Source organism: Phoenix dactylifera, chromosome 2 (assembly GCF_051530095.1).
Source record: "Phoenix dactylifera cultivar Ajwa chromosome 2, Ajwa_hap1_PhDact_Kaust_v1.1, whole genome shotgun sequence".
Lineage (NCBI taxonomy): Eukaryota > Viridiplantae > Streptophyta > Magnoliopsida > Arecales > Arecaceae > Phoenix > Phoenix dactylifera.
Window position 1 is genome coordinate 1,706,989 of NC_143191.1, and position 71,734 is coordinate 1,778,722.

General features: G+C 37.8%; 4 protein-coding genes across 21 annotated transcripts in view; 2 read left to right on the forward strand and 2 right to left on the reverse strand.

Moving 5' to 3' along the window:
- Positions 1-12,432: 12,432 nt before the first annotated feature.
- On the reverse strand, positions 12,433-29,902 carry LOC103706087 (yacP-like NYN domain protein). 12 transcript variants are annotated; one of them, XR_015974882.2, is made up of 13 exons: positions 29,122-29,902; positions 28,196-28,267; positions 27,765-27,889; positions 27,476-27,636; positions 26,356-26,425; positions 25,424-25,480; positions 24,368-24,422; positions 19,449-19,532; positions 18,159-18,197; positions 16,124-16,227; positions 15,769-15,815; positions 15,208-15,272; positions 12,433-12,963 (listed from the first exon to the last, which is right to left on the reverse strand). XR_015974882.2 is itself a non-coding variant. In XM_088714889.2 (12 exons), exons 1-11 carry the CDS (start codon positions 29,212-29,214, stop codon positions 15,812-15,814), a joined length of 864 nt encoding a protein of 287 aa, XP_088571015.1. In that variant the 5' UTR covers positions 29,215-29,901; the 3' UTR covers positions 12,433-12,963; positions 15,769-15,811. The 12 variants fall into 12 exon arrangements, 6 of the variants coding, with proteins under 6 accessions (XP_088571015.1, XP_026660089.3, XP_008788297.3 ...); XR_015974883.2 differs by lacking the exon at positions 16,124-16,227 and having other exon boundaries at positions 18,159-18,272; positions 29,122-29,901; XR_015974884.2 differs by lacking the exon at positions 15,208-15,272 and having other exon boundaries at positions 16,124-16,534; positions 29,122-29,897.
- A 2,004-nt stretch (positions 29,903-31,906) lies between these two features.
- Positions 31,907-39,631, reverse strand: LOC103706090 (E3 ubiquitin-protein ligase CHIP-like). Of its 2 annotated transcripts, none has more exons than XM_088714891.2 (8): positions 39,302-39,631; positions 38,909-38,976; positions 38,749-38,812; positions 34,906-34,977; positions 32,893-32,966; positions 32,622-32,769; positions 32,423-32,533; positions 31,907-32,332 (listed from the first exon to the last, which is right to left on the reverse strand). In XM_088714891.2, exons 1-8 carry the CDS (start codon positions 39,425-39,427, stop codon positions 32,207-32,209), a joined length of 789 nt encoding a protein of 262 aa, XP_088571017.1. In that variant the 5' UTR covers positions 39,428-39,631; the 3' UTR covers positions 31,907-32,206. The 2 variants fall into 2 exon arrangements, with proteins under 2 accessions (XP_088571017.1, XP_008788308.3); XM_008790086.5 differs by having other exon boundaries at positions 32,893-33,026; positions 39,302-39,630.
- Positions 39,632-43,587: 3,956 nt separating this feature from the next.
- Positions 43,588-56,272, forward strand: LOC103706091 (PHD finger protein ALFIN-LIKE 8-like). Of its 2 annotated transcripts, none has more exons than XM_008790087.5 (5): positions 43,588-44,063; positions 44,193-44,225; positions 45,011-45,239; positions 55,469-55,604; positions 55,713-56,272. In XM_008790087.5, exons 1-5 carry the CDS (start codon positions 43,964-43,966, stop codon positions 55,986-55,988), a joined length of 774 nt encoding a protein of 257 aa, XP_008788309.1. In that variant the 5' UTR covers positions 43,588-43,963; the 3' UTR covers positions 55,989-56,272. The 2 variants fall into 2 exon arrangements, with proteins under 2 accessions (XP_008788309.1, XP_008788310.1); XM_008790088.5 differs by having other exon boundaries at positions 55,716-56,272.
- A 2,920-nt stretch (positions 56,273-59,192) lies between these two features.
- Positions 59,193-71,734, forward strand: part of EMB140 (EMBRYO DEFECTIVE 140) — a 32,415-nt gene continuing 19,873 nt past the window's right edge. The window contains exons 1-8 of one of the 5 annotated variants that reach the window (XM_008790091.5): positions 59,193-59,788; positions 60,431-60,564; positions 64,408-64,465; positions 64,559-64,774; positions 64,896-65,168; positions 69,175-69,309; positions 69,390-69,515; positions 70,251-70,295. In XM_008790091.5, coding sequence (XP_008788313.3) covers positions 59,519-59,788; positions 60,431-60,564; positions 64,408-64,465; positions 64,559-64,774; positions 64,896-65,168; positions 69,175-69,309; positions 69,390-69,515; positions 70,251-70,295 — 1,257 coding nt within the window. In that variant the 5' untranslated portion in view covers positions 59,193-59,518. Of the gene's footprint in view, positions 59,789-60,430; positions 60,565-61,591; positions 61,734-64,407; positions 64,466-64,558; positions 64,775-64,895; positions 65,169-69,174; positions 69,310-69,389; positions 69,516-70,250; positions 70,296-71,734 lie in introns of those variants that run through there. The other 4 variants (XR_016399057.1, XM_088714893.2, XM_008790092.4 and 1 more) reach the window with 4 other exon arrangements.

A 71,734-nucleotide genomic window follows, 5' to 3' on the forward strand; every position in this document is an offset into this window, starting at 1 on the left:
AAATTTTGTGTGTGTGTGTGTGCGCGTGTGTGTGTGTGTGAGAGAGAGAGAGAGAGAGAGAGGGGGGGGGAGAGAATGCAGAGAATTTGTGTTATGTTATTCCTATGATTGCATTAGTTTTCTTCTAGATAATCAACTGTTGATGTCATGTATTGAGCTCATAAAGCAACTCATTACAGAAAAAGGCAACTAGGGATGCATCTACGGCTTTGATCAAAGAAGCCAATTTAGTGATTTCGGTGACTTCGGCGCATGCATCATATCAGCCAGGTTGGTGATAAGGACAATGCTGTAGATAGATATGGGATTTGGGATCGAGGTCACTGGTAAAACCACCTTTGAATTCTCCTTAGATTTGTTGGTCCCCGGAGGGCCCATAGCTGTCTCTTCGGTTCAGAGGTGACCACCCAAAAACCCCAAGACTGTTTCCGTTCCAAGGAGGAAACGGCAACTCGGAGGCAAGAGTTCAGCAACCCACTTCAGCATTCATTCGTCCATGTTTTAACACTACCAGTTCTCATGCAACATTGTCGGCCTTGTTAAGTTTATTATATAGTCCAAGAGCGCAAACCCTAATCGTAGTTGGAGACCATGGAGTAGAGAAAAAAACCAAACAACCAATGTGAGACAAGTTTATATTAAGCAGAATACAAGGGTATTTTTAATATGGCAGTCCAATGTGCACATATTAATAATTTTTTGTATTTTATCTTTGGATACTTTTATGTTTATGTGATACTGTATTTTAGTTCATATTTATGTTTGCATATATATAGTTTTTTTATACTGATTCAAGGACTTTATTTTTTTAAAAAAAATAAAAATCAAATTAAAGGCCTTCAAGAGAGCCGTTATAATTTTTTCTGAAGTAGGATGAAAGACAACTGTGACAGTTATTGTTGAAATCACCACCTATCCCAAAAACTTAAGCTTTTGAGACAGATGGTGATTTTAACATGATATCAGAGTAGAGGTCTTGAGTTCAAATCTCGTATCCGCACTCTTTAACTCCATTATTAAAAATTTTACATGTTAGCCTCACCCATTATAGGGAAGTCCGGCCTACATGTGAAAGAGAGATAAGAAAATATAAAATATATAAATAAATATACCTCATCCTATCAGCTTAAGCTTTTGAGACAAGTGGTGATTTTAATATCATATTGAAAACACCACTTAAGATAATAGAATAAAGTAGATTTATTTATATATTTTATATTTTCTTACACTCTTCCTCATATGTGGACCGGACTTTTCTTTAATAGGTGAGTTCAAAATATAAATTTTTTTAATAATGGAGTTAAAGAGTGCCGAGACAAGGTTCGAGCTCAAGACCTCTTCTCTAATACCATGTTGAAATCACCATTTATCTTAAAAGCTTAATCAACTTAGAGGATTTCTCTCTCTCTCTCTCTCTCTTATTAGAAATAATTTGTTATTATTTCCGTGAGCAGATACCACCTCGTCGTCTGCTAAAAAGATAGTTTTTTTTTCCCCTATCTTTTCCAAGCAAGTGGGGGATGGAGACTGATGGAGCCAAGCGAGTAGATCTCGTGGACTGGATCATTTTGGCGGCCAAGAGGACCTTGCTTCATGTGACACCTTCTCTCTCTCTCTCTCATAAACTTTACAAAGAGAAAAATACTAAGCTTTACAAAGAGAAAAATAATTGAAATATGGTGTTAGCGGCGTGCTGCACGGGTATTTCAGTCAATGCAAGTGGGTTTCGTGATTTCATTGCACGCCGACCGACCGCGTCATAGCAAGCGTTTGGAAAGGCTTGGCCAGAAGATGCCAAGTTAGGCCAGTCCTCCTCCTCCAAATTTCAACTCCTCCTGCAGTGTTGTTTTGTTTTTTTTTCACTTCTACGCTGGCATCAACCAAGTTTGGATCTTGCATGCATGGTTATCGATCTCTGCAGAAATTTCTTCGCTGGCATCAACCATGGCGCATTACAGGGTTCCATTCTCTCATTTATGACATTATTGCCATTTGGGACGAGGATAGATGCCTCAATAAGGGTACATATTAGTTGCGGATCAGACAAAAGAATAGAAATTTCTTTGCACGTGCGATAGCGTGCAGGGTTGCTCCGACGTGCTCGCCATCATTGACACCGGGAGGTATTGAACTTGACTTTAAAATAAATAAAAAAAAAATGAAGAGGACGTCGATAAAACCAATTGCAGTGAGGTAGAAATCTCCTTACAGCATGTTCGATGCGAGATGACAAAGTCTAATCAGGCGGTCGTTGAAATCCATTCATCGAAAAGTCTTCAATGAAGGTGGGGCAGTTGCCAGAGGAGGAGGCGCATCAGATCTCTCTCTTCCTAGGTTACATCACCATATATCTTGACCGACTGTAACAACACAGGACCTCACCCAAAATGGCTAGCCAAAATGTATTATTTGGATTCTTTGATCCTGTATAAGTACCCAAGATCTACCCAGCGAATAACCGATGTGAGACTAAACACACACCCGCACGGATCCTCACATACTCCCTCTATTTAAGCCCTGACGCCCTCGTCAAGCTAAGGGTTCAAATCTAATTACAAACACCACGATCAGCCTATGGTCAGCCTTAATAAATTCGTGTTGCAGTGTTCCCTAGTCCACATAGATTATGGGCCGAGTCCACTCTGATACCATTTGTAACAACTCAAAACCTCTCCCAAAATGGCTAGCTGAAAGGCATTATTTGGATTTTTTATAAGTACCCAAGCTCTACCCAGTAAATAACCGATGTGGGACTAAACATACGCCCACACAAATCCTCACATCAGCTACTCCAAGGATACGACATACTCACAAACCCTAGAAATCCAAAAGAAAAGGAGGAGAGAGAGAGAGAGAGTAGAGATAAGAATACGGAAAGAATAATTTTCAAGGTAGAATTTTACTACTTGATGAAAAAGATGATTACAATAGGAGCTCCAATAGAGTATTTATAGTAGTACAAGTGAAACCATTTTCTTCTTTTTTCTAGTGTCTGATTCCTAACCTTATTATAACTCGAATAATTCTAATTATAAACCTTTCTAATAACATCAAAATTTCTCAAAAAAAAGTTTATTAAAATCAAAACTTTCTAAAGTTTACTGACATAAAGTTTCCTACATATCTAGTCGGTGCCCAATGTGAAGCGATACCCATCGTGGGGCCCAAATCTATGCATCCATCATGTCAATCTTAGACACTACGCTTCTCTGATTGGAAAAGACTCATCATCAAGTCTAGATTTTCCTGATCTTTAGGGTAAGTTTGAGAGAAAAGCTATGTTGAAAGTTGCAAACACACCATAATATTCAGAAAGTCCAATTTTGTAAGCACTGTCGTTGATGCATGTTAGAACTTTGAAAGGCTTATTTTCTCGAAGAGATAACTTGACATTCTTGGAAAAAAATGATTTTTCTTTAAGTGCACTCAAACAAGTTCACCTTCTTTGAAGACAACATGTTTCTATGCTTGTTGGCATGACGCTAATACTTTGCTATTTGTGCACACTTGCTTTCAGTGTTCATTGCAGGAACAACAACAATGTAGATGAATTGGACAACCAGTAGCATCTAACGCGGTCGCGTATTCATCTAAAAGTAAGATCCTGGGATTCTGAAATGCTCACCAACCACCGTATCAAGGCCTTCCGGCATCATATCAATCATTCATCAATCATGCATCTCAGTGCACCACTATAGAAATCAGCAGTTGTGATTGGCTGCGTGCACGGTCCTGCCTTATCCACCCGAATCTTAGACTCTTCACGCTGACACCATCTATCGGCACCTCACCAGCCTGTGGGCCAAAGAGATTCTTCACCCTCAAAAAAATCATCCCTCTTGGCATACTTATTTATCACATCGTGGAATGCGACATTCCGATTCTTCCTGTAGTGTGGGAGCCCTCTGTAATCTGTTCAATCTCTTCAAGCACATCTTCATAAAACCCTAGCAACATAGGATCATGCATGACTTTGAAGCGAGTGATGTCAAAATCCTGTGCATCTTCTTCTTTGCCCGATGTAAGCATGGAAGCTTGCACGTAATGCATGAGGATGCCATCATAAATTTTGACGTCGCACAGAGCCTTTGGCACTAAGTCCTGGAGCTTCTGGATGTTTAGGATGACGTCTCTAACTTTGAACAATCCAATGCTGAAGGCAATTTGGTGGAGGAAAGTTCCTTTAACTCTTGGATCCCAAGGGCAGGCTATTAGCAGAAATTTTTAGGGCCATCAAGGCAGCTCTCGGAGGACTGAATGGATGCACCTTCCATCAGCATTGCCTATGGCTTCTGGACTCTCCAATATTATATGATGCAGGACTAGAGAATAAGATAATGACCAAACTATTCTTGAATTGGCATCATTATCTTCATCCCGGTGCTGGATAGATGAATGTCCATTTGCAGAATTAAGCAGACATGGAAAGGCATCAACTTCATTAAAAACGTAGCAAGTTAAGCCAGACATATGTCCTCATGAGAGATACTCCACCTTCTGAAGTCTCTCCTCCAAAGATAATAAAAACTTTTTGATCTTCTCTGTTTTCAAATAGATAGGTACCAACCGTAAACTATTGAGGAAAAGGACCACAAAGGAAGGAAGAAGAAGTCTCAACCTAGCTTTTAGAGCCTCCACATAAAGACTAACCTGGCGGGATAACAGACATTGGCTCTCTCCTCACCCCCAAGCAACCTAAAGAAGAATGCACTCCCCAGCGTCAGACCAAAGTCCAAAATGCACTTGTTAGCGCCGGGACCAAAGGTCTCCATTTTGGCGCCGCCAGAGCCGTCGAAATGCATCGACAAAGCCGCCCAGGTCAACTGGCTGATACATATCCACTTTTATATAAAGCAGCCATGACAGCCAAAGAAGATAGAGAAAGAAGAAAAGAGAAGTAGCTAACCTACAGAGGTTCGTCGAAAAGAGAAACAAATGAAGAGGTACTGAAAAAAGGAAGAAGAAGAAGAAGAAGAATTGAAGCATCCACCAGGAAGAGAACTCCAAGAGACGGAAAAATACTCACCAAGTGGCAGAAACCGACTCAAGCTTCTGCCTCTTATATAAAGCGTCGAACGATGCTGATCTCATCCTTGTCCGATCACCTGTCCATCGACCGCCACATGTAAGATTGATATTCAGGAGTTGTGGGCTCCCACAGATTGATCCTCTTTAGAACCACAAGAAGAAATGATAGAAGAGGCAAAAATTCTGTCTATACGCACGACATTCCAAAATGGAACCAATTTCGTAGAAATCATGCTAGTTATTAAATGCAATTTTCAGAAGCACTCATGGCTGATCTGATAGCTTGAATTTAGCTCGGTTGGCTCACCCAATGAGTGATTTGACTACTTCCTTCATCCAAGCCGAGTGAGCACAACTCGGGCTTGAAAGTAGGGGGCAAGTAATTAATATGGCTCAGATTTCTATCTGTAAAATCTCGCTTGATAGCTTAGCTCGCCAACCAAACAACAACACATGTCCAGCAAAATTAACGGCCAATCAAATCTTCAAATGATCAACGTGATCGGTTACAGCTTGATGTGATCTCAACATGCCCAAAAATGAATATTATAATCGACTAGATTAGCAGATAAGAAAAGTGCCCAATCACGATGCACCTAAAAGGAATATCTTAACTATCCTGATCAGTGGATATGAAAAAAGCTCAACGCTCATCCATGAATCGCGAGATCCTAACTACATGATCCTAACCATGCAAATTCGCATACTCTCCTCTATAAATACCGGACCTCCTAGATATGAAGAAAAATCTGAATATTATACTCTCATACTTCTCTCTTTATCTCTCCTATTTTCTCTCGAAACTCTATCTGACTTAAGCATCGGAGAGTCTCCAGCCAGATATGTTCCGACGATTCTCTGATCATGCTTTGTGCTTGTAGATCAACTCTCGCACCATGCAACGCTCCTCTGACAACCGAGCAAAGTGGCTCACCCATCAGCTCGCCCGCCATCAAGTCGAGTTTTGAGTGGCAACACACTCCTTGAATTTCTTCTAGGTACAAGGCAAGGGAATCACAAGCAAGCATGTTAGATAATGGTATGAAGGATGTCTAAATGAGAAAATCCCACCTTTAAGGCTAGCTGAAATAAAAAGTTGGTTTGCTCCATCCCACTAATCAAGTTGATTTCAATAAATATGATGGCACCCGATTTAGTGGATTTGAACTCATTACGATTGAACTTGGCTTTGAAATAAAAAAGATGAAGAGGATGTCGATAAAACTGATTGTGGCAAAGTAAAAAACCCTTACTATGGCTTGTCCGGCACGGGATATCAAATCCTAAGCACTAGCAGTAATGAATCCATGCACCGAATAGTCTCCAACGATGGTGGGTGGTTGTTGGAGGAGGAGGCATAATAGGTCTCTCTTTCGAAGCTAAATCGCCCTCTTGTCTAGCCATCCTAAGGATACAGTGCTCACATGTTCACTCGCAAATCTTAGAAATCCACTAAATTGGAGGAGGAAGAGAATAGCGAGAAGAACATAAAAAAATAATTTCTAAAGTAGAATTTTGCTCCCTAATAATCTTAAGGATGATTACAATAGGAGCTCTAATGAGGTATTTATAAATAGTACAAGGGGAACTCTTTTTTCTTCTTTCCAATATGGAACTTCTAATCTTATCATAACTCGAATAGCTTTAACTATTAACCTTCCAAATAATATTAAAAGTTTTAAAAAGAAAGTTTTACTAAAATCAAAACTTTCTAAAGTTTACTAATATAATGTTTTTTAAATAGCTAATTAGCGCCCGATGTGGAGTGGTACCCATCGGGGGACTCAAACCAATGCATCCACCAGATCAACCCTAGATGTTCCAGCATCAATCATCACCTCTTTGTCTTACTTATCTATTTTATTATTCAAAATAAACTCTCGAGCAATATGTGAACCTATGGTTCAGAGTCTATATGTCATTATATATATACATGTGCTATCTTCTAGGTATATTTTAACATAATGCAGTGATCTCGGAGTCTCAATATAGTGTAACAAGTACAATAAAACCGGTAGTTAGAACATGCATCATACATAATTGTATCATTGTGATAAATAGCAATGTATAAAAGTATATATTTTTATTATTCATAAATAAAACATTCATAATGTTATTATACCACCATTGTAAGGTGTCAATGTGCTGTTTATAAGAATATCAGCCTTTCACTAAAATAATATAGTATATTAGATATATATTTTTATTGTTTTTCATCTTGTTCATATTTCCTGTAAAAAAAATATTCATAATGTTTTTTGCTTTGACTCTTTTATTGGGATTCTAGTGGATGGAATATAGAATCTATACTCTCTCTTTTTTGTTTTTTTGCTCCCTCTGTTCCCGTTTATTAGGATTCTTGTGAGTGGAATGTAAAGCATATGTTCTTAGCTTCACTTCCTCTTCCCCATACTCCAAAGCCATAGTTTGTAAGTTGTCAAATTCAAAATCATTTGGTACTCATAAAGTAGGATATTAACTACATATATAAAACGCAAGCTTCCAAAAGTACAGATGCTATGTCACTACTTAACAGAACATTGGTCGAGATTATTTTTTTTTTTTTGATACTCTCCACAATGGATTTAGAGTCGGAGGTTTGGCATTTGAGAACAACTTGACTAATCTAAAGATCCACAATTTGGAAAAAAAATACAGTGACCTTCCAAAAGCACCAACTCAAAAAGCTAAAACTTAGGAAAAAATTATTAAATATAGGAATGATGTAAGCTAGCTAATTGATATATCATATTGAACAATTAATTATTCATGTAAAACACCACCATCAGCAGTGACAAAATATCAAGAAGGTATGATTCTTAAGTCTTTCTTGCACTAGATGTGAATAAATTATAGCTTCTATGAATTGTTAAACAACCATCAACTAACTTGTTGGTAGATAAAAATTCAGAGAATCATTGGGCTAAGCAAAAAAAAAAAAATGTAATTCAAGAACTTTTCAATAGATTCAAAAGTATTACTTCTTGTCGTGGACAGTTCTCATTCGTATACTACAAAGCCAAATCCTATATGATCTTTAACGGTGCTATCCTTTTAAGTTCGCCTTCACCTTAATAAAAGCAGGTGGGGTTCTGTCGCTCTCCCTCCCTCCTAAGAGTCAAGAAGAAAAGGAAAAAAAAAAACAGAAAAGAAAAAAAACTTTTCTAGCGATACAACGACAGGAGTGAAGTAATTCACTTTAATTATTATTCTGAATGCTGGACACCTTTTCTACAAAGCCAAGTTGATTACAAGAAACCCTGGTCAAATTAAGGGTGACTCCACGCAAGAAACCTTAGCATGCTTCCATCTTGGTGCTCTCTCTCTCTCTCTCTCTATCCTTCGTCTACACGTACATACCGCACTTCACACAGTACTGTGTTTCAAGTTGGTAGCACAAAGCAAAAGGTGATAAGAAAAGAACTCTACCAAATGCTTAGGTAGACAGAGTGCTTGCATATCCATTATTAGTAGTACTGATTTCACTACTTGCATGATTTTAACCTACATTTTACACACAAGGAAAATCACAATTTTCTTTTACCCATCAAGGCACGCACACATATAGGCAAAAAGGTAGAAATTTAGCAATAAATTTATCGCCTCAATCTCATATTAGTCTAAAATCATGCTATCTATGCTGTTATTCTAACCACCCCCCGTTTCCTTTTTAACAAACACAAGAAATTTAATTTATGTGGCATCGATGGTTAGGAAAAATAAATAGAGCGCTTATCGTATGATGAATAGCCATCGTCAATAAATTCGATTTCTATCGCAACACTAGTAGGTTCTCAACACGGCACGTTCCATCCAATTTTTCTCAACTACGCATTGTGCACGCATGGCCCACACGCTATTAGAACGTCAATGTGTGTTAGCCTGATATGACGTCACGCAACGTAGAATTGCTTCTCATCAAAGAAAACAAGCAGTGTGGAATTGGTGCTATTAACATATATTCATATTCATAATTTCATATTTCGATGTACATGTGCATGTATGCATACATACAATTAAAGAATCTTCTAAAAAAAACTATCTAAATTTCCATTGTTATCTCTTACCTCTAAGAGTCATATGATGGTTTACCTAGTATGCCGCTCCAATCTTAATCATGCTTTTTGCCATTGATATTCATATTTATAAATTTATATACAAATATACAAAGAAAGGTATTAGGGAGATAAATTCCAATCGAGTCAAATAAGGTTGCCCTGAAGACAATATGGCAATTAATGTACCTGAAAACCGCTCTCAAATCGGATCGCGTCTCTTATTGCTACTTAACACCAAACTAACATGAGAAGTCAGCAACCACAATATTTACCTAGTTCAAGAACAAAAAAAAGGTACAATAATATTTTTACAAAGGAAAAGGATTACTTTAACTATATATCCACCCATATTTTCATTTTTTTAAAAAAATTGTTCTGAAATGCATGCATGCATGCATGGTTGGGATCGAGGAATTACAGGGTTTATTATAATATGATTTGCTACTGCCTTGCCCTAACTATTAATATTGTATTATTGGGATCAAAGTGATCGATATTGCCCATAAACTTTCCTGACCTTCATGCAAGCCCACCTTTTCTTGCATTCAACTTCTAATTAGAATTCTCAATGCAACCATACATGGTTTACCAAAAGAAATGCTAAAAGATAATGCAGATATTTTAAACAAGTGAACTCAGTAGCTTTTGTACGTGCGCTCACTTTCCATATCACGTCCATGGGTAACTGCATGACTACATGTGCACGAACATTAATGCGCTGCCTCTTTATAGCTTCGGTGAGATGGGTGCCCCGAGGAATGATACCAGAAGGACAGCGTTCATAAACAAGTCACTGTGGAAGTCAAGAAGAACATTCAACACAAAGAGGTGGTGATCGAAAGCATTCAACTCCTGCGGTGGGATATACATATCTCCCACTGTACTCTTCATGCGCCATTATTGCCCTCCGAGACTGCATGCAGAGACAGCACAGCAATGGCAGTAACGGAGGGCGGTCCGGTGGGTGCACCCGCCGCCCGCTTTAATGGTGGGAGATGGAAGATTCGATCGAGATGGGGCCGCAGGGACCGTTGGATCCATTCAATTCAGACCAGGACTGTCGGATTTTGACTTTGACCATGACAGTTGACCGTTGACTCCTCTTGACTGGGAGGCAGATCCTGGCCCAGTCACCTGCCCGACTGTCTCCTTGGTTGATGCTGGCTGTCACACGTGAGAGGCATGGGAAGGCACGTGCCGGGCAATGGCTGGGACGGTCCCAGTACCCTTGGACCTGAGCAGGGATCCCGTGAACACCAGATGGGTGCGTTGGATGGTTGTGGTGGTGATTTCTTGGGCTCTCTCTTGCATCGTAGGCTTCACCTTCTTTTGTACTTTCGTTTATGGTAAAAGTCTCTTTCTCGCTCACTGGCACTGAAAAAAAACGTCACTCATGGTGTCTCTTTAATATATTTCCGCCCCTTGTTTTCCCCTGAAATCTAAGGAGGATTTTCTAAGGAAGTTTGAGGCTTTCTTCATGATACGAGGTCCCAATGAGAGAAAAAAAGCCAAAACAAAAAAGATTTCTTTGATTGCTATACACCAATCAGAACTTGGCCATGTGTTTTTTCTCTCCATTTGAAAGAAAGATCTCATGGTTTCAGACGTAGTCTAGATGTGACGCAGAACATCAACTTGGAGCAATTTAGTGGCAGAGCAAGATTGGTTGTGACAACTTTGATAAGATGCTCATTGCATGATTATCTGATGAGATGGCAATCAAGTTGGGCTTGACCGGGCTGTTGGAGATTATTCTTGATGTTGAATTTTAAGATCAAATTTGGCTCACTTGTTATCAAATCAAGGTTAATTTTGAACTGAGCTCAATATGGCTCTATTTTGATTAAGTTAACAACTTTAGATTGAATTTGGAACAAACTCAAACTCATATCAAGCGCAAATCAGGCTCGGATCAAGTTTATCGAAAACTTAATTCGAGATTGCTTTGAGCTTAGCTCAAACTTATTTTGATTCAAACAATTTAGATAATCCACTAATTCTCAATTCCTAAACGAACCAAAATTGAAAGTTCACTTGATGCACTGGATTGAGCTGTTGATTATGTACTCAAGCTACATGTAGTATATATGTTATAACAAAATAAGGCTATTTCAAGGCTTGTTGAGTCTGGTTTATTTCTGATTTTAAGCCTTGTTGAGCCTTGTTGAATCTGGTTTTTTTTAAGGCTATTAACTGGGTTCAACCTCAGCTCATTCGTATTCCGACCACACCTGATTTGAGTTCATGTCAAGCTGACTTTTAAGACATGCTCAGGATATTTGTTTCAAATGACAACCCTAATGTTTGGTTCGATTCTTCGAGATAGAATCTCCTGCAAATTAGTAAAACAGTGGGTCTATTAAAACTCCTAATTCCGTATGTAAGCTTAGTGGAATTAGAGAGTGCTAGTTAGGCTTTGTTTTACAGCAAAACAAGAGAAAAGTTGAGCTCTATTTTGCTTGTATGTAGATGACATTTGGATATTTGGAAAGAATCTCACAGATAGAGTTTTTTTTTTTTGGCAAGTTCATCATACAATGCGTATACGAATACACCTAATAAAATCAAAATACACAAGCTCACGGAGTGCTTAAGGCAGCTTCCCCTCTCCTAACCATAAGGTATACTCTAAGTGATGAGCCACATAAACAACCACCTAGTCGGCCGCCCCGTTGGCCTCTCTAACAGATAAGTTGATAAGTTCACTCAAAGAAAAGATGCGATTGGAAAAATATTTCGCACAAAGTTCTCCATAACTGTGGGGAATAATAAAATAAGGTTGGCGGTGACCCAAACCTAGATTTTATCATACAAGAAGCCAAGCCTTGCGTGCCGTAGTCTCATTGTTACATAAATGCCTGTCATCAGATTAATCCATGTGCCGCGAATCTGGTCCCCAGTCCCCAAGGCTGCTTTCATCTGATACATCAATCATTTTCACACAAGCAACCAAGTTAAGACTAGTTACAGAGAACGTTTTAAGTCCGCATGAAATATTTACGCATGAAATCGCTTCAAAGATGCTGATGCTGATTGAAGACATGCTACACCTTAAAACTTTTGGACTTGGTGAGATCCAAACTGTGGGCTTCCAAGAGAAAACAAAGCTCTAAAATTTTGCTGGTTTAATATCCCTACAACTTGTTGCATTGCCGTTCTTACCATATACAGCTGGCCTGAATATAACTCTTAAGCTTTATTCAAGCTTTTGCAGGGTCAAAAATTTGCATTTATTTGAGAAATATCATTACCGCTTTCTCATTGAGAAGGAGAGAGATAATAAGATCGGCATAATGCAGGCAACCAACATCTGGAAAGATCAACAATCACACAATATTCACCAAGGGAAAAAAAAAGAACTGATTTCTTTCTTTGTTCACTAATACAAATGACAAATAATGGAAAAGCCAAAGGAATTTATAGTCTATGGGCACATTCCAAACCTTGTTAGCTCTTAATCTGCCGAAACTGAAAACAATCAAACCTGTCAGCAATTTCTTCTCCTGGAGGGAATGATCGAATAGTAACCAGATGAACATAAGCATCCCTATATCCTAATATTGGTTAATATGACAGAAGCCTGAACAGGATTGTCGAAATAGGCCCTCAATGTTTACATCCTCCAACCCCCACATCCCCCATCATTTATCCATCAGTTGACATTTGAGCTTCCAATTTGCATCTGCTTGTGATTATTGGCAGTATTAACCAGCTTCATATATGCGATGGAGCACACCAGGAAAGTTCAATTACATAGATTCAGTTCAATTATGTAGATTCTTCTTCTTCAGACAGCTTTTTCTTAAGATCCTTGAGTGCATGAACTACTTCAGGACCTAGGTTATGCTGGAGCAGTTTTCCTTGCATAGAAGTTGGCCTGCCAGTTTGATGAAAAAGTTAAATCAGAGTAACTGCTAAAAATGACAATTTCTAAATAAAAGTTCAACTGCAAGATATAACTAATAGTCGGCAGATCAATTATTTTTATATTTCAGAGCGTATATTCTAGATGTGTAAGATGTTAGGTTGCTTGTTCACATAGGTAACCAGAAGTGTGCAGTAACAGCTTACCATATCACAGAAAACCATCAAAAACCTATAGCAGTCACATGTCAGTTCAATGATTCTCTATATCTATATTGGAAAAAATAAAAAGCTATAATATTTCTAAGGAATTAAGTCATGTCTGAGAATTTTAATGTTGAATCTAACAAGATTGCTTACAAGGATGACTATAAATTGAGAGAAGAGTCTTGCTTCACGTGGTTTGACCGGCAAGCTTATTTTTTCAGCCAGCATCAAGGTTTGAAAAGTCAAGATCAGAGCATATTTCAGTCGGTGGGAAAAACTAAAATGCTAAATTAGGATATGGTGACTATTTTGATAGATTTTGGCATACTTTTTTCTTTATTTACGTTACAAGAAATCAGGTATAAAAACGCAGCGAGGTTTCTGACTTCTAAGTTTGAAAAGAGTGCTATTTGATACACTATGAATGAAATGTCATTGAAATTGCATTTTACAAACAAAATATGAAATTTAAAGAAAAAAACCTATATTGATGTATTAGTTGGTTTCTGGTAAGTTCTCATCAATTTCGTGAGGATCACAATAAATGTCATAGACTACATACCATACGTGACGATAAGCAAATTGGTGGAAAACTTGTCATGCGCTGGTTATTCATGAGAAATGTAAAACTCTTTTCCTAATCCATTTTCTAGAGTTGATGTTTGATGGGCAAAATTAGTTGTTCTGTCCAAGACCATCATCGCCTTGTTGCTTGCTTTACTTGGTTTTGGTCGGCAACATGCAATTTGTTCATTTTCTAGTGAATGCATTTGCTTGGTGTAGGTAACAAAATTAGAATGTTTAGGAATTAAACGAATAAACCTCTGCATACACTATCTAATTCACTCTGCTTTTCATACTGGATCAAACCATATTGCAAATTGGTTATATGTCTACCAATCCTCAACTTGCTTTTGTTCTAGCAAATTAGACAGCCATGATTAAGACCATATTCCCTTGGAATGCAAAATTTCTTTCATGTTGTCCCTCATGATGCTATAAAGATGAAAGGTCTTTCATTATGTACCCAACAATAGGCCCATTAAGCTTCTTATTTTGAAAAACCTTGTCTGAAAAATGTTATCTGGAGGATTGGCGTGGGTACCAAGCATACAGGGGTCCTAAAATGACCAACACTTCAACCTCCAACAATAAACACTTCTGCACAAAATAAAGCTATAAAACAAACATACTTGTACCAATGAACAACCTTTACTTAATCAACTGTATCTTTTGCCAAAAAGTTCGCATTTATGTTATGTTTCATTAATATTAAAAGTCGAAAAGGAAAAAAGAAAAGTGTTGATTAAAATGTGCAAAATAGGTTAGTACGTTTAGCACTTGCAATAGTTTGAAATCAATATTCCATTGCTTTCACTAAGGTGTACTTTATTTGTCACTCCAGATAGCCATGCCTAGTGCCTAGTGTTCTGTCTAATGTAATCATTAAACTCCATTATCTACTGGAATTTTGCGCAGGTCGTGCCATATCAACGTTTCAGCATTCCAACATCGTTAAAAACTTAAAGTGCCTGGGCCATATTCTTCACAACTCTGTTCTGCAAACACATGATATATTTTTTCAAAGAGGTCAACTTGAGGCAGGGTTCTCAAATTTGAAGTTAGACAGTAATGTAGGCAGCATGTGCCTGAAATCAAACACTTGTCAGATCAACTCCCCAACAACATAAACCTCATCATTGCACACCAAGTTGAATAGCAGTCCCACATGGCTATCAAAAATTTTCAGCATGGAGGTTATATCAACTACTTTTAACCATGTAGAACTTTGCGGTGGCATTATCAAATGACTAAGATTTGTTCACATTCAGGTAAGCTTCTTGCTAGTTATCTAGCACCTAATTTTGGCATTGGTCATTACAGTAATTCAGCAACATTTTGAAGATAGTGTCTACATTTGAATTCAATGGTGGAGATTATCAACAGGATCCAGACAGTGAATTTTGGCTTTGATATGTGAAACTTGAGCAAGTTTTGGGCGAAATAGCACATAAACCAAAAAAACCATGTTTGCTAAGGTTTCACTTACCATGAAGAAGACAAGACTATGTAGGTTCTTGTACAAAAGCCACATATGCAGTCACCAAAATATTCCTATATAAAGAACAAGAAAGATGGTACAAAACCAATGCACACATAAAATAATAGGTCACTAAAATTTTCTCCAGATGTTGAAAATTATGTAGAAGAAGATGAAGAGCTACATCAAAAAAGTTTATGTAAATAAATTAACATGGCATAGTAACATGCAACATAGATCAAGGGTGACCCTGATAAAGGTCAGTAGAGAGAGAGACATGAACATGAAGAAAGGTAACAGAAATTAATTTATTGAAATTGCAGTCATTGAGCCCCTTGTATGATACATGACTATGAAAAGATGGAACAAGAGATATTGGTGATATCTAAGGCTATTCTTTTAGCTTATTACAAACCCAAAATCCATGTTTTGAATTTCAACATTGACCATGCATGGCATGCATTGGTCAAGCCAACTAACCTGCAGCACATCAAATGGTACAGCTTTTCTCTAGCATGCAATTCTCTTCTCATGCATCAATTAGCTCAAACAGTGAGAAAAGAATCAAACCTGTGTTCATTAAGCATCTGTTCAAACTCCCTTTGCGAAGCTTTTATCTACAAAATAATCAGATGAGAAAAAATCATGAGACAAAAGGCAAGAGAAATCATCCATGAAGCCTAACACAGTATATAACATGGTAAGACAATCAAAGATACTGTTAGGAATCATGAAATTGCTGTATCACTAGACAGGAGGTGCGGGGTGGTGGTGGGTTTTTATTTTCTCTTTTTGTGTGTGTGTGTGGGTGTGGGTTGGGGTTGGTGTGTGTGTGGTGTGTGTGTGTGTGGTGGTGGTGGTGGTGGTGGTGGTGGTGGTGGTGGTGGTGGTTGGGGGGGGGGGGGTGGGGGCGGTGTTGGGATACCTTGAAAGATGACTCTGAGTATAGGAAGGAAGAGGTTGGGGCTTTCTTTCTTTTCTCTCCTGTTTAGGAAGATAGCAGGCATCAAGACGAAGAGAGAAATTCCTCTGAATCAAATAGGAAGGCTAGCGGTCAGATCTATCGGACGAATCCCCGTGCGGGAAAGAAAGCGAGAATCAGAATGACTGTGCCTCATGGTTATTTTGGCCGATTGATCTTCCAATATGCTATTTCAACAATTCTCATTCCTTACTTCTTGGCTGCTTGGCCTGTAGGGATATTATATTGCCATTTGATAAAAGGAGGCTACTTCTAGGGATTGCTGTGCCCCTCTCAAAAAAATAAGGAAAGTTAAACTTATTTGGCTGCCCTCGCCTCCCCTCAAGAAGAGATGTGCAGGCACAAATATAGCACCTAACAGAAGAAATTCCTTTAGAGAACATCTCGAGTCCAAGATCATTTACTTTGATTTTCTATGGATAATATAACCCAAGGTTTTATGTCATATCATTATGGAACTTACATTCAACAGTTATGATTTCACAATGACATTCATGCGCTTCAAAATGGTATTGGTTTCTTCTATAACATTTTGATGGACTTGTATCTTTGGATGAATGAATCAGGAATCTTGAACCTTGGGATCCAAATGTTGGATAGACAATTTAAAGAAAATAAATTTTTTTGAGAGAAGCACACAATGAAGAAACATAATGAAAAGAAATAAACCACAACAGAATTTCTAGAAAGCTTAGAACTCATGAGATCAAGGTGTGAGACTCCAGTATTCTCCTATAGTAGAGAAGAGATAAGGGGAGAAAGCAAGGTTTTGATAAGAAATTGTATCCATAGAGGCACATGTCATCAGCCAAAAGATGAAATTGAAATGCAATGTCAAAAACAAACAATTCTTATATGTAGGGGTGGTAACAGATCAAGTTGGGATGGATATGAGTCAGGTTTAGACATAGGCATTAGGGAAAACCTGTCAAACTGAATCTGACCTATTTATTAAGTAGGTAAGTAACCTGACCTGTTTATTAAATAAGTAGCCTGACCCAACCCATATAACCTTTTTAATAAACACATCAAATAGAATCAGCTCTATGAATAATAGGTTAAACGAGCTTAAATGGGTTAAATATGTCTCAAACAATTTAAATGGGCTAAACATGTGGGTTGCAACTTATTCCGATCCAACCTAATTATTAAACAGGTCGAAATGGGTTTAATGAATCAGGACTCTAAACCTAAACCAAATTGTGGGTCAAGTCGACTTGTTTACAACCTGAGCCTATATATGCCAAACCCAAACCCATTTATCACAAGTCAATTGCATGTCAGGTTGGCAGGTTGGGCCACAAATTGCCACCTCTACCTATATGTTATCTATCCTTTATATTAGAATGAAAAATGCAACGACTGGTAAAAGACAGGCGCGCAAATCTCTTAATGTAAGGCATTTAATGCTATTTTCTAGAAATTCTACCACCATTATATGTACGTTGGAGGGGGGAAAGGAGAGATGAATAAAGGAGAAATAAGTCGTTATTTAATAAAACTTACAATCATATTACTTTATAAATTTGCATTTCCTTCAGCATCAATCAAAGAAGAGCAATACAGAATTATCATGAATAAAGCAGAAAGTAAGTCAAAGGAAAAAGGAGTTTACAGCATATGTTATATTTTCGTAAAACAAGCTCAGATTGTATAACTTGAAACCGCAAGCATTGTAGCATTATACCAAAATTTCTTGTACCACCGTTATATGATTAGGGTCAAATAAGTCATAAAAGGGGGTACCATAGCATATACCAGATTCTGTTAAAGCAAACTCACAATCATCAATGCTCAAATATAAGCTAAAAGAAGCGCAATCTGCACTTATCCTGTTGAACATTAAATTTTCTGTTATCAATAACAAAGTTGACATTCATAAACCATCAAAGATATGAAATAAAGGGCAGCAAGTTAAAATTTTCATGAATTACTTTATTGTCAACTATAGATGGAAGACATAGTAAGCATGTCTCACCTCTGACACTAATGCTTTGCAGCTCCAAACAAAAGCACCCTAAAAATGTAAATGCAAAGCAAACAGAATCACCAAGCATAATCCATTCATCACTAAATACAATGATGTAAGTACCTTCATCAAAGAAAGGAAAGAATTTAAACTCCATCGACTATGATTCATGCATCTCTGTGAAGTAGACCATATGCAATCCTTATATGATGGTGATAAGTACAACGCTTCATAGGAAATTCAATTTTTGAGTCAAACACCAAGACTATGAAGAGTGAACAAAGGAAAGCTTTAACCTGAGTTTTTAGTGGAATCTCAGAGACTGAAACGAAGAACAGTCAGAATTTCAAGTTCATAAAATGTCACAAATTAAACAAGAATAGTTATCACAGCTCAGGGAAAACCTTGTTCTTTTTAGGTTACCCTATACAGGATAAGTTAATGAAAAAAATGCTGAGCAAGCCCCACATGAGCAGGGAAGCTGCTTTGTTAAATAGTCTCATGACATATCTAAATGCTTGTCTCTTCAGCATCATTTATGCACGAGGACTTCAAAGACCAAAGTAGTACTCCACGAGATACTAGCAAAAAGCTATAGTACAGTCGATCTAAAGAAATAAGAAAGTAAAACTTCATATAAAAATCGTATATCTTAGTAGATATACAGTGGTTAAGGATGTTGAAATTATTAGGTCTTACTAGCCATGAATATAGAGAGGGTAAAGGAGCATGATTCAGGGGATTCTACTTCAAATGGGTACTGCCAGACATATTTGTCAGCGTGGGTTAGATTTTCTTCCATTCTGGCACATGCCATATGGCATGTATTATGCCGGCAAGATAAGGGCATGGTACAGGTGTATGTATCCTCTTATCATGTGTTTTGTCTGTGGGAGGCATGGACTGATACAGATTGGCGTGCCCCAATTTTGTTTGACAAAGCCTTCGCTCATGGCTGGACAACATGACTGCCACAATACACATTGTGCAAGCCTGTGACCGGCAGTAGCACAAAATGCAGTTTTTTAATCCTTGCCAAGCCCTCTATTTTTGCCAAAATCTGGCCATTTTCTGAAAACCACGGGACCAGAATTTGGCAACAGTCTATACTAGCGTTCTATAGGCAGAAGTGTATTACATCAGTGTGCATGCACTTGAGAAAAAATGGTGTAGATAACTGATGACAGAACTCAGATGCCATAAATGGAAGTATAGAAAATATAAATAGATCAATCACCAATGCCAGGCATGGCAACAATATAAGCAAAAACAGACAAAAAAAGTTGATCAAGTGAATACTGCTCCATGTGCTGCTTGCTGCTGGCATGCATCAGATGTGACAACCCAAACTTTTGGGCAGCCATCCTCCCTCAAAGCTACAACCTGTACGGATGTATCAACAAGTTGCAACCAACCATCAACAAGACGAGAAGAATATAACCATATACAGGATCTTTATATGACATAACATAGATCAACAATGTATGCTAGAAAAACCAATTTGTATGACTTAAGCAGAAGACAAAAGAAAGCAACAAAGAGCAAATTAAAGCACATGCATCAGGACCACAAACAAACCACAATGAGCTTATTAGTCATAAATGTTTTAGACATATAAACCACAGTAATAACAGGATTATGCAATTTCAAAAAGATATATTTCATGAAAGTGCTTCTGTAGTTTGCTGACATAATAGGCGTACAACCAAACTTGCCAAATATAATGGGAAACCATAGCTTTATTCTATAGGTAGGTTGGAAGCATTACAAAGCAAGTACAATTGCAAAAGCAAGATTATAAAGCAAGAATGGATCCATAAGCAGATTTTTCTGGCTGTTGAAATCTAAATGATGAAAAAGGTTAGAAGGAAGAAAAGTGAGGAAGTTTATTTAAAAAAAAAAAAAAGACCAGAGGAGAAACAGTTTTTTGGATAATTAGATGAATTTGAATGAGGCATGATTACTGATATTGAACAAGGTAGGCAAAAATAGAACTAAAGACAATTGTAAAGGTAAAGGGAGCCAAGGCTGGGAAATAGTTAAGGAGCACTAAACACCTTCATGAACTTGAACTTGACATTACACCAAGCCCACTGTCAAGGCCTTGATAGCATCACACCATCAAGAAGGATATCAAGAGAAGAAGCATGTGCTCGATAGGAACTGAAATAATCTCTTCTCGAATCAAATCCAACAAAGTTCTGACAGTAAATTTCCTGATAAAATTCACATTTTTTTGGGTCCCTATTACTACCAACTCCCAAACCGGCTCTAATACAACTCTAGCTTAGATTGAATCTACATCCTTTGGATGAAATACTTTGTGGCCTTGGGATATTGTACCATAGATTTTTTTATTTCAATTTAGCTGTTGGTAATGATGGACATGTAGATGCACATCAAAGACTTGCATTGGAATATTAGAATCTTTATTTATGATATTTCCATGTAAAAAGCATGCATATAAGTTTTAGAATATTTATACTTTCCCACAATGGTGATTCTGGAGTTATCCTCTTGGAAGAGATTGAGGGCCGCGAATGCACACAACCCTTCGAGAAGCCGCTTCAATCCACTTGCTCTATCTTCCAAGGCCAAGGCCTTCAACAACTGCAGGCTAAGGGGAAGCTCTGCAACAAGACCTTGTTCTATTGCTTAAGAACAAACCTCCTTCTCTCTTCCTCTCTTTTCTTGGAGAAGAAGCTCTCTGTCGTTACACTCTCTCTTTATTTTTCCTCACACCAAGGTTTCTCCTAGGCGCCACCACCCACAACCCTAGGGTGCCTCATCTAGGATTATATAGAGGGAGGTGCCAGGGTTTCTCCCTCAACTCAGGCCCCTTAGAGTATGCATTGGACTCAAATAGGAGAAAAGAGGGAGCAGCCTTGGGTGCCTCCTCCCATATGATGTCGCACTCCCATAGGGAGTGCACCATCATAAAGCACATTAGAGAGGGAAAAGGAGGGGCAGCCCCACATGGGTGGCCGCCCGCTACTTGAACCCATCCAAGTTGCCCCAGGTCAAGGCTCAATCTAGTCCTTCTTGACCTGACTTAGCCTAAACCCATAGTTAGACTATTTGTTCAGCCAGATTAGAGCTCAAATAATCCTCCAATCAAATCCAAACCTTTCTTGATTCAATTAAAGATTATTTACAGAGAGAATAACTAATTAGAATCTTATTCCAATTAACCTTAAGATAGATGGCACATGCTAGACGTGTTACAACGGTAATAGAAATTAGGTTCCTGCTCACCAATAACCTACCTCTATAGGATAGTCACACGGTAGCAGCTTGACCTAGCAAAAGGATAGGGAGCCCATACTGCATTACCAGGCTCCCGGTGAGTTAAGATGAAACTAGTTGGTCTCCTTGTCCCTGCACAAGCTTTATGTTGCAATTCAACTCCTTATCATTTTAGTGTCCTTGTATGACCATTGAAAGATCATACATTGTCAAAACTTAGTCATACTATATCAAGGCCCATTAGAACTACGGATCATGTATGTGTGTGTGTATATATATATATATATACCACTGAGTAAAATCTTTTCGCACCAAACCTTTCAAAAATACTTAACTTTACTTATAATAATTATTTTGTCAAAACAATTATTTTCAAAACTTAAGTAACTGTTTGGATCCTAGGTCTTACATATTTGACCATATCTCTATTCTAATATGGATACTATGCTATATGATAATATGGACATTGTGCCATATGATAATATGGACACTAGGCCATATAATGGTATCTATGTAGGATAGCTAAACCCTCTCTCACATCCAACTCCAGTAAATTATTGTGCTCTCTATCAAGGACATAGTCCAAGACATCACTGTCGATACATGAGTTTAGCCGCAAATTTACTAACAACCAGAATTCAGTAAATTGTCCTACTCTTCTGGTCAAAGGACCACTTGCAAGCTATATAGTCTAGTTCACACCTCAACTCTTGACAATGATTTTCAAGACTAGTCAACATGATAGCACACCCAAGTATCAGCGTCAGGTCACCACCTTGGTGGAGGAGGAACTCTATGTAGTCACCGTACACCTCAACAACCTTATATGTACGATGTCTAACCTCATATATAACTATGAACATCCAAGTACTTAGGAAGCACCAATCCTTCCTATAGTAAATACATTGACCTAAGGTCTATCATACCAACCTATATTGATCGTATCGTACCGTACCATTAAGATACCCAAGGTTCGCCATTTCGGTACCAGACCCCGTACGGGTAGCATCCTATTATGGTATTGGTACATCCGGTATGCAGGTCAATTCAGCATATCAAGTATTGATACACCCTCCGTATTGCATACCGATTTGGTATTGATACAATACGGTCAATACGCATCAGTACCAATCGATACGGCAAACCTTGAAGGTACTAGTACGGTATAATACAGTACGATACTAGTCCATACCAGCCTAAATCGAGCAAAATTATCATATACTGCTATTGATGTCAATGGAAACAAATACCCAAATATTTTACCCGTTGCCAAACTAAACGGAGCTATTTTAACCGAAATTAAATAAGGATGGTTTCAACGATGGTTTTAAAAATAAAAAATCATTGAATTTCGGTTTTGGTTTCGGTTCCGATTTTGGTGAATTTTCCAACCCAAATCCGACTCGACACCAAACCCAAAACCAGACATACCTGATAATTAATGCCCTTGTTACCTTTTGTATTTAGTGTAAATCCAAGTTAGGAACTCTATGAAATAGTAGTGAAGATGACTTTTAGGTCAATAAGATAATCTATAGAACATTTTTTGGTATTAATAAAATTGCAGTCTTTGAATAAATGGTTCTCAATTATATTATAAATTATCTTATTAGATGAGCCTGTTTTTCTTGTATTTTTTTTCTTCTTTGAGGCATAATATATTCGTGGATTAGTGAAGGCAAAATGAAGGATTGGATTGTTCACCAAAAATTTTTCGCATTGAAAAATTTATCATTATATTTTCTTTATGTAGTTGGACTTGTTTTTAACTTAGACTATTATGTTTGTTGGATGGTTGTATTATTATTTTTGGATTATTAAGTTTGTTTGATGGTGGTATTATTAGTTTTGGATATATTTATTACTTGAGTTGGTAATAAATTATATTATGAAAATTATGGACGATGCCTTTAATTTGGTTATTTATATGTGAAAATTTTGAAATGACTACAAAAACTAAAAGATGTTTTGTTTTTCGATTTTAGTTTTGATATTGCCATTTTTTGTGGTGGTTATGATATTTTACTTCAAAAATTGTCTGGCTTTGGTTCGGTTTCGAGGAGCAATGGTGGATTTTGGATTCAGTTCGGTTTTTTCACTAATCGCATTAAATTTGCGTTGTTGACATCCCTACATACTACTTGGTACTGCTCCAAATTAAGATGAATACCATACAGTACCAACCCATTTTGCATGATTTCAAGCAGTGTCATGACAAAAGTGAGAAAAAAGGGTCTGAAACCGTATGATACCAATCATACTGTACCGAACCAGCAACATACCAGCATGATACCTAGTATCAAGATTGCGGACCTTTCTCTAACCACTTGGATAATTTCCCTGGGGTACTCATGGACTCTTTTCGGACTCTACAACCGATGTATGACACATATCCTATATTGTTTAAGTGATCATGATAAGTAAAAGTTCATATATTATTCTAAAAAGGTAATGCATGGACCTTTGTTCCCATCCAATACTCAGATATCATTAGACCTGTATTTTTATGTAAAATAAAGAGGTACAATAATAAGTCAAATACATGAATGTAAATAATTTGCAAGTTAATTGTTGAAGGTGGAGAAAACAACTTTAGTTGCAACCTACTAGTCACTCTAATTTCTTGATTTGGGGCACAACATTTTACATATGCTGTAGGCAACATCGATAAAAATACCCTCGTTCGTATCTAAGACCCGTATTGTGCCTTTGATATATGAATCAAGATATACATCTCAATGTAGGCATGGTGGAATTAGAAAGAATGTAACACAAATTGTTACTCGATGTAGTATTGATGAGAGAAAAATGTATGCATGTAGTAGTATTTCCTTGTGTCGTGTATTATCCAATCATGAAAGAAGCTGAAATCATAGTTGTTATGTGCCATGCCTACTAGCATCAACCTAACTTGCAGGCAATACAAAAAAAAAGTGCTCAGATTTTACTTTATATTGGGAACAGTTAAATACCTCCTTTTCAATCCAAGTATCCGCACACGTGTCACACGAGAAAATTACATCAATCCTGTCCCATTAAAAAACAAGAAAAAAACTTAAAAACACAATTTTGGCAACAAGAATAACCACCATCGAGCAGATAAAGATGGAAATTGTCTACGAATGTTTAATTTCCACTTCGTGAAATTACACCAATAGCTGGAAACGCAAGCAAGGTGGAGCTATGGGCCTATTCTTACTTTTCAATGAGTCGAACTACTTTTGGTTTTACATCTCTTATGCATTATAAGTTGTCACTTCAGACCTGTATAATTCTAAAGTTGAAATCAACATAGCAACCGCATTATTGTGGCATATGCATATTATATGCATTGTGATGTATTCAACCCATGAAATAAACCTTATGTGATCTTTGAGAGCTCACAATTATAGATTAAGTGGACAATTTGCAAGGGTTATAAGGATAACTCCAAACATAAAGTCACTTTCTTAATAAAACATTTTATGACAATTGTAGGCTACATAATGAGAGGCTAAGTAACCTCTTGAACCCGGAAGCTTAAGCTATTTGGAGTTGGTCAACAATACATGTCAGCCTTAGCCCCTCCTCACATGTGACCTAGACTATTCACACTGACATTTAAATGAGTCAAGACAACAAGTGAGACGAGTCAAATAGAATCAGATGAGTTAAATAAATAATTAATGTGGAGGGAAATTGAATCCATGACCTGCATCAAACTTTCTGATGCTATAACAATTAACCACTTGACCCAAAAACTTAAGCTTAATGTATATCATGCTTAAGAAGGTAGCCCTCCTCCAGTAGCTAAACCCCAACTCACCTCCAAAACAACCAGTACTCAGAAAAACAGAGGAAAATGATGAAGGTGGGATTTGATAGGCCAGTTCCTTGTCAACCTAAAGTCTACCCTCCAACAATCAGTGCTTACAGCTAAACTAGTTAGCCAAGAAGAAAATTTGGCAAGTGCAGACACCACCATTAAGTCTATAGGTCAATTAACATATAGGGTTACTTCTTTGATTACAGGGTTTAAACTCACGTACCATGTAGAGAGCCTCTTGACAGAAAAAGGAGAGAATACAGGCACTTGATGGAGGAATCTGCCATTATAATTAAGGTACTCAAATATCAGCCTCACAAGAAGCATTCTATCGTGAATAGACATAAGTTTATAACATCCTAAAATAAAACTACACATCATAAATTTGGTAACATAAAATGGACAGTGATTTTTTAAGAACCTTTTAAGTTCCACCATTTGTGGACACCAAAAACAATACAGAGACCGCAACCCAAAATGTGAAACCAAGATGTTGTCGGCTTGAAACGTTGGCATCTAGCATCGTGACTTGGAGTTTCGCACTTAGAAGACCTTATCCTAGTTTCAAGTGTCCAACTAGATGTCTCACAGGTATGTGATGAATTTCTAACAAAACTAGCTTAACATCTTTGCACGCCTAGCATAGCTATTGTGTTTTAAGTCCCATATTTTCCAGTTAAGTGCTAAATCAGTTATTTTTAACAAGTATAACCAAAAGGCCTTATCCCGACTATGATATGGTGGCCATACAAATCCTCCATCATTCTATACATGATGTTCTGAGACGTTCAGCAAGTATTGTAGCAAATTCACAATTTCATTAGACCATGAGGCTAAATATAGTAAGACAGCTTCAATATGTATAATGACAATTAAATAAGGAAAAATTAATTAAAGCTACAAAAAGATTGGTAATATTTTATAACAACATCCACCCTACAGCTTGGTTCTAAAATTACAAAGAAAAAATTGATAGGATAATAGTAAAATGGTAATGGAGGGTGTCAAGTAGAGAAATTGGCAAGTCTTTGGGGGGTTGGTTCTAGGGACCTTGGTTCGAGTCCTGCCCTCACCCTGATTTCGGCCAAAATTTCTCCTATCCTAGTTCTCAAAAAAAGGTAAAATGTTAATGATCGATGAAAGGAATAGCCATACCCAGCAAAACTTTCCTTGTGACTTCGGAGTCCAGACATCATAGCATCAAATACCACCACAACCTTTACCTCTGTAAGCTTGCAAAAGCAACAGCATAAATTGGCAAAGTATACACATGTAAATATTTGAAAAATGTTTGCAAAGCTTGGAAATTTATCCTAATAATTCATGGCCAACGGTATTATACTATATGAATAAATAATAAGGTTTTAACCTCTTGAATTTGGATTGCTGCAATCCATTATGCTTAGCATTAAGTGCTGGTCTAGATAACATAGAGTTGATTGAGAAAACAAGAAATGCATGTACATTTCTAAAGTTTCCATTTGCCACCATATTAAACATATTTTAAGGGACACAAAATCAAGTGATGTCAGCAGATCAAGCATGGTTTAATATAGATAAGCCTAAACCAAGAACATATTGCGAATCATAAACCAAGCTTAGGCCAAATTCAGGCTCTAATCTCATACCCAGAGCCTAACCCACATACTAATGATTAGACCCAACCAAATAAAACTATAAACCAAGATATGAAACTGGCAGTAGCGGCTATTTAGAATAAGTTAGTCAACCCCTAAAATTGCTGCAGTGGACCAACAGTAGCTGCTAAGTATAAAAGAATCTAACTAAGCTCACATAATTGATACAAATAGTTAGATCTCTCTCTCTCTCTGCGTATGTGCATGTAAGGACACACAGACAAGCATGTGCGTTAAACAAAGCTAGAGGCCATTGAAGCACAACCATGATATGTGGAGATCTAGATTTGACTCATGGACCTTGGTTCCCATTGGTAAAATTTTCTCCATTAGTTTGCAAGATTGGTGCTCAGCACAAAGGGTTCAAAGATAAGCTCACTCAACTGGTGTTTTTGGAAAAATCCATAGGGTTATATGACCTAGAGGGTTAAGGACAACTAGACCAGCTTCTTTTACATGTTTAAAATTTCAGATAGCCAAAGCAGGAATAGCTAGGTTTCTTTTGCAGGTGATGGAAGAGAATCTTATCGCCTGCAAATCAAGCAAGGGGCAAGAACTAGGATAGTGTGTAACAAAGAACAGCCTGAACAACAAAGAAGAGACGATACCAAATACTCAAAGATAACAGTAGGATAAACCTTTCAGTACACTGAATGCTATCAACTCATCAATCAGTTTTTGGCGAGCAATATCAAGCCTTCCCTTCATGAAATGCTTCTTTAACTTTGCCCAATAGCCACAGACATTGTAACCATCAACAAGCAGAACTGGAATGGCAGTATCCAAGCCCTGGTTTGTACTAGACAAAAACCGATAAACCTTAGAATCCAAACTCTTCAGCAATTACTTTGTAGCATATTCATCAGAAAGCACCAATGAATTCGATATAAACAAATAGAAAATTAAATGAGAAAATTAAGTGCTGACTAATAAAGGTTAGTAGTCGGGTCTTTATAGAAATCTGTATCTTCTGGAAGCACTTCTTTCACAGCCTTCTTTTTGCGGTAACTAGTAGCAGGCTTAGGCATATTAGATTTCTGCTTTTGAAACTCCTGCAATCCAGCACAAGGGATGTGAAAAGAAAATTCATTTATGGTGAAATTAATCTAAACAAGCTAACCTTTGACTCCAATCAAGAAGGAATTTCAACTGACAAAGAAAATTGATGGAACCTATCCTAGAAGCCAATGGTTAAAGATGCCTAGCCCACCCATGAATAACCCGTTTATGGATGGTGTCAAAAAACAACAATGCACTAAGGATATCCACACCAAAAGGAGAGGTTGGAGACCATCACTGCTGTGAGATGCCCCTCCAATTGGATTGTACAGAAGAAATGTGACAGTTAAAATGCTTACCCTCCACAACCTTAGAAACTGCAAATTCTGCTTGACATTTGATGTAATCCTTGGAGGAACTTGATCTGGACCCTGTAAGCATGGAGTGCCAGATTTTGATGTAATGTGAAAAAAAATTTAACCAAAAAAAAAAAACATCATCTACTATCTCACAAGGCAATCTCTAACAAAAATAATCTGAAGAGAACTCTTTTGACATCATAAGCTATGAACAACAATAGTAGTGCCCCAGAACATTAATAGTACAGCACTGGAATCTCGATATTCAGTCAATGCATCAGTAATTCAAGTAAATACTCAAGCCATACTAATTAGAGATTACATGAGTTTCTTTTGGACAAAGGTGCATGTTGACAGATTCTGTGTGACATCTAAATTTCACTTTGCTTTTCTGCGAAAGGGTCGCAAGGGCATGCCTCCATAGCAGCACACTAGCATATGCAATTGCAAAACTTGAAACTATTAAAATAACTGGAGGTTTGGTTATCATGGACACAAAATAATTTAAAGACATGAAGATATCTCTTCTAGGCGAACGGTTACAAAAATGTATGGGCGATATGAGGAAGGGCAAGCTGTAATTTTAGACAGACTCAATGAATAAGGGCAGATTGGAGTTGTCCCAAGTTCCCAACCACCAGCACCAACTCCAAGCGTGAAATTTAGCCCATTTCCAGATTACATTAGAATCCAGAACCAGTTCAGTCATGTCGATAGGTATAACGGGGGCGAAATTTGCCCGAATTCTACTCATTCGGAGACAATTCAAGCCCATATTTGATAACTAAACTCATGCTATCCTCTTTCAAGTTAGCACATCAGGAATTCACCATATACTAAGCGTTTTTTCAGGCAAAAAAAAGGAACTTTGACATCTTCTGGGATAAATTCCGAGAAGTCAAAAAACAAGAGATTAAAAGAGAAACCTTTTGGGGCTCGGACTTCTTGCTTCTGACCATGACGACGGGAGAAGAAGAAGAAGAAGAGGGGATCGAGGGAGAGGCGAAGGCGGTTCTCATGGACGCGTCTCCACCCCTCTCATCGATCCATCTCTAACGGCAATCGCTGCTCGTCTCGCTTGCCTCCTAATTCTTTATTTTCCCAGCGTCGGTTACCGCGACGGCTTACAGCTTTTTCCTCTCTTTCTGATGGATGCGGCGATGAGATTCAGAGAAAGCAGTAGAACCTAATTTTTCCATAGAAAAAAAGAGAGAGACTTAGAGAAAACAGTATGCCGGCGTCTGCATGCGACGGGAATCCAACACCACATGATATCCCGAATATAAATGGATAGTTTTTTGTGTTCAGAGGAAGCAGCGGCATCACCGTCACCCATGCACGAGTGACAAGGAAGCACTCATCTCTTTTCTTTTTTTCTTTTTTCCAGAACTTCTTTTTAATATATGTGTTACATAGAATCATTTTGGGCCACTCGATAGTTGGTAGGTATCCTTCAATACCTCTAAATCCCGCTCACATTGATCAACTCGATAGTTGATACTCCTCCTTCAATGCCTCTAAACCCTTTTTAGAACTTGTATCAAAAATTCGGAGGGATTAAGCTAGATTTTCTATTAAATTAGATAGGCTCATATCCGTCTAAATCTTATAGGAGAAAAAAAAAAATCATGACTTTTTCTTCTTCCTACAAGCCAACAGAGAAAATTTATGGTAAGGTTATGATGGCCTTTTGAAAAATATTAGTTGGACATATCAACTGACTTAATTTTTATAGAAAATTCAATTTAGTTCTGCTAGATTTCTCAAACAAACTCTATATATATAATCTTTACTAGGATAGCTAGTACCTTTAATTTTCCCAGCTAGTGACTTAGGTAAAAAACATTGATGGCAAGAAAATAGCATTTTATGTCCATATCGGGGCCTCCTTCAATATCTCTAAATTCAGTTTAATTTCAGCTAGATTTTCCAAACATACCCTTACATAAATCGTTTGGTTCGTAGAAAAAGAAGGAAAAGTATGGTCAACGGAAAAGTAATGAGATGCCTCTTGTTTGGTTGGAGTTTTCAAATGAGAGAGATGGAAAAGTTGTATTCCCATGAAAATATGATTCCCACATTTCATGAAAAAAAAATTTTATGAGAAATATAGAAAAGTTACTTTCCCATGAGCCAGGGATCACTCTATTTTTATTTTTTTCCAAAAAAGCCCTTCAGCACTAAATATGTATCAAAGACCTAATTTTTATTAAGGGTATAATAGGAATTACGCATAACTTTCTTAGAAAAGTGAATGGTCAATCAAACATAAGCACTCTGAAAATCTGTCACTTTTTCATGGTCAACCAAACATACCAAAAGTACTTTCTCAGACATTCTTTTCCTAAAAATCTACTTTTTAGAAATCTTATTCCTAGAAGGAAAAACGTTTCCTGCAAACCAAACGAGCCCCCAAAAAAAAACCTTTACCAGGGTAGCTAGTATCTTTAATTTTCTCAGATAGTGAGTTAGGTAGGGGACATTGATGGCATTCAACATTTTCAAGGCCCCACTAGAACATAAGGGTGGCTTTGCCAACCAAGATGCGTTTCCAAAAGACCTTTGTTCCCTTTAAGTAAGTGATGGACTACAACTACAATCGTTTATTTTTTTTTTCTTTCTTGTTTTGGGTGAAGCAGCAGCATGAGAGGAATTGGGAATGCACTTCATTTTGATGTTAAATGGACTGCTCTATTCTGCAAGCTTCCAGGATGATTAAAAAGATAATTCACAGTATTTGGCCAAAAAGAGATGCTATCCTGTAAAATCAGATAAGAAGAACCATGAATAAAAACAAAGTCCATTAGTAAGTCCCACATCAATGGTCTACACCTTTTGAGCCATGGATGCTTTCCCCACATACATTGCACATGCCTGACATTTGTCTTCGATGGATAAACCCCTTCTAATCCGGTTTTTTGCTTGACTCATGAATTCCATACTAGATATGATCCCATCCATCCATATCTAATCAAAGGATTAAGCACTAATCCTTTCGTAGGAGCTTCCTTGGTTTCCCTTGGACATAAATTAACAAAAATGAATTCGCAAACCTGGAGATTTTAAGAAAGAAACTTGCTAATTTACAACTGCCATTTGACATTTGAATGGAATTCTGAAGGTGGCTTAGCAAAATAAAGTATTTCTGAAGACATGGGACTAGAAATTCTTCTCTTGCACTTCAAGGAGTAAATAATGCAATGCAGTCTTTTAGCACTTGGCACATGGAGGCATACAAGATGCCTGCTGGGTGTAGAGGAACCTCACCAATAAAAGAAAAGATTTCTTCTTTTACTAGAGCATCAACAAATCCTGTTATCATCAGACCAAACCCATGAGGCTTCCATGGTACAAGGATGAGTTCCTACCATCTGTTCACCAGGCAATACACCAAAATGGGCGCAAAAGTTACTGTTCTTCACCAATTTAACAACAATGATTGTTTCCCAGCAATTTGACTCATGCTTCCCAAGAGGCCCCTTTCTACTTATATGCATTTTATCATCTGAGGGTTTACAGTGGCTTGTCAGTTTTATGTTCCTTGGCCTAATTTCCTCAACAGCATATCAGTCCCATTCATCACCACCAGTGGTATGTAATGATCCAGGACAAAGGAGAACCAATGCAAGTACCATAGGAAACGGCCGTAGTGGTGCAAACTTTTGAGTGTTAGTGGCTTTGCAAAGTTCATGGTGAATAAAAACTGAAAGATGCCCAAAACTATATATGCTCATTGCCAATCCAAAGCTTTCTATCCATCTGTATAAATGGTACCCAAAAGGATGGGTTTTACATCAAGCACTATCAGACTGTACTGCAAAGCATAAAATCGGCCATCTGTACATGTACGCTCAACAAAGTTTTCTCACAAGTTGGTGAAAAGACTGAGAAACATTGAAGAAAATGTAACAACATGAATACAACATAAAATCCCTCCCACTTAATGGTTGTACCTGCACGCAACTAGAGCCATGTAACCTCCTTGATTATAGGGTACAGGAATCAGAACATTTAGGATATCTTGTATGCCCAAGCATGCTCACTGAGGAATGCTTGAACAGCTTCCTTGATAGCAAGGTTTGGTACCAGTTGGTGTGGATCAAGTGGCTCCCTTGTGACAGGATCGAACCTGCCCACCTAAATTTGAGAAATTATATGTCAGAACTTAAAACATAGGCATAAAGAAACAAGCAAGAAGCTTGAGTATTGGAAGAGACTAGGAATCACCCTCTGAAGATGATCAAGAAGCACTGCCCTTTCATAAGTAATGCCACTTGGAGTAATCACAGGGTCGCGAAAGATATCAAGCGTAATTTTACAACACAAGTGGTCAGGCACCTGAATATCAATGATTACGACAACTGTTATCGGTAGAAAGGAAGGGGGAAAAAAACATCATCCTAAGTAAAATTAGAAGTTGGCTCACTTCTGATGGTGTATCAGCCTGTGCAGCTTTGTTAAACACCTCGTGGAGGTATTCCAACTGCTGGGAATGGTCATTTTCTTTGGGGCCATCTTCAGCTTCAGATGCATCGATAGAATAATAATTTAAAAGTGCTTTTTCACATACTTCCCTGAAATACAGTACAGGTTTGTCATGTCTAATAGATGCAAATGCTTGCATTCTTTAATTATTCAGTAAAAGAGATCAACATATGGACCTTTTCCAGCAACTTATAAAAAAAAAATATACATACCTCAAATTCTGCAGCCTAGGTGCCCGCTTGCTAGATAAATCTTCCCATTCCATGTACTTTGCTCTGGCAAGAACCTGCCAAATCTCCTCGACCATGTAGCTTGCTGGGTTAGCACCTCTCCCAAGTTCCAAAGCCTATCTCATATAAGTTCTACAGACTTTAGTCATAAGCAATTAACAAAAACACCCAGGCGGTGCTTAAAATGATTAAACAGATAGATGTGAATATTAACAAAAATCTGCATGACTTGCTAAAACAAGAAGAAAGATAAAGCTCGTTAAACATTATATGTATGACAGGCAGAACAAGATTGGTAATCAGAAGACTCTGTTGCTAATGAAAAAGCAGAGAATTAAGGCAAGGATTTCACAGTGGTGACGAGCGTGACCTTTGAGTTCTATAGCTGTTGACCTTCAAAGGATCAGAGCTACCTGCATTTCTGCATGCAAATTTCTATGTCACTTAATCAGTTTTACTAGCCGTTTCATTTTCACCATTATCACAAGGCATCACATCACTTATCTAAGCTGGCCAGATCATAGCAAAACCTTGGTAGTCATCATGGAGAAAGTGGAACCATTTTTTCTCCCTAGGGAAAGTGGGGAAGGAGGAGCGTGTCTGCATGAATGAATACAGGAGGCAAGCAACTAATAACTCATTCCGGTGGTACCTTGGGGAGGTCAGGCGCAATAGATTCTGGGTCTTGCAGAACCATGATATCTCATTAGCAACTCTGACATTGCTTAATGATATCAACCAGAACTATCGAGTGATAAAGACCACCTTCAAATGGCATTCATCAGTACTTTATGATACAAGATCATGATACAGTAAAACAACATTTGAGATATTAATATTAATTACAAAGTTGCGAATAAAACACCAGCTGAACCAAGAAATTGGAGAAGTCTCAGCCAAATCAATCCATTTTCATGATTTGGCAATTCTTATAGGCTCAAAGGACAGAAACCATATGAAAAGATACAATTAAAACTGTATCAAACATGCAAGATGAAATCTGGTTGGAGGGTTTTCAGGTTGTTGAATATTAGAGTCAAGAGTGGGTTAAGATCAAATGTCATACAATGACTAAACAAGGCAAGCGGTAGTTTGGTTGGTAAAATTAAAATTACTTAGATTCATCAAGTCAGATGTGATTTTTTATATCAATTGATCAACTTTTAACCCTTTTATTTTCATATTATATATACAGTTCAGATTATACTTATCAATAATTAAATTGGTTCCTGCTGCCTGCGCATTCACCTGGCAAAATACACCAGTTGATGTTATTTTGCTGCATTAGACCTGATATAAAGCAAACTCCCTCCTGCATAGATGTTGGACTGGATGTTCAACCATCTCCACTTCCAACATGTTTATCAGTGATCCTAAAATTAATACATCCACCCCTCTTATTTTGGTTCTCACTATCTCTATGAGAGAAAAACAAGGAAAGTGCACCAGCCAAAAGTAGTGCATTCTTAATAAAGTTTTAACACAACCATCCATTCCCATTCACATGCATCGCACATGCCCGATGCTAGTAGGAATAATATCAACCCAATATCAATATATATATATATATATATATATATATTCTGTTCTGACAGAATAAGCCATATGTTCCGCAATGCAAAGCAACTTACATAAAGATCCTACAGTAAGTAGATTTAACTTTGCTTTTCAACAGCTTTATTTTATTATATATTCATAGAATTTGTGCCCCATGACTTCTACATTGTGCAATTTTTTTTAAGTTACATGTTTCTGTGGCAACTCCACAGAAGTGTAACTTGCTCACGATAAGTATCAAGTATGAAGTCTATCTTTAAGCTCCCTGGGTTTGCTGCATGGAAATGATTTTAGTAGACAAATTGATTGGTATTTTTTGCTTTCAGTTGGTTAACAGAATTTGTATTGCAAGATAATAGCTGTTCAACCAAACATAAGGCAATGCATTGTCATCCTCATATATTTTAGATGCCCGTAGTATTAGATAGAATAACTAACCTTCTCCAATTCCTTGATTCCCCCAGAATAATCATGTTTCTGTAGCAATGCAAGCCCCAACATATAGTGTGCCTGTGGATGCCATGAAAGAAATCCACTCAGTCATGGAAATGACAAATACCATATTAACTGGATAAATGCACGCCACAATTACTGTAAAAAGAATTCTATAAACATACAGGTTACATACATACATACACACACATACACAGAAACATGAGAAATTGAGAATGATATTTTTGGAAAGCTGCAATGTATCAGGGTACAATAGGACCATAATATAGCATGCAAGCCCCAACATATAATGTGCCTGTGAAGAAATCCCCATGATATGAAAGAAATCCATTCAGTCATGGAAATGACAAATACCATATTAAATAGATAAATGCATGCCACAATTACTGTAAAAAGAATTCTATTAACATACAGGTTACATGAGAACAATATTTTTGGTAAGCTGCAATGTATAAGGGTACAATAGAACCATAATACAGCATGCATCTAGGCAAAAGCCAATAAATAATTGAGGCATCTAGCAATGTTTTCCAGTGCAGTGTTACTGCTTCAATGGAATCATAAAAAGGTCAATTACCCTAGGAAACAGTTATCGCAAAATTCTAAACAGTAAAAATATAACTAGGAACAGGATTATTTGCAACTCCCAATAGTAGAACATATAAGAGAACCAGAGTTTAATGCACAAGCAGCATAACATACATACAAACATACATATACATGAAAATGATATTTTTGGTAAGCTGCAACATATCAGGGCACAATAGAACCATAATACAGAATGCATCTAAGCAAAAGCCAACAAACAATTGAGACATCTAGCAATGTTTTCCAGTACAATGTTACTGCTTCAATAGAATCATAAAAAAGGTCACTAACCTTAGGAAACAAATATCACAAAATTCTAAACAGTAAAAACATAACTAGGAACAGGATTATTTGCAACTCTCAATAGTAGAACATATAAGAGAACCAAAGTTATAATGCTCAAGCAGCATAGTGCTGCTTACTGAGAATTCAGAAAATGCAAGAGCACTACTGAAAACAACTTTTCAAGGTCAGATAGCACTTACTCATTTACAGATCAACTGCTTATTTCCAGAGGTCTTAAAAAATCAACTGCTTATGCCCATAATCCAAATGAACAATGTACGCTTTGTTTGGTTTCTCTATAATGAAGCAATATCTCCCATAGTCCCCATACTTCTACCCACATTTCATATGGTCCTAAAGATTCCCACACACAATCCGTGCTAGAGACCTCAAATCCTAGTAAATAGATTGTTAAAGCTTCTTCCAATGCCAACCATACTACATGTGATTTCTCCATCATACTCTATAAGCAAGAAGGTGAGCCTTGGCGCCAAGGTTCGCCGTCTTGGTGACAGAACATGTACTAGTACTATCCTATTACAATATCTGTATGGGTACGGTATGAAATGGCGAGGCATACCAAATGTCGATACGATATGGGATGGCAAGGCATACCGAAGTCAAAACAGTACGAGACGGCGCATCGGTACGGTACGAGTATGATACGATACCGACCGGTACGATGAATTTTGTATGGCGCAATAGTAAGGTTGCTCCATTGTAATCTAAATGTCACAGATTCAAAATACGAAAAGAAACCTCACCACACACGGATGAAGAGGCTGCTCACCTCTGTCCCTCCCCAAACTGCACAATGGGAGGAGCAATGTACACTAAGCTGCCCTTTTACTTTGCTATATAGGCAAATCCTCATCCAAAACTTTCATAACAGTAACCTATCCAAATTTTCTTACATCTTCAACCTTTAAGCATCCAATGTGGTTGAAGCCTCCTTTTTCTTTGGCGGACTCATGAGCTTTACTTGTAAAAATATATTCTGCCAACAAGCTTCTCAAAGTCATATTAGCACTCATAATTTCTGACTTCTATAAAGCAAGAGTTCATTAATTTCCTCTTGGACCTCTGCATTTTAACCAGTTAGCTTAGTTGTACATATATTGCAGCCATATGCTGTCCATCATGCATTTTTATTCACCTTTTTACTATGCAAGCTTCTGCAGACAAAGAGTCCGTACATGTGTACCTTGCATATGGTGCACTCAAAATGTTGGTCACGCAAATGATGCCAAGCACAATTTGACTCCAACACCTACTCCTCAAGTTTCAGCCATTAGTAGAGGTAGTGTGAAACCAACTAAAATCATGTTTGTTCTACACAACAAAATCCTTATCTGGCTCTCTTCATGAAACTCGATAAGAATGACTCCCTTTAATAAAAACATGTAGTTGTTTTGACTAAATCAAGAAACTCCGACTATTATTCCATGCATGCAAGCACAATGAAATACCAACAAGCAACAAATAAAGCAGATTCACTAGATGTTTTCATTCTGGAGTTATTACCTCATAACAATAAGATAATAAAGCAAAGATGTTTTCACATGGTTTTGGTTTTGCTTCCATGGTAAGAGTTTTGTATTAGTTTCACATGAGATGGTATGGAGAGAGGTGGCACAGCTTTGCCTATCGGGGAGGCTCTCCCTTTTTCCAACCCAAGCTCCAAAACAAGTGACAAAGGGGTCAAGCTATACTGCCAAATGGTCTTCAGCAGTTTAAATCTTGAAGCAGGTTCGGATTGACATTTTGATTTGGCCAAGTGACATGTCATTCGGGTGCACAGAAGTTGGGAAAAGGCTTACATTTACAATGTTCTACTTATTTGTAAACAAAGATGAAAAATGAAGAGCTACACTTTTCTTTTTAAGGGAGGTGAACGGCTGCATTACAACATCAAACCTTCTCTCTCCCTCTCGAAATCAAGAATCAAGTCATCTTCTTCTATATTGAGTTTTTTTGTCAGCAAAGTCCCTGGAGAGAAGCCCTTGGAGATTTCAAGCATGCAAGGCATTGTATCCCAGAGATAAGATTTCCTCGAGCTTGTACACATCTACCATGGAAAATCACTCTCATGAAAAAAGAAATTTAATCAGTAAATCTTTCCCTGATCATCCCTCATTATTTCTTTATCCTACTTTTTTATTTCTCCACCTATCCGCTAAACACATCAATGATTCACTAAAGTGAGAACATGGCCCTAGTTCATTTAGTTTCCTTAACTGGACTGATATTGCTTTAGAATTCGAAAATCTATGACACAACCACCACAATGGAATACGTTGCAAGAGAAAACCAATCCTGTCTATGTGCATCTAGTGAATCATCCGTGTATGGTGGATGGGACACTCGGCATGTCTCATTAATAAGCATATTAAGGCATGTTCATATGTGGAATATGTGCATAATTTCTCAAAACAACACAGCAGCCAGCTTAGAAAAGTAAGAAATCAGAGACATCCTGAATGGAAAAGCCTTAGCCTGCCACATTAACATGATCAGCAGCGATCAAAGGCAAAAGCTAGACTAAATTACCATGAGATGATATATACACTGCAGAAACTGCCAATTAGTAATAGGATCATAGTTAGTTGGCCAAAAGGCCTGATAAGACCAAAAATCCATTTTTAGAGAACTCATACCTAAAATCTTTGACCACATTGCCCTACAATTGCCATGCTCAGAGTTCAAGCGACAATAGATCAAACAAATTCAGATTCAAGAAAAGCAAGAAATTACATGAAAGTAATCAGATGGACATAAATCAATAGGGAATCCAAAAAAACAATTAATGATAACCAGAAATTGTCAAAAATGGCATATCCTTCCGCACATTAACGTGTACATAAGCTCGAATTTCAACAGCAGATATCAAACAACAGGAAAAACATTGCAAAGAAAGAGAGCATATGAAGGAGGAAACTAAAGATGCAAGCTTACCTTCACAGAATTGCTGTCGAGCTGAATTGCCCTCCTACAATCCTCTTCGACTTTGTTCCATTCACTAACTCGACAAGTACAACAGCCCATCATCCATTGAGACAACCAATCCCAACAAATCAAGAAAGAACAAGAAGTGAAAACGATGGCTTATACATACTTCCGCTTCCGATAGCACAAGGCTCGGTTCGTCCAATAAATCGCCACATTCGGGCACAACGTAATTGCCTGAAAACCCAATTCATCCAACAAATATGCATAACGATCACCGCAAAGAAGCCAATTAGAGGAGGAGAACAATGCCAAGACATGAACTTCAGACTTTGGTTTCAAGAAGTTTCTTCTTTTGATCAAGAAAAAATGGTTTTGAGGGAGAAAAATCCGTAATTTTGCCAAGAAACTTGATCAAACAGCCGATATTGGCTTCAAGAACCACGAGAACGGAATCAAAAGAACAAAACCGGATGCAAGAAATGGATTAAAACAAAAAAGAATCTATAAGGTAAACGAATTCGTTTTTCGCCTCCAAATAAATGGAATTTGGAATGGCTACCTCGGTGTAGGCGTCGATGGCGGCCCCCAGGCGTTCCTTCTTGAAGTAGCTGTTCCCGTCTTGCTTCAGTTGCTCCGCCTGCTTTACGACGCTCGCCGGCACCGGCAGCGGAGCCATCGCCGCCATCCTCTACGCCGCTCCTCTCTCTCACCTCTCTCTCTCTCTCTCTCTCTCTCTCTCTCTCTTCCCTTCTTTCTCTCTCTAATCGAAGGGAACAAGAACGGATCGTTGTCCTTGTATGCTCTCGTTTGGATTTCGAACCCGCCCCTCTTTTTCCTCCACGATGTAGAAACTTCCGAGGCCTCCTGCAGAAAGGGAAGCGGATGGTAATGATTTATAAACTAATAGAGAGAAGGTTAGGGACGAAAGTGTGAAATGTTAGACCGCTTCATTTCGCGGAGGACTAGACGACAAATATCTATTTTATAACAACGAGAACCTCGTCCATTCTTTATATTTGTATCTTCTCCCTCTTTGCATTTATTTTCTCTCCAAGGGTTTGTAACGAATGAAAAAAAATAGGGGCCTGATTTGGATTTTTTTTTTTCCTAGTGCGGCAACGATTATTTTCGGGCAGCGGACGAGAACAAGCCAACGGGTATTCCACTTGAGACCGGGGAGGAATAAAAAATTAAAGAAAAGTCCACTTATTTTGTTATGTTCGTTTATCGTACCACAAATTTATAGAAGAATAAAAGTTAAAAAAAATGAAGAAATGGTACATAAATTAATCATCTAATTATACCATGAACATGTTATGTAATTATGTTGTAACGACGGAACTACGTTCTTATATTCAATGCGAAAGTTGGAATATATGTTACACTAGATTGGGATTGGTTTAAGTCTGTTTAGGTTTTGAGAATTGAGTGATCAAAATTTCAATTAATATTCAAAAAAACAAATCATATTTTTGAACTCGAGCGAAGCTAAAAATAACTTCACTTTGGGTTGGAGCAAATTAATGTATTGGCACCAAAGGCCTTGGTCATAGAGGAAAAAGGGAATATGGACAGGGGAAAGAGCGTTATATGTATTAACCAAATTTGTTCCACTCAAATTTTTTTTTTTTTGGTACATCGGTTGGACAGGGGAAATGCTGACACCTTGAAGAATTGACGCCCCCCACAGCGATCAATCTAGAATCTTGGTCCCTAATCACAAATACCATTTCGACTCTGTCTCCACCAGTAGGCACGCTGCCGTCGAAATTCACCTTGAGATGGCCAGAGAATGGGAGCTTCCTAGAAATAAGAAATACATGAGCGTTGTAGTAGCGAAAAAGGTATCCTAAATGTCCTTAGCTATCCCAAATGAAATTGCCATGGAAGCCTCAGTAACCTCCGCCGCCTGCTGAACAACCTTCTCCACAACAGCCCTCAAGGGTGCCCTTCAGTCCTTGATGACTCTGTCGTTCCTATCCAGCCAAATATGATAAGCCAAATAGACAACAGCAATGCCTCACTCAGTGGTGCCTGAGGACCGCGTGGCAGACCTCATGACCCAAATAAGATCTTCAGTTGACACGGCAAGTAGCGCAAGGTTTTAAAGATAGCACAATGTGGACAATGACCCATGAAGTCATACATCTCAAAGTCCAAAAATATTTATTATAATAACTGAAAAAATAAACAATGAATTGACCATCATCTAAAAACGACTTATTATAGTTATACATTGTTGTAGGTAAAGATTGTATATTTGTTGCAGTTCAAATCATATTCTTTAGTAATAAAATATGTCCTGTGCAAAATAAATGTAAACCAACCTTTATAGGGACACGTGGCTTAGATCATGCGCAAGAAACTTTTGCAATATGTATAATGTCAACCCAACTTGACCCAGAACATGATTCAACTTGATATTTTAAAGCCTTGACCTAACTTAGCCCGTAAATAGTGTCATAGCTTGACCCACCAACTTGATCCATCGTGAAGAGAGAGAGAGAGACCGCTTCACGTCGTCCTCTCCTCCTTTACCATCACCCTCTCCTCCACCTCCTCTTCTCTTCATCACCATTATGTTTGAAGATTTTACTTTTAATGTTTAGCTTTATATACTTTCTTTTATATTTATTAGTATTTTGCATATGCTATGCACATTCATGTTAAATTTTTTTAAAAAAATAATTTTTTAAAAAAGGTAGGATGGGATTTTAGATTTTTTCAAGAAAAATTAAATATTATGTCTTGAGTCCAGTTATGCAAATATTTTTATAAAAAATGGGAAAGCGTATATATAAAAAAAAGGCAAAGCGGGCAAGGGGTTGAAGGCAACAAGAAAAGGTAGGCTTGGTTTGTTGCATTTGCTTTATAGCTTAGAAGAAATTAAACAAGTCAACGTAGAATAATGTGCAGGCAAGAGTCAACCCTTGCCTCTCTCATAATTTGGGTTTTTTTTTTGGGCTAAAAAATAGAAGGATGGGGAGGAGGAAAATCTTACCCGCATAGTAGCCTTCACTGGGCCTCCCCTCCATCCGGAAATGATCAATGCGGGTAGACAGGATGGCCATCCTTTACACATATTCTCTTCGACCTATGGATTACCCCACTTGTGAGTACGTCATCCAGCGCGACCTTAGTACCGACGGAGCAGATGATGGCTCCATCGGACAAATCAGGTGGGGGCATCCGGTCCGCACATTTAATCGACACCCACATGTTTCAAATCTGAGTCACTCTGATGGAATCTTAGCTCCGTTCCATCAAGATAGTAGTACTTTGGTGGCTCATAATTCGGGTTTGATGTGACTTGGGTGCAAGGACCCGCAGCCAGTGGATATCTGCTGAGTCACGTTATATGCAGGAGGCGTTTCACTTGAGCATTAATGCATGTCTAACAATTTCTTCTAGCTTGCATTGTCATCTTAATTAAACAAGTGAAGTATGTGCCATTATGGTATATATATCGTCAGATGTATTAATTCTTCTTAGAAAGTTTTAATTTTTGAAGCTTCTTAAATGATTGAGACACCGATCCCCACATTTATTTTGATTGAAATATAGACAAAAGGATGCTTACGTTAATTTACACTATATAAAATTGTCTCTATCTTTTCTCGAAGCTATTCAAACAAAAATCATACCATAACATGCCTTCGCTAAATCAGACAACGCGTATCATATGACTGCCGCAACAGTAAATATATAAAGCAAGTTGTCGGTAACACAAAATAAAAGTTTCAAAATAACATAATTTTTTAATATAATCAAGGTTGTCAATAAAGTTGTGGAGCCCGTAGTTGCACTATAAATCTCTATAGTACTTTCTTTTGGGTTCAGTATAACAACCCAGGACCTTATCCAAAATGGCTAGCCGGAAGGTATTATTTGGGTACCTTGATTCTATATAAGTATCCAATATCTACTTAGCGAATAATCGATGTGGGACTAAACACACACCCGCACGGGTCCTCACATATTCCTCCCGTTCAAGCTCCGACGTTCTCGTTAGGCTAATGGTTACATAGATTATGGTTAGCCCCAATGGATCCGTGCTGCAGTGTCCCATAGTTTACATAGATTATGGGCCAGGTTTGCTTTGATACTATTTGTAACAATCTAGGACCTTACCCAAAATATCTAGCCGGAAGGTATTATTTGGGTTCCTTGATCTTGTATAAGTACCCAAGATCCACCCAGCGAATAACCGATATAGGACTGAACATACGTCCGCACGGGTCCTCGCATTCAGTGCAAGAGATTGCGATTTTGGTGATTAATTAGAGTATTACTATAGCACATACAAAATTAGGCATGAATTCCTGTTTTTGTGACTAAATGATTGTTGTAGATGACTAAGAAATGATTCCAAACATTCCAAGAAGTGTCCCATGAACAAATCACTGAATGAAGTTACATGGTTCCCTCTCATTTTCTTATTATTTTCAATGAAATTATTTTTTTATTATGTAATCATTCTCTAAGGGATCTTAATGCAACACCAGCCTATCCTTATTCTTCAATTTGCCAGCATAAGCAATCATCCACAAATCTAGATTGCTTCCTAAGACTATGAGCAATCACCAATTCAATCTTGTATTGCATCCAATTTGCTTCAAAACCATGTACCAATCATGCCAAAAAAAAAAGAAAAAAAAGAAAATCATGCCACAAAATACTTTCTCACGTGCCATTCACGTGCCCTATCCAAATGGGATGGGACCATGGAGGGGAAAAAAATTGATAGGCGTGCCACTTCTGTTTGACCGGGACATAGAAGTCATTTTTCGAAAGTAAAAGGTCACGGTTTTAAGGCAGGTAAGATGACCGCACATTCCCCGACGCCGCCAGTACGCCACCACGAGGAGGTAAAAGCCGGAAAACGAAAAAGAAGAACGAATAAGAGCCCTCCTCAACCAAATAAAAACCCACAAAACCCCTCCATCTCTCGCTACCTTCCCTCCATCCATCCCCCTCTTTCTCTCTCCCCTTCGCTCGCTTCTTTTCTTCTTCCTCTCATCGAGCTGGGATTTGAACTCTTTCGCCCCCCAAAAGCTCTCGAAAACCCTAATCTATCGACGGATATTGGGAACCCTAATTTATTGCTCGGTCGCTCTCTGAAGTCTGATCTGGTGTTCTGCGATTCCAGGGGGAAATCCCTTCTCGCTTCCGCCATTGGAGCTCGCGAGGTCCGCCGGCCTGGTCTGCTGTCGCGTGGGAAATGGAGGGGGGTGCGGGGGCGTACAATTCTCGCACGGCGGAGGAGGTCTTCAGGGATTTCAGAGGCCGGCGAGCCGGCATGATCAAAGCTCTCACCACCGGTCTCTTCCGCTCTCCCTTTTTCCCACTCTTGAGCTCGTTTTTTTAAGCTTTTGAGGTATTTTTTCCGTTTTGGTTTGTCTGTGGGTTTCTGAAAAGAAAGTTTTTTTTCTTTGTTGCTGGTGTTGCAGAGGTTGAAAAGTTCTACCAGCTTTGTGATCCCGGTGAGTCATCCCTTTCTTTGTTCGATCCGGTGGTGTTAGGGTTCCGCCATTTATGGTTTTGTTGTTTGATTCGGCCCGTTGGTGGTATTAGAACATTTCCACCTCCTTTAACTGGTCCTCTTTTGATATCTTTGTTTTCTCAGATGATCCGATGCTGAAAGATGAAATTTTGTTGTTTTCGTCCCTTTAGATGCTACGTGATTTTGTGAAAGCTATGGATAATATTTCATGTGTTTCGTCAAATCAAATGTAGCTGTTTGGGACTGAAATATTTCTTTTTTCTTCCTCAGTCTTTATACTGAATGCCTTTGCATTTCCGGAGATCATGGATGGAGTTTTGAGTGGGAAAGAAGGTTGCTTTAAGGCAATGCCTTATATCATGGATAGAGATTGTTGGTTATGGTTTGTGATATTTGATTAAATCGCCTTTCTTGTGATTGATAACCGAATAACTACCACTATTGTTGAAGCTCATTGTTTGAGTTTGTACGAAATTTAAAATGTAGGCAGGTCATAATTTGTTCCTCCAATTTATGTGTAATGACCTTTTTAAGAAAACATTACTTCTGCTGTTTACTGAGCAGCAATTCTTTCTGGGAAGCACTCAATGGCTATTTAATGCATTTTCTGTAATTACAATTTGTGCAATTCAATCAACTACATATTTCTCCGCAGAGTTTTGAAAGCTTTGTGATTTATGTCATTGGAGAAGCCTCTACTCTATCAGCAGTTTGAGTCTTACTTATTGAGAATGTTCCATACTGAACATTTGATTGCATTGGCAGAAAAGGAGAACTTGTGTCTTTATGGACTTCCCAATGAGACCTGGGAAGTAAATTTGCCTGCTGAGGAAGTACCTCCAGAGCTTCCTGAGCCAGCATTAGGAATTAATTTTGCCAGGGATGGGATGGACGAAAAGGATTGGCTGTCACTAGTTGCAGTTCACAGTGATGCATGGTTGTTGGCTGTTGCATTCTATTTTGGGGCTCGCTTTGGGTTTGACAAGGAGTCCAGGTAAAATTTTCTTTTGAATGGAGACTATGACATTACCAAAAATTGATGTCTTAGTGATGCTTGGTCCTGTTCCTTGTGCTTAAGAGCAGGACTTCTTATATAATTACCTTTTGGGCTCGTTTGGTTCGCGGAAAACATTTTTTCTTCTAGGAATATGATTTATGGGAAGCAGATTCCTAGGAAGAGGATGTCTGGGAAAGTACTATTGGCATGTTTGGTTGATCATGGAAAAATGACAGATTTTCAGAGTGTTTATGTTTGGTTGACTATCCACTTTCCTAGAAAAGTTGTGTAATTTCTATTATACCCTTAATAAAATTAGGTCTTTAATGCCTTTTTAATGTTGAAGGGCCTTTTTGGAAAAAAATAAAAATGGAGTGATTCCTGGCTCATGGAAAAGTAACTTTTCCATGTTTCTCATGGGAAAGACTTTCCTATGAAATGTGGGAATCATATTCCCATGAGAATACAACTTTTTCATTTTTCTCCTTTGAAAACTCTAACCAAACAAGAGGCATCTCATTACTTTTCCGTTGACCACACTTTCCCCCCTTCTTTTTCTGCGAACCAAACGAGCCCTTTCTGTTATTGATGCAATTATGATCATCATTCAAATACTTTTCTACCGGGAAAAGTATGTCATCATGCAACTTCTCTTTATTTCTATTTATCATCAGCAATTGATTTATATATGTAAAGATAATAAGGTAAGGTGCTCTTGTTATTCATGACATTGAGAACTTTTGGATTTGTCAAGCATGTGGTTGTGTTGTTAGTGCTTGCTTTTGTTCATGGATTGGTGGTTGAAAGAATTACATCTCTTCAACACAGTTATGATCTTATTTTCTTGATTAGTGATTTTGGACTTTTGATTATCCTTTTAAAATTTATAAGGTGTTATGCATTTTTTTAATCTAAAAAAAGTGTGATGCATGCAAAGTTGCATAACACAGCTTTGGGCACATATATGCGGCTTGACATACTATGACCTATTAAACATTTGAAAAATGGTATATATGTATTATTACATGATAATATTATGTATTTTTTTTTCTATCAGCAGTATCTTGTCTTGGCTGATTGAGAAGGTATAAGGTAGCACAATTGCTCAAACTGTGAGACTGATTTGATGCAAGTATCTTTCCACTAATTTGTACTGATATTGTTGGCAATGTAAAATGCAAGGTGGCATCTCATTGCTCTTCTGCATCTGATGTAGGTCATAGCATGTCAAAAATTATAGTTTAGCCTTTCTTTTGATTTTTTCCTTTCTAATGGATTTTTATATATACGTATATACTCACTTCATCTTGGGTATCATAAAAGAATGTGACGGGACATTGAAATCAACCATCCACATTGTTGATCATGAATGTCCAAAATTTCAGGTATTTTGGATATTAAATGGCTTTTTCTGATGATTATTGAGTAAAAAGAATTAAGTAATAAAACTCAAAATTTATCTGGAATGGTAGCTCCTAAAAATCTAGTTTATTTGATTTTCGCTTCATGTGTTTTAAGATATGCAGAACTAGATGAACAATGTTGATCCAACGACTTGGATGGTGTACCATATGTTACTGGCATAGGATACATCCAAGTTACTTATGCATGGTAACATTGAAAGCATCCTGATCTTTGTATATAACATCAGTTACTTCTGTCAAATAGTAGGCCAAAGTGAGGTTGGACAATCATTTGAAGCAATTATATTGGCAGTCCCCATAATACATACTAGATGTCTTTACAGATTTGATGCATTGAGGATGCTATCTCACTTAGAGTTTTGGGCTCACTAACAACTTGATTGCAAGCTTATTCTAACCACAACTCAAGAATGCGGGTCTTTTGAAAGTCTTTTTGTAGCTGATACTTAACCTATTAGGTTTTTTCTTCTCATTGTTACCATGGCATGTCATTTTCAGGTGCAATTCTATGTGTTCACTTGTATTTTTTGCTTCTAGGAATTGGATATACTATCACATTGACCTTTCCCACATTGCTTGCAAAATTTTAAACTCCATCTTAGTCCTCATTTTTGAAAGGTAGAAAAGTTATAGAATTGCACTAATGTGAATTTTAGTTATCTAAGAAAAATCTTTATGGCTTGATCTGTCAGAATGTAAAGAAGTTAAAAAGGACTGTTCTCCTTGAACAAGTCGTAGTTTCTACATGACCCTTGTAATTCTTGCATTGCCAAATGACCTACCAATTTGTAATGTTCAGCTTGTAACTAAAGGTTATTTTTCTCTTTCAATGATCCCCTTAGAAGATTATGATTGGAAGTTATGTTAAATAAATCGGATGAGCATTAATTGCTTCACATAATTGTCGATTTGTTAATTCTTATCATGACCTCTTTTGTCACAAGATCTGCTCCTTTGTGCTTGTATCCTCTCATTACTTACTGAAAACTGTATCTCCTTCCATGGCAAAGCAGAACCTTATCCTTGCCTAACATCAGGTCAAAAAGAGAATTATTTATTATTTTATCCTCTTGCTCTTTTAGGCTTGTTGCTTCTTCTGTCTTTCATCTCTCTCTCCCTAATCATGAAGGTCAGAGAAGTCTTTTGCTTGCCAAAAATGGCAAGGGATGCTTCATCTATAGAGGACATTCAATTGGGGAATAACCATGCTAAGTCTTTTTTCTCTTTTGAACCTTGAGTTTGTAATTGCATTGTATTGAGTTCCTAGTTGTACTCTCTCTCTCTCTTAAGGAGAATTCTCCTTTCAGTATTTGACATAATACGACTATTATTAAACTCATCACTAAGTATAGATAGTTTAATATTACTGGAAACAAATGCTTAAGTGTTCTAATAGTGATCTGACACGTTTGTTGTTTTTTTTCAAACACTATTTCTTGGTAATATACTAAGGTATTCCATAGAGAATGAAGCTTGCCCTTGAAAATCCTAATATGTCCAAGTAATTTTGTGAAGGTTGTCTTGGAGATGAAGACTATACCCGAAATAAAATTAATGGTTTTTGGATTTGAATGTTGCAAATGTATTGTGCTCTCAGGTGGGGACCATGTGCTGAATGATCCCATTTTTATGGGACCTACTCACAGGATGGGTACAAATTAGGCTGAGGAACTACTTTCTTCTAAGTACACTAAAGAATGTGAACAGTGCCATGTTTACAAACAGGACGTATAATAGGCTTGTTTGTTGAAAAGGCTTGGATGCTTATGACTTTACAGATTGGTGGATTTATGATCACACATGTGAACCATAGTCGTTCTTTATTATCTGCTCATAAACAAACTCATCTATTTTTGGCTTGTGGCTTCTATTCTGAGATTTAGTTTCTTTATTTTTTGATTTTTTTGGCTAAACTTTGAATCATACGTCATGGACTGTTTGGTTATATGCACATACCTGGCGATTCTTAGTTGCCTTAGCACAAATTTTTCCTTAGATTTTTTGAAACAAAGTTATTAGTTGTGTTCGTCTTTTCAGCTAGTTATCATAATCTCGCCGCTTGTTTTGAGTAAGTAAGGTTTTAAGAAATGAGACACAGAAATCTGTGCCCAAGAACTTGATAGTTGGAAGTTGTCCTCTTGACATTACATTGTGCATGAAAACTTTGTAGAATAGGAAATCATATATTTTCCACAACCTACTGTTAGGCTGTTGATTTGGCACTAAGTCCACATATTAGCTAACCTTAGTTGGATTTTTTGGACCACATTTGTCATGTTTGCCCATTATATTTCATTTGCTCTCTGAAGTCATGGCTATAATTAAATTCTTAAACCTATTTTTTTTGAAATTTAATTGTTGGTTTTAGTTTTTAAATTGATATTACAAAATCGATACTTATGGCATACTTTTCTTCGCTATTTGTTGTAAATATTTGTTAGGAAGAAAAATTTTGATCTTCATTATATGGTTGAATATAATAAGGTATAAAATCAGGAAGTTTACTTTAGCACTTTGATATGGTTGCTATTTGTTGGGTTTAGTAACATGACAAGATGGGCTAGCATGTAGCCTTTGCAGGACGTACGGTAAAGAAGTCTCCTTTTCTTCCAGGGTGGCTAACAAGATTTTTTTCTTGCATACAGTAAATAAGCCTTTCTTTCCGTACTCTTTATCTTTCTCTTCTCTGTTATTCATGTGGACTCCAAACTATAGTTCTCAGATAAGAATGCTACTGTTACTAATACTCTGTTCTTTTTATTGTCTTTAGTTGATTAGATCAAATCATTATGTAATGCAGTTAAGCATGGTAAACAACCAAGTTTGATTTTTCTCCTTCCAATATTAAACTCTTAGTTTTCGTCTATGCTTCAGCGAATTTTTGAACTCAAATATTAAGGTTCTGCCATTGCTAGAATTGGTTGGATTTGTTTTTTTTTTTGTAAATCGTTATGGGTTGCTTGTTTCACTTAAAACAGTGTTGGTTGGATGAATTTGATGTGGTTTATAGAAACATCTGAAACAATTTTTCAGTGATTGGGTCACTTTTGTTTCTTTCACTTGAAGTAACAAAATGTTTTTATGAAGCAAATTGTTTTGGGGGAAATTTGTAAACCATGATTCTTTCTTTATTGGTTGCATATCTGTTACTTAATCTCGCATACTTAGTCTGTTAGTTGCTAAAAAATTCGTAAACCAAAGGGCCATGTTTTCATAAACATGGCTATACGTGTATGGGATAACTGTATTGGTTGTTTTTTTTAGAATATTGTTGACATAAAAAATATCAACATTTAAGGATATGCTCTTATTACCAATTCCATTACTTGACAAAGGAGGAATTTAATGTTTATAGATCTTACATGTTGTTAATGTCCTTGGCATTAGTATTTGTTGGTGTTCAAAGTTGGGAATGACTTTGCTATAGGTAGGTTTGGGTCAAGTGACATCGAGGTTTTAAATTCTGGTTGATCCTGATTCAAATTTGACTCTTTACTTGTTTCCTTTAATTTTGGCTGTCTTGATTTTGTTCGACTGAAACTGACAGATTCCAGTCTGGTTTCAGGTGTTTCAGCTAATTTTACCCAAAAATTATGCAAAAAATTTTAAGCATTATTATAACATTTATTATGATGTTGGGATGGTTTCATTAGTTATTTAAGTATATAGTCTGTATTGTCAATTTTGGGCTGTCTTTCTTTCTTTCTTGAGTTAAAGAGGGAATATTTGCTCATGGATTGCAATTGATGATCAGTATTTGCTTTAAATGAAGCATCAATTCTGGCGAATTCAAGAAAACTGGAATCATTTTAGTAACTTATGTCAAGAAATCCAAAAGAGAGGTAACATTTTGTGGATTTAAAAGACCCTTGTTTGGGGTTTCTGGAAGATAATTTAAGGAGGAGCAGGAGAGGTCTATTTAGTAGAAAGTGTGCCTCAAATACTCTATTTGCAAGATTTGAACTTGGATTTGTTAGATACTAGCTTAAGTCTTATAAGCATTTAGATTATATTTATCGGAGTAAAGTATTATTATTATTAGGTCATTAGTTAAATTTTGTTACTTAGTATGATGTTAATCAATTTATCAACAAGTACTAAACTTTGCCCGCCCCGCCCTCCCCACTTTTTTCTTTTTCTTTTTTGGTTTCTTTTTTTTTTTTGCGGGGGGGGGGGGGGGGGGGGGGGGGAGTGGAGGTCGGAGGCTGCAAGTGGAGGCATCTATGGGCTAGGAGGTTAGCAGTTGCCTGTTTGCTGCCTATAGTCTTTTAGAACATTGATACAAAGTGTTCGTGCAATGTGATGTTCTTTCATCAAGTTGTTAAGAGAGGACCATTTGCAACAAAATTATTGTTGTTGAAGGAAAACAGTTTGAGGCATACAAGTATGGGGAAAAAAATCTATACTGTTGTCCATGTTTTGACATGAGTATGGAGCTGCGTTGATCCAACCTCAAATACTCCATCTTGAGATACATTAGCAAAGATTAAGGAGCTGTGGTGGAGTTCTGGTGCTTGGAAAGGAGTTGATGAATGAAGCAGGAGGTTCAGGGAGCAATGCTTGAAATGGAGGGAGATGGTGTGAAAAAGTTGATGGACATGTGTGGGTTTTGTTTATAAAATTGATTTGAACGGGATCATCTCTAGCACCCAACTTAGTAAACTTCAGCTGCTATGCATCTAACCATTAAAAACACAGAGAGGGAAACAAAGAAAAGTTGATGTCAATGTTATGCGTGGGACTTAAGAAGTTATTGTTCCTGACTGGACTAATGCATTATCTTTTCTTTCGGCTACAATGTCCCAATTGATAATAGAAACCTTTTAAACAAATATCTCTGGTAGGAATCTGTCAGATAAATATAAAATTGATCTTTAAGTGAGATCCAAATTAGTTCAAGGTATGTAGAGTCAGTTTGGTATCAATAATGAACATTATGGAGTCTTTTATAGTGGTAAAATAAATAGCCGTGTAACAAAAATGCCCATTTAAAGGTGTTCTCCAAAAAGAAATCTTGTTTAGATTTCTTTTTTCCCAGGGGACAGTGGGGGAGGCAGCGAGCAATAAAAGATGACTTTGTATAGAAAAATTAAGCTCGCATATTATAAATCTATGCAAGTGGCACAATTGTCAACCCTCTTCCCTCGATGCTATTAGTGATGAGATGCTTGTTTGATACACCATTTCATTTGATCATGGAGTGGAACTTAGTTTGTAATTAGTAAATTCACATCATTTTAGTCAATGTATTCCTCTTTGTATCTTGATGTTAGAGTTGTTATACTTATATTACTTACCTAAAGTATAACTTGGTGGCACTTTTTTTCTGTTACTTTTGCTACTACAATAGCTTTTCTTTTTTAATTGTGCTTGGTCTCTCATCTCCTTGCAACTCTATGCTTTTGAGTGTGCAAATGGTGATCAACAAGTTGTTTCCAAATTTGTTGATGGAAGTCTTGTAGGTGAGGTGGGAGGATGCATGATGACCATAGCATAATTTATAGTTTATATAATTGTTTGCTACAAGTTTGGAAGAAAATAATGTACGAGAGCTAAGCATTGGACCGATTAGAATACCAAATGTGGTATATAAAGCTATCTGAGTTAATAAAGATACGATAAATCCTATATAATGGAAGATGAATTATTGAGGTGATATCAAAATAAATAGAGAGACGAATTGCATCAATTTCCATGGAAGTAGATTTAAGAGCCACACTGTGAAGCAAGGTATGCTGAACCGACCGGAACCGATCGGTTCAGCCTGTACTGAATTGGTGCCGACAGGCATCAGTACGGTACAACATATAAATTCGGTTCTATACTTGAACCGGTGCGAACCGGTACCCTGCGCATGAATGCGTAGTTTTTTTTTTCTCGTGGATGCGACGCATGCAGTTTTTTTTTTTGCGTCTGCGCGTCGCATCCCTGCGTGCGTCAATCGGTACTGTACTAGTACCGGTGCCTACTGGTACGTCGGTATGGTCGGTCCGGCAAACCTTGCTGTGAAGGAACTAGTAAAAATGATAACACCATGTTGCATAAAAATGATTCGATCTAATTTGACTTTGCACCAAGAAGGTAAGTTGGGTGGTTGCTATTTTTTTTTCTTGGTCATTGATGGAAAGAGTTATGAAAAGGATGAACGTACACATTGTTTTTAATTAATTTTTTAAAAAATGACAAAATACTACAATAAGCTGGTTTGTTGGTTCTAAAGGAAGAAACCAATCCAAATTTATGTTGATATCATTAAGGGCATAGGAAGGAACACTTTCTGAGAACTAGCATTTGGTGTGATGAGGTGAGGGAGGTTTTTAAGCATGGTGAATCCATGGTTGATAAACTGTTTGCAGTTAATCGAAGAGATGTGCCATTTGTATATTTTCTGCAAATGTATAGTGTCAGTTTAAAACCTAATAGGAGCGAGTGTGAAATTTAAAATGGTGAAGGAAAACTCTGTAGGATAATGGTCAATTTAATCATGCAAACCAAAATTGGGCATGTGGGATGTAATTTAGTGGCAATGAAGTCAAAAGAAGGCTTATGTTATGGCCCAAAAATACCTCAATGTTATATTTTGCTATCAAGATTTATTATATGAAACAATGGAGATTTAGAAGCAAATATCTTTCACATGTTTAGATCGATGAAAGGGTGGTGGGTAATACTTATAGGGTGTTCTGCAATTACTTTATACGGTAGAGATTAAAGGGAATTTTCTTTTTGATAGTGGAAAAGCCTTAAAGTTGGGTGCATGTCAATTCTAAATATGATCTAGACTCACCGGATGAGGCTGTTGAGTGGATACTTTGGTCTAACAAAAAAAAGTGCTGGTAGGATGGGAGGACCTACAAAAATCTCAAATCTCAATGACGTTTGCGAGAAAAGTTCTTAAAGCAGATGTTGTTGACAAAGGTCCTCTAGTAGGATTGGTTTTAGAAAAAGGACTGTTAAACCAGAACCACATAATTATGATGATGCTTTTTGTTATGGTTATGCTTACTGTACTTGGTTGCAATTCATGTCACTTTTTTCTGTTCAATTGCAATGAAAAGCCACCTTAACCTTTCATTGATGCTGTTATAGGATTCAAAATTATCTAATGATTTAGCAGCAAACACTTGTAGAGTAATTCTTGTTTGATAAAAAGGGAGGAATGATCCAGCTGATGGAATTGCCCAGGTCCAAATACTTGAGGAAACACTAACTAGTTTTGAACTTGGAGCGTCCTCCATACAGAATGAGGGAACAGGGGTGCAGTTACTGCATTATCAAAACACAGTTGATTATGTGGAAATACGTGAAACAAACTTCTCTGAATACATACATATTTGATTGTTAGAAAACTATTAAAATCTGAAAGCACATGATACACATGGATAAGTAGCTTTTGTGGAAAGCACTAGGGGCAAAATTTGCGCCCAGAGACTAATCGTTTGAAGCATTTTGAATTTCTTGACGCTGATAATTGTTAAACATATTGTGGACCTAACTGCATAAAGATGCTCAATAATTTCCCAGGATTATTCCTTGCCTGTCTTAAGTAATAATATGCATGAACCAATCTATGTTTTCTGAGTAAGATAGTGTTTGTTGGGCTTTTGGAGAGGCCGTTGGAGTTTGTAGGTCACTTGGCTATGTCATGAAGATTAACTATTATAAATTGCAAAGGTGACTTGCTTGATAATACTGCAAAGAAAAAGAACAAATTGCACAGTTAATATTTGCGATGGTGTCTAGTTTTATGTTTCTTACTATAATGATGCAAAATGTTCTATACCTGGGACAAAATCTATACTAATGTGATCTCCTTCCTTGTGTCTACAAAATGGTTCTGGGAATGGCAGGCGTGCAAGGACCTAGTTTGCAAGGGACTTGCAGACAAAGCTATTATTTTGACCTATTTTATGCATCTACACTGGAGGATCATAGTTCAGTACAAATGAGTCAAGTTCAACAATTAGATATACAACCATCATTAATTCTTGCATATTTAATTCTCGTGTTATTTGGGTAGCTTAATTTTTCTCCTTGTCTAATTTTCTCCTATTTTATGGATCTATATCATGAGGTTTAATGCTCGATATGAGACGAAAGTCTGACTGTGCCCCCTTCTTCATTCCTGCTTCCAGTGGATCAGAGACTAGGTTAATTTTATATATGGAAACTTGTTTGATTCTGTGTTTTTCCTTTAAAATGATAACAGACATGCTTGTACACATGTAGTAAATTCTGAGCATGGTGTTTTCCCCATTTCTTTTTTTTTTTTTTTCTGTTTTCCTCTTTTTTTTTTTTGGTTGGTTTGCGGCGGCGGCGGCGGGGGGGGGGGGGGGGGGGGTGTGGTTTGGGTGTGTGTTGTCTAGACTGCTTATTTCTAAACAACACCTATTTATGGATGAAACTGCTAATATATAGCTGAATGATGATCAAGCTTGAAAGCTGCTCGTGCCTTCTATTCTATATTCTTGTTTTTGTGCACTTCAGCTTTCAAATCTGACGATTTTTACCTTTGCACAAATATCTGTCCTATGTTGTGGTTGTATTTACAGTTATTACGTTGTATTTACTTTCCCTGTTTAATTGGTTTCCAATTTTATTGGAAGTCTCCGAAGAGATACTTTCCCTGTTTAATTGGTAGACTGCTGAATATATCTTCTGTCATTACTCATGCATATGATATTCCAGTTTGCAGCGTTCCCAGAGGAATCACTTTTCTTTATTGAAATTTTAACCGTTTTGACTTCCTAGATGAAAAATGTTCATGCCTGACATGGTTTACTTTGTGGAATAACCGTACAGGAGGCGACTTTTCAACATGATCAATAATCTCCCCACCATATATGAGGTTGTGACTGGAACTGCAAAGAAGCAATCAAAAGAAAAAACCCCTAACAGCAGTAGCAAGAGCAACAAATCAAGCTCAAAGATGGTCATGGTAGTATATATGAGTTCCTTACATTGCATCTCTTGTTTTCTTCTTTCTCATTAGAGAACTCAAGCCGAATTTTTGCTGCCCTCGCTGTCTTATCTTCTCTCTTCCCAGCAGTCACGGCAGGCAGAGTCAAAGGCCTCCAAGATGCCTCTCCCGAAAGAGGATGAAGAGAGTGGAGAAGAGGATGAGGATGAGGATGAGGAGGAGCATGGAAACACTTTGTGTGGTGCATGTGGGGACAACTATGCAAATGATGAATTCTGGATATGCTGCGACGTTTGCGAGCGATGGTTCCATGGGAAGTGCGTCAGGATCACACCTGCTAGGGCTGAGCACATCAAGCAGTACAAATGCCCAGGATGCAGCAACAAAAGGGCTAGAGCATGAAAAGCATAGACAAGCGTTATTGCAGATGTATTAGAATAGGAAAACCATTTTGGGATGCAACAGTCAATGGACCTGCACGCCCAAGTCAGGCTTTCAGGTTTTAGACGTAGTTTAATTAATTTCACATTCAGTATGTTACTGTTAATTACTGGTGTCTCTTTGGGTAAGAATTCATTTGTCATGAGTGATATCTTATGTGCTAAACTAAATTGCTAGAAGAAACAGAATTAGGTGTGAGTTGTGGCAGTGAACCTTTACAATTAATATTTCTCTTTTTCTTTTCACGCATTTGATTGCACTAGATGTATCAATTAGTCTCTTTTTCTTCTGCGTATTTCTTGGCTCATTACATACCGATCTCAATCATGTTTGCAATCCAGCTATTTGATTTCAGTGCTTTTCTGTGCGGCAGATCTGAGTACCAACGCCATTGTGGTTAATGTTTTGCCAAATACCTTGCAATTTTAGAAGCGTGTTTGATCTATCTATCATGATGGAGTAACGTTTTATGGTTCAACTTTTCTTCTCTCCTTTTATGGAGAGCGATTCAAGAATCCTGAATTCCTGATGATTTTGGTTGTGGAAAGAAGTATGCTTTCTTGTCACTCTCAAATCTGAAGGTTGGAGATTTGATTGAATGATTGCACTGCTATATGGAAGCACTCAACACCAGAACGATAGAAATGATGAGTAATCTCTGCTTGACAACGGCTATATATGAGATTTAAAGGATGTCAAGAAAGATTGGTCCCTACCAACTCGCCTTCTGCAGGGGCAAAGATTGGTCCCTACCAACTTCTTCCGCAGAGGCATCGACACCTCTTTAGCGGATCCTGGGCAATGTTTGAAAGTCTTTTCTAGACTGCTGTTGTCGCATTTTGATGAACGGCAAAGAGTTTTTGCATGCTTAGTGGTTTTATATACGCGTAGTATGAATATATCTAATAAAATCAAAAAACAAAATATCACTCAATATCACTCAACACAGTCAGAACATCTAAAGTGTTGGTTCATAGAACTCCTTTAGAATGTTCTGCTACAAACAAGGTAATTTAGTCCGCCGCACTGTTTACTTTACAGTAGATATGCCTGGCCATCTAGAACACATACTCCTTCACACGCTTCTGGATGTCAAGCAGGAGCAGGTGGGCAACACCGAGCACAATCTAACTGCAATTCTAGCCAATCGCCATTGCTAAGTCCCTCTTGATTATCAGGCGGTCAGTCCTCAAAATCTGCCTCACATAGGTGATCCCTACCGAGGCCACCCTCAGCTCGATCCTCGGGACTGAGGTATCGAAGATCGGCGACCCACCTACTACAATTAGTCTAGAATTTGAACCCCGAATCACAAAGCCCGTACTGCCTCTGCTGCCATCATCCATCACATTAGCATTGAAGTTGATGAGGAAACTTGGGCGTGGGGGCTTCTAGGTGATATAAACCACTTGGGTTGTTGCATGAGCAGAAGGGGAGTCCTGTATATCTCAAGCTATCTTAGTCTCACAGGTAGTGGAGAGAGAAGTGATCACAATGGCCTGCACCATCGCCCTCTCCAAAACAAATCTTGTCGCACGTGTCTCTCCCTCGAAGATGTGGGTGTTTCTGGTTAGCCAGATGTGGTAGGTAATATAAGCAGCCCTGATACCTCATAGCATGGACGACTCGCTATTAGAGCTCTCCCGAAGGAACTCTAGGAAGGTTCGAGAGGGAGTCGTCGACCAAAAGAAAGATGGGGAGAGATTGACGTGGCTCCATATATGCGCCCCCTCTAGTACTGAAATAAAGCATGATCCACTGACTCCTCCATATTGCAAAAAGGGCAGATCGGGGGATGCTTAAACTCCAACCGCTTAGCACATCCCTCGTGGGCAAGCGACCCCCGACCACCTTCCAGATGAAGAGGCCGACCCTAGGGTGGATCCTCAACCTTCAAATCCAAGTGCCATCTAGCCTCCAGGTAGGCCGCCCCTAGCCAAGCCATAGAGGTCCCTCGCCCTCACCTTTGGGTTGTAGGAGGATCATCAAACTTGCACGTCAGAGCAGTCATGAGTTGGGATCAAAAGGGAGAAAATCAACTCCACCAATGTCCCTCTGAAAAGATAGGTAACCATCTCGTTGTTCAACCTCCTGTCCCCATGGTAGAAAAGATTTCGGACGCGTAAGCCTGCTGCAGCCTCCGAACTAATCGTAGTAGGCCATCGGCTCAAGAGGAGGTCCACTACCCACACATCCTCCATCACATCCCCGGATTAACCGTCCCAGTCAGTTATCTAATGCTGGCCATCACCTCCGAGGCATGGGAGCAAATCGCCTTCCACAAGTAGGAGAATTTTCGGCTAGCTAAGATCTCAGCACCATAGGTCCATAGGCTATATTTGGTCCTCATCATAGAGCTCCAAAGGCACTCTAGCTTGAGGATGAATCTTGTAGCATGTTTGGCTAGCATCACGTCACTTTTTGAGGGGCTGAATGCCTAGGCCCCTGTCGCGGAGAGGCTGGCAGATAGTGTCCCACACCACCAAATGCACCTCTCTCCCACCAATGTGCGACCTCCACAAGAATCTTCTAAATATCTGCTCCAGCTTGAAGAGTAGGGCTTTTAGCAAGACAGTGTTAGACAAGAGGTTAAGTGGCATAGAGCTAAGAACCGACCTAATCAAAGCCACCCTACCCATCATAGACAGAGCTTTGTATTGCCACCCCTCCAGTTGGTCTCGAATCGCTCCATTCCATGAACTTAGTATTTCGGAGCCTCCACTCGGTAATAGGCATGCTAAGATAGCTTCAAAGTCTGTTGTGTTCGTTGATCCCTCAAGAATCATCGATGGCACGCTTGATTTGAGGCTTGGGCTTTGGGCTGAAAAGGATAGGCTAGCAGATTTGTGGAGGTTCATATTTTGGGCCGCCCGCCTCCGGTGCCGATAAAATGTAGTGCCCATCGAACCCTTGAGTCACTTCGCTTGGGCCCTCATCCTTGAATGGATGTGACTCGTGGCTTTCGCGTCCCCTCGACAGCCATGTCTCTAGAACCCAACGGCTGAAACGGATTTGGGGAGCCATCTTATTTGTTCCAGAACCGGCGTCGGCTGGTTCGGACAACCGTGCACAAATCAGAAGGCCGAAACCGACGGCCCTGATTCAAGACGGTTCCCATGATTTACCTGTTCTTTTTCCTTAATTCACAGCCAACTTACCCCTCCTATAATTGACAGGCGAATGTGTAGCTTATTCTCCGGTCTATTGATCTGGATTTCGTTACCCTCGTCGCCGTCTTCCTTCTATTAACAACAGCAACTATTCCTATCTTGGGTTTTAAGCTCTCCGCTTCTCTTATTCCCTTTCTCCTCCCGTTCTTTTCTTCTGCTCCTCGTCGTTGGGTTTAAGTAAAAGCACTCTTTTGGGGCATTTTCTCTCCTTAAAAAGAACGCCTTCTTTTTCACCCTTCCTATCGCCTGTTCTTTGTAAAAGATTTCGCCGAAAAAGCTCTGTTTTTCTTGGGTCCGATCATTAGGCGGAAGGGGGTAGAGATGCCGGTGGACGAGGCGGCGGCGGAAGCGCCTCTTCTCGTAGCCATGGAAGAAGACCGAGCGGAAGCCGGAGAGGCGGCAAAAGAGGAAACCCTAGAGGAAGAATCCGCCGGCGGGGCCGGAGATGGAGGCGCAGCCGCCTTCGAGGACAAGAACCCTAGCTCCTCCTCCGACTCCGAGTCCGATGACGAAGCGGCGGAGGGCCTTCAGATCGAAACACTAGAGACCGCGCTCGCCCAGAATCCCATGAACTACGAAGCTCACGTCCAGGTACTCCTTCCACACCTTCTTCTCCATCGTGCTCGTTTTGGAGAAGTTAACCTCTGCTCTCTCTTCTACCCTTCACTGTTAGGGTTCTTGGGGGGTTCTTTAACTTGTAGATGGAACGAGCTCCCAGATGGGCGTGTTATGCTCGTTTTGGGGAATTTGAGCTCTGTTCTCTCTTCCATCTTTACACTGTTAGGATACTTGGGTGCATCTTTTGAGATTTATAATGTATTGGAGGGTCTGCAAGCTTCTTGGGTGGATTTGCTGAGAAAACATAACTGGGAGGGTTTGTTTGGGAGCAGAATTCATCGATTGTTGCATGTAGGTAGACGTTCTTGTAGTCAGTTTGAAACAATATTACTTAAATCAATTACTTAATTTGAAAATTAATTGCTCAGAAACAATATTGCTTGGAGGTTGTTCTTGTAGTCAGTTTAATGTGATACAATATGCAGGCCTTTTGAAAAGGCAAGTTGTTAAGTAACTAGTTTAGATGAACAAGCTTTGTCTAACAAAGGATCAGGAACCCTCTAGTTGAACCACTTACAAATGCATCCAGAAACACATGCTCACTGGCATGTGTTCATGCATGCATTTTTTGTGTTATTGAGTTTATAGTCATTTTGCTTTCCTTCTTTTTGGCAGTATATTCAATGCTTGAGGAAATCTGGACATGTTGAGAAGCTAAGACAAGCAAGGTATGCAATGAATGAGCGCTTTCCTCTAAGCCCGAAAATGTGGCAAGAGTGGACGAAAGATGAGATTTCATTATCTGCAGGGTATGTGTCTATGTTTGTTTAATTTAAATGCGCGAAGCAGTAATTTCCTGTTCTTGTGTCATTGTTGAATATCGCTACTTGTCATCAGTATATGTTTTTATGTGGATATGGTTCATGTAAATAATCTACATTCTCACACGTGCATACATGGTCATGCACAGTTAAATAAATTTACCTAGTCTGTGACAATAACAGTGTCAGAGTCTCAGAGATCATATTCATTATGAAATATTTGATCACTTGATTCAGATCTGAGATGTTCTTTATAGTTAACATGTTTCTTATTGTTCAAGATGGATCATAACAGTCATTTACGGATTTACCCATCTAGATCTTTTATTAGAAATCAATATTTGGCTTTCATGTCTGAAGTATATAATTCATTGTTTATGTTTGGTATGTTTGGTTCTGGTAAGGCTGTTCCTGTGTTTGTCCACGTCTTTCTACTTTAAGTAATCGTGCACTGTCTCTCTCTATTTTTTTTTTCTCCTCCTTGCCATGATACATAGCAAGTCTTCTGATTTTGCCACTACTTGATGAAAACTTGGACATCACCTGGACAGCTTTTAAGGAGTTTAATGGTCTTGGTTGATTAAAAAATGAATCGATTGTCATAAATTTCTTCATCTACAACTAAAAATTAAACAAGAAAATAATATGATTAGAATACTTCAATAAGTAATTATTAAAAATATATTATATGCTATGATGTAGAGATCTTTTTGATCTCTTAACATATTCATTTACTAAAACAATTCTGTATACTTTGTGGAGGAAGATTATGTAGGAAGATAATGTTGAAATATCAGGTTGCCTCTCTATTTATGTGTGATATCATTATCTGTATAATGTAACATTTGCCTAAGAAGGAAAAAATCTCTTATTATTTTTATTCTTGCATTAAGAGTTAGAATATCTTGATCAATGCTTGCTTACTTTATGCATCATAGTTAGTGTGAATATCATATTTTATGTTCCACACATTTGTATGGTGTTAGGATTTAGGAAGAGAATGGAAAGACCTAAGTTAACCTTGGCAGTGGGGAGAAAGCTTGAAATAACAGCTGGAGTGGTCCTAAATAAGAGTGCTTGGCGAATGCGAACTTATAGAGCCCGTGCTAGATAGTTGGGGCAAGGCATGATGGTTGTTGTTTTGGTCATGGACTAAGGTACATTTTATGCTGTTTGATATGCTTTTATATGAATGGTGTGTCTCACTTTCAGTTGTGTTTAAGTTATGATGATTGACACTTAGAAACATCTTTATCACCTTAGCAATGTATTATCTAGAAAATTCTTTTGATAAAATTTGTTGATATGAGCCATATGTAAGTTTTAATTATTCAAAACCTATCAATCCCTAGTTGTAAAGCCAATTTAACCTACGGTAAGGTTTATTTGATTACAAGAAGAAAATGTTAAAAAAAAACTAAAGAAAAGAACCTTTTGCTTCCTCAGCATTTGGCAAACAGGCTTCTTTCCGTTTCCTCAGTTGACATGAACTTAGGGACCTCTAGCTAATGAGAAAAAGAGATATTCATTTATTACCAATGCAAGCATGGACTAGCAGATTAATGACATTCATTCTCTTGCAAAATTTAGATATGTGGTTATGTTTCAGTGGCCTAGTCAATATTTGCCTGTTTAACAGATTCATGTCAGTGGCTGCTGAGAATTTATGTTAGTGTGCTACAACTTTCAAGTTATTGGGTATCCTTAAGCAAATATTTCACTATGCTAGTGTAGTTTCTTCTTCGTGCTTACCAAGTCTATGTAATTGGCAAATCAAAGAGTCAGCTAGGGTGAATCAGGTTACAAGTAGAACCAACCAGGCAATCCTTATATTTATCATGATCAATGATGTCCATTTGACCTTATAGGTAATTCAGTGCTGCTTGCTTAACTCTAGAAGTGTTTGCTCGGCCGAAGTGTGGGTCAAACTGTCATCTTTTTTCTGTGATCCTTTCACTTCTTACCTCATTAAGGTGGCCATGACACCATATAGTGGGAAATTTTTCTTATTTTCTTTTAGATTTAGTGAGGTAGCAGTCATTTGTGGATTATTTGGGTGTAAAGTTCCACCAAATTAACACAGCACCTGGAAAATGAATTCTGTAAAGGTTCCATTGCTTTCTTTTCATAAAACTGTTATAAGAAAGTCAGAAAATATGAAGAATGAGTTTGATGGAGAGTAGGACCAGTCTTGTTTTCTCATAGAACCTATAAGTACTCCTCAACATCACTTTTTTGGCTTTTTCCCGGTGCATAGAAGCAACCAAATAGCCCTTTGTTGTCATGTTTATTTGGTGGGCGCCATGGTCATCAGAACTATTGTGAAACTTTTGCCTTGGGGAAAGCTTGCATAAGTTTGATAACATCGGGTAATTTCATTGTCACCATCAACTTGCACTCCTGTTTGATTGCAAGAACTGAGGAGGTGCAGGCTGAGATGGTTACTTGTTATTCTTTCACTGCCAGCCTCAAAAAATGCTATTTTCATCCTGGTGTTCTGACGACAACCTTATGTTTGAGATGGCATTGCTTTTCTACATTCTTGGTGTCCAAAAAAAGCTTGGAATTGTTATTGTGGTGGGTTGGCTTCATGGGGGTTTCACATAGCACTTGAGAGGTTCTCATTACTTTGTTTTACTTTTTTGGGTGTAACGTGGTTATCATCCAGATTGGTATTTATCTTTATAGTTAAAAAGAAGTAAATTACATATAGTTAAAAAGAAGTAAATTACACTTTTTTATTAAAAATGCCCATGGAAGAGGGAGAAAAAATTGGCAAGGTTAGAAATATCTGATGGTCAACTGATTCTTCTAGCTCTTGTTAGAATTACTAATATGGATTATTCTTTCAACATGATCATAATTCTTCTAGCTCTTGTTAGACAGCCATTGACTTGCTCAACTGATTCTTGTTGCTTTCATTATGAATGGGTGCTCAACTGATTCTTGTTGCTTTCATTATTAATGTGCCAACAAGGAATATGGAATGTTATAGCCATATTTATTGCTGCTTTCATTTCATGCAGATGCTCCCCCATGTTGCTTAGTACACTAATCTTTCTTGCATAGCTGTTCTAATTATCTTGCTGAAATCTCATCTACTCATATGTTTTCATTTTCTATTATAGTGTTGGTCACCTGCAGTCATGCAACACCCTGGAGCTGTTATTTTTCATATGTGCTATGATTCTACTGAATATATTCTCATATATCCTATAAAATAATCAATTCATTGAAGTATTGTATGCAATTTATGTTGACTAAATGATCCCCCCTATTCACATGAGTCATATGTTTATCCATGCTTTTCATTTGAATATCATGATTTTTAATTAATCACAAAAATTGGAAACAATAGTTGCTGTGCTTACAGTTCTATGGCTTCTCTTAGATCTTTGAATTCCCAGCAATATTAATAAGCACAACATACAAATGTCAGCTGGCAGTCCTCATTCCTTCTCTCTTCCTGTGACATGAGCACCCATGTGAAGGCTCTTTGGCAGTCTGTCACATTCTCTGTGTGTGTGTGTGTCTGTGAGGGAAAGAGAGGGTGAACCCACGTGGCATTGCTGAGAGAACAAAGGAAAAAGTGAATACATGTTTTTTTCTAAGTAATGAAGTGTTCAAACTTCATTTTTTTTCTGTTGAATTTGACAAAATATCTTGTTCTTGTAAGCCTACTTGCTTCAAATGATATAGCTCTTTTAATATTTTCTCAATTTATAGCACTGTTTTCTCACATGCCTATGTATATTGTTGTGCATCTGCATATATCTTAATACCTTTTACCTGAAGAGAAATTTGTATTTTTTTTTTTTTTGGGTCCTGTAGTTCGGAAGCACTCACTGAAATTGAGAAGCTGTATGACCGAGGCGTGCAGGAATATTTGGTACGTTTCAATTACCACACAGAACATGGAAAATTTTGTTTAGTAGTCTAGAAGAATACATGGTGATTGGTTTTGGTTAACTCTTAAATGCAGTCTGTCCCTTTGTGGTTAGATTACATTAATTTTTTTCAAGAACATGATCCATCAGTGTCTCACTGCTCACCAGCTGGTATCTTAAAGATGAGAAATTTATTTGAGCGTGCTCTTACTGCTGCTGGGTTACATATTGTCGAAGGCAATAAAATTTGGGAAGCATTTAGAGAATTTGAGCAAGCTATCCTTCTAACAATTGACGATAATGACAATGAGGTCTGAGTCAATGCACTTTGAACTTCGGCTTCTATGTTATTGATATGTTATATTAGAGAAACTGAGCATTATATTCCCTTCACATGCCCTTCATTTCTGTCTCTTTTCTTCTTTTTTTCAGGAAAAAGCAAAACAAGTTCAGCGAATACGTGCTTTATTCCATCGCCAATTATCTGTTCCTTTGGTTGATTTAAGATCAACACTTATGGATTGCAAGCTTTGGGAGGGCGAACAAGGGAATGTCAATGACATTGACTCTGATTTTGATGGGATTCCCACAAATGTGATCACTTCCTATCAAAAAGCTATTGAAATGTACAATGCTCGTAAACAGTATGAAGACCAATTGTCTGATACTGACGCATCTGATGCTGATAAACTTCAACAGTTTATGGTATTGTAACGCTCTGTATAATATCGCAATAAACTGCACTTTTTTTTATATTGCACTATTTCTTTCTTTTTTTCTTCTCACAGTTTGTTGTTTACATTTATAAAGTGGCTTCTATTTTCTTCTATTTCTGATATTGTTTTGTGCACTTCCTTTGGTATTCTGGATATGCAGATAACTTTTATCTACCATATAATTGAATTTGACCTTGATAATATCACCTGCCTTTGTGCGCCATTTATTTAGATGTTCCTTATCAGGGACCAGTGATAATATAATATTTAAAGGAAAGTGAAGGGGTGTATAAGCTGGCATTTATATCAGAGTTTTAAGCTGGCATTTATTTAAAGGTAAATAAACAGGTCAAATACAGCTCTCTCTGCCAAGGAATTAATGCAATCTACAAAAGGTTCCTGCTGAACTTCATGCCTTAACTAGTTTTCTTAATTTTGCTATTAGTTCAATGTCGTGCAAACCAGCCATAGTCAGCTGCCTTACATCATAACAGACCCTGCATTTTCTTCTTACTGCAGAATTCTATGATTCTCCCATTTTCATGGCCTCTAACACTGATTGTAGGATCAAGTGCTGAATCTTTTGACTTATATTTCCTGATTTCACAGCTCTTCTGTTAGTTAGGGATTTGGCTGCAATAGTTTAAATAAAGGTACTTGCTCACCATAAAATGTTGTCTCTACCAACTCAAAGTACATAAAAATGTGTGTATCTCTTATTAAGTAAAACTCCTTTTGAGCTCTGCAGAATAAAGGAAAGCCAGAAGTTTTACAGTGTTTATACCTTCTATGAGGGCTAAGCTATCTAACACCAATTGATTCTATGCTGACAGAGCAATACCTTGAACTTCTTATCCTCTAAGGGGTGGCAAAAGCTGATCTGACCCTTATTGCTTTGGATTTGTGTCAGTGGGTTTTTTGGTTCTGGATTATGTCAGGTTCAGACAATTTGACTTCAATTTTACATGGGAAGGGATAAGTTGGAGCTTTGTGCCAGTTTGGTTCATGAGGTTGGATTGGAGCGGGTTATTTGGGTCAAGCTGAATTTATAGAGCTTTTACTTTTGGTTTCCATCACTTGTTATCGAGCAGTTATTTCTCCTTGGAAACATTGAACTATCGTAATTTGTGTTTGGTGCTTCAGGTCAACATGGGTTGGGACTGTTGGGTTAAGAAGTAGAGTAGGATGTGGTTAGTGTTAGGTCATGCTGGATATTGACCTTTGGAAGGTTTGGGTTGAGGAGTCCCAACCCAATGCTTTGGTTGCAATTATTTTTCAAATTTGACCCTATCTGAATGCAGCCTGGTCTGAACATTGCCACATGTATGTCTAGTCAGGTTATATACATGATCAAAGTATCAACTGGAAAGTATGAATTTGTGTTATTTCCCTCATCAGTGGTTGCGTTAAGGCTATAGTTAGTGGTTCCTTTCTTCTTTGTCTTTATATATTGTTTTATGTGCTTTTTTCTACAGTAATAGTGTCTATCAATTAAGAGAGCCTAATAAATATGTGAGAGGAGCCCATAAGTGAGATGATTGGCAAATCAGTTTTTGTTATGGTGTCCAAAATAGGAGGGCCAAGTTTTGCTGGTTATGGTAATGGTTATTGTCATATTCACTTAAATTTTTAACTGGTATCTGTCGACTGCTAACTTTTGTCTACTTGAATGAAACCTGACTATCAGAATGAGTCTCGTTGTATCTTCTGTTTTCTTTGTTTCTAGCATGGGTCAAAAAGCAACGATAATCACAAAACAACTTACAGGCATGTGAAAAGACATCCAACAACAATTTCTGCTGGAGGAATAGCGCAGTTAATTTGTCGTTCTGCTGAACTTTTACATCCTTCAAAAGATGAGCTTAACTTTGTTCATGTGCTGCATGCTAACCACTTTGTTTTATCCAATGATACATGCAATAATAATTCATATATCATTTCCTTTAGTTCATTCGAAAACCATTCAGATATTCATCTAGTTAGTCCTTAAACTTGCTGATAGAGGAAACCAAATTGTTCAGAAAATCTGATGGACTTGCATGTTTCATGGAATTATTCACTGGGAAAGATCAACTACACAGCATGGATTTAAGCATTCTTGCATTTGGAGTAAGATGAAAGAGGTGACGGTCCAAAGAAGCCCTAGGATTTGATGGTGGAATACAAAAGTCGATAGAAGATTTTTCTTTTGAAGAATGACGGATAAAGAATAGAACAATGGATCATAGAAATGGCAGAAGTGAGATGTGCACCAGATGGCAATTTATAATAGAAGGGTTTCTAGGTTGGTGCTTGGCTGGCATGAGAACATGTGGTTCCCTTAAGGGAATTTGATGGTGAAATGACAAGGTGTAGAAATATTCGAGAAAACATGAATATGCTTTTAAAAAACTCTAAGAAGGTAAATTCCAAAATTTGAGAGTTATAAAGTTGTTACAAGAGGCTATATAGGTATGATGGAGCTAAGTAGGATGTTATTTGGCAATCGGTATAGTAGACTAGGCATAAAGAGGGAGAAAGAGATACATATATATACTAGGAATATGAGGCAAGCAAGATTTTATTAGGTAAGCTCATATGATGGATGAAGAGATTGTTACCCGAGTTATTTGATAAGAACATGACTTGGTGTTGAAATTGTTGAAGCTTCTATTTTGAAGAAAAGGAGATTCATGGCTAGAAAAGTGCTGTTGTTCTAATTACAAAGCAAATAATGGTAAACTAGGATGAGGAACCTATCAGCAAACCAATGTGTTTTCATTCTATGTAGGTGGGCTGTTGGAGGAAAATTCTTGCTCAAGCTATTTGCGAGAAGATATAGATTAAAAATATGGGGACATAAAACCCACATATATACTTTATTATTACTTCAAGAGAAAGTGTCAAGACTCAACAGAGTACTTTTAGAGGTTGTTCGGTATACTTCACAGAAGGATGTATCTCAAACTGAAACTAGTTTGCTAATGTTTTTTCGACATGCGTGATGTTTTTTCATGGACTCTTGGGTTGCATCATGGATTTCCTAAGCTTGTATTCTTGTGTTTGAGAATAATTGTTTATGAAGAAGTCCTGTGTGGTATGTTAAATCGTTAATGAAGATGATGTAGTTTCGCTTAATTAGTTTAGGAGTTGATTAATGCTGCAGAGTTAAACTTTTGAGAAGGGGTTGAAAATCAGTTGACCACAATGGATAATTTGGATTTCAAACTAGTTTGCTAATGTTTTTGACATGCACAATGAAATTTTCATGAGCTGTTGGGTTGCTTGAAGGATTTCCTAAGCTCTCGTATTCTTATGTTTGACATTAGGTCCTTATGAGGAAGTTCTGCATGCTATGTTACATTGTTAATGTTGATGATGCAGTTTCAGTTGATTAGGTTAGAAGTTGGTTAATGCTGCATCAGGTTACATCACTCTTCTTCTTGTTCTTTGTGTTTTTTATTATAAGGAGCAGAGGAATTCATACTATTCGGGTAACATGCAAAAGACACGTAATGGCAGCTATGCAATTGATATATAATAACAGACTTAATGGGATAATGTTACATAAATGTTGCAATTAAACCAGCTTTTCTTATGCATCATGGAAGCAAGATCATAAGATAAGATCAGCAAAGATGCTGATTCTGGTTTGGATGTAAAATTAGGAACTAATAGATGAAAATTGGTTGAACCAGAAGATGTCATATAAGGTCCTAGAGTACACATTAGATGGATATGTTAAAAAATAGCTAGAGCTGGTGAAAAGAGGGACACTAGCGTATGTTTAAGGCACAAAGAATTCGGTTATTTCAGCTTACACCTCTTTTTCAACTATTCAGTGATCTGCTGAGTTGCTGGCACATGATCTCTGTGCATGTAGTGATGTTTCGTTGATATATAATTTAACTATCTTGCAGCATTCTTCTTTTTTTTAAGTCTCTGCATGGAAATCCTTTATTAGTACCTTCTTAGTTGTTTGTAAGCTGGAATTCATGTGATCATTTTTAGAACAGAACTACCTAAAGTTTGAGGAGTCTTCTGGTGACCCTGCTCGTGTTCAAATTCTCTATGAACGTGCTGTTGCAGAATTTCCTATATCAAGTGATCTGTGGCTGGCATATACCACCTATTTGGACAGAACCTTGAAGGTTTTCTAATCAACCTGCCTTGAGTTAGATTAGATATTGGTATATTTTACATTGAAACAAAAGAGTATCTTTTCTTGCAGGTTCCTAATGTTCTCAAAAGTGTTTATTCTAGAGCCACAAGAAACTGCACATGGGTTGGTGAACTTTGGGTCCGCTATTTGCTTTCTTTGGAACGTATTCATGCTTCTGAGGAAGAGCTCAGTGCAGTAAGTTTCATTCTTTTGCAATTTTTTGCATTTTATTAGAATATGTTGATTGATTGAAAATTTGGGTTTAGTATTTTCTTGAGGATAGAAGCAGTCACTTTTTATTGATGAGTTCTTTTACTAACGATAGATGAACAGATTTTATTAGTTTGCAGTTTTGTTACCTACAATTGTGATTGCTCATCTTTTGAACTCGCTGCTCATCTTTCTCTATCATCAGTATACTATTTTATCAGTTAAATGCAGTGATTTGTTCAGTTAAAACTGATGAATCAGCTCATGTTTTTATGGGAGGCTTGAATATTGAGGCATAAAATCTTTTTCTACATGGACAAACTTGTACTATAATTTTTTGGTTTTTCATTATGCTTATTGCATGATTGATTTTCAAAGTGGATCTAGCGGTTGTTCTAATAGTTAGCAAGTAATGGTGTTGAATTCACATGACTGCTAAGCTACTTCAAATCATGTTGTGCTCTGTTTGAATGAAATTAGTTTTTTGAGCAAAAGTAATTGCATAATCCTTACCACTAGAAAGACCATTTTAGCCAACAATGGTATTTAGCCACAGAATATGATCTGACGGAATACAGAGAGGGTTGTGCTTGTGAATTCCGATTCCATGAAAGTGCTACATTGGGAAATTGTGCAAAATGTTGTTGAATTTGAAGTTATAATTATCATGTTTGTCTTTAACAAGAAAAGTTGCATTTTTACAATTTATTTTTATTTCAGGTCTTTGAGCAGTCTCTGCAAAATGCATTCCCAAGCTTCAAAGAGGTAATGTAAAATTGAAGGCTTTGGCTCTCTCTTATAGCACTTTGACATACTAACTTGTGGATGCAAAATCAAACATTAATCTTTATCTGTCCAGAAACTATCTGCCAGTATCAAGGACATCACATTTATTGTAGATAAGTAAAAAGGATATTGCGGTGTGTCATGTTTTATATTAGTCAGGGTTTGCCTAACCGATATCGCGGGGCATACTAGCCAGCGACTGGTTCGGTACGACACGGTCTTGTACTGTGCTGATCCAACACGTATTGGACTAGGGAGAGGGAGAGGGCGCAGGGGACAGGGAGGAGGGTGAGAGGGGCCCACGACGAGGGCTAGAGAGAGAAGGATGAGGAATGAAGAGGGATGGAGGGAGGGAGGGAGGGAGAGAGAAGGGGGTCAACGATCACTGCCAAAGGAGGGGGGGGGGAGGGAGGAGAGAGATAGAGGGGATTTGGGGGGGGTGGGTGGGGAGGGAGGAGAGAGATAGAGGGGATTGGGGGGGGGGGGGAGATTTACCTAGTTAGCGGCAATTGGTGTCAAAAGAGAGTAGCGGAGCTAGGGCATGATCGGTCTTCAAGCTGAGGTTGAGCATGAGAAGGAATGAAGGATTCTGTGGAATCTTCATCGGCAGTGATCAACATCGAAAGGGAGAGAGAGCGGCTGATATAGGGCAAAATTGGTCTTTCTTCGAGCTCAGGCTGAGCGCGAGAAGGAATGGTGAACTTTATGGAGTCTTCGAGAGAAGTCGTCGGGGGAGGTGGATAGTTTATAGGCTGAATCAACCAGCATGGCCAAACCATCCCGGGACGGCGTCAGTTTGGTTCAATATGGGCCAAACAGCCTGGTTCGGGTCGGTTTGGCATTCCATACTAGTAGTTATTGTAATTATAACGGATATCAGCTAATGAAACCATAACAACCAAGAACATGCCATATTTTGCTAATGAAACCATAATCATGATCAAGAAGTTGCCCCATATATGAGCATTGGCTTTTTGATTTCTATTCAGAAATTTGGTTTTATGTAGGACTGTCATATCTATTACTGATTTGTCATTTTTCCTGAGATGATTTGTTTGCTAACTAGAGTGGTACATGTGGCGTTAACTTAGGGAGGTGGAGTAACTATTTTATACCAACAGAGATTGCAGACAGTGATGCCATGCTTCAAATTGGATCAAACTTAGACACTTTATTTCCTAAATGTGAAGTTTGATAATCTTCAAATTAATACACTTCATTTCCTAAATGTAAAGTTTGATAATCTACTAGGAAGATGCAATTGTCAATTGCTTATCGTCTGGGCCTTGGATCACAAAACCAATCAATATGAAGTTGATGGATATAGGAATGATTTTTCCCCCTTGCATGAAGATGAGGTGCTTGTGGACCATGTAAACATAGTCAGATCTGGTTGTTTTAGATGCCACCATTCATGT

Bases quoted from the DNA above. Each gene is read 5' to 3' on its own strand.
- LOC103706087 (XM_008790075.6), bottom strand. From the start codon at position 29,214: ATGAGAACCGCCTTCGCCTCTCCCTCGATCCCCTCTTCTTCTTCTTCT. The intron at 27,890-28,195 runs GTAAGCATTTTA...GCTGGATTGCAG, and splicing joins AGTTTCTAAGGTTGTGGAGG to GAGTTTCAAAAGCAGAAATC. The intron at 12,964-15,768 runs GTTTGATTCTTT...TCAAACTGGCAG, and splicing joins CAGATGCTTAATGAACACAG to GCCAACTTCTATGCAAGGAA.
- LOC103706090 (XM_008790086.5), bottom strand. From the start codon at position 39,427: ATGGCGGCGATGGCTCCGCTGCCGGTGCCGGCGAGCGTCGTAAAGCAG. The intron at 33,027-34,905 runs GTTAGTTATTCT...TATATGAGATAG, and splicing joins GAATCAAGGAATTGGAGAAG to GCTTTGGAACTTGGGAGAGG. The intron at 32,534-32,621 runs GTGAGCCAACTT...ATTGATATTCAG, and splicing joins AGGCTGATACACCATCAGAA to GTGCCTGACCACTTGTGTTG.
- LOC103706091 (XM_008790087.5), top strand. From the start codon at position 43,964: ATGGAGGGGGGTGCGGGGGCGTACAATTCTCGCACGGCGGAGGAGGTC. The intron at 44,064-44,192 runs GTCTCTTCCGCT...CTGGTGTTGCAG, and splicing joins GATCAAAGCTCTCACCACCG to AGGTTGAAAAGTTCTACCAG. The intron at 44,226-45,010 runs GTGAGTCATCCC...TTGCATTGGCAG, and splicing joins CTACCAGCTTTGTGATCCCG to AAAAGGAGAACTTGTGTCTT.